At 41.4% G+C, this 54,492-nt stretch overlaps 4 protein-coding genes across 4 annotated transcripts in view; 3 read left to right on the forward strand and 1 right to left on the reverse strand.

Moving 5' to 3' along the window:
- LOC134286858 (D-aspartate oxidase-like) overlaps positions 1-9,490 on the forward strand; it is a 30,537-nt gene extending 21,047 nt beyond the window's left edge. Inside the window, exons 4-6 of the mRNA XM_062848550.1 lie at positions 4,097-4,222; positions 8,680-8,825; positions 8,894-9,490. Coding sequence (XP_062704534.1) covers positions 4,097-4,222; positions 8,680-8,825; positions 8,894-9,440 — 819 coding nt within the window. The 3' untranslated portion in view covers positions 9,441-9,490. The remainder of the gene's footprint in view (positions 1-4,096; positions 4,223-8,679; positions 8,826-8,893) is intronic.
- A 14,736-nt stretch (positions 9,491-24,226) lies between these two features.
- Positions 24,227-27,450, reverse strand: LOC134286860 (uncharacterized). The gene is made up of 2 exons (XM_062848551.1): positions 26,560-27,450; positions 24,227-24,343 (listed from the first exon to the last, which is right to left on the reverse strand). Exons 1-2 carry the CDS (start codon positions 27,448-27,450, stop codon positions 24,227-24,229), a joined length of 1,008 nt encoding a protein of 335 aa, XP_062704535.1.
- Positions 27,451-44,095: 16,645 nt separating this feature from the next.
- On the forward strand, positions 44,096-48,461 carry LOC134286861 (uncharacterized). Its single transcript, XM_062848552.1, has 2 exons — positions 44,096-48,223; positions 48,444-48,461. The coding sequence occupies exons 1-2, from the start codon at positions 44,096-44,098 to the stop codon at positions 48,459-48,461; spliced, it is 4,146 nt and encodes a 1,381-aa protein (XP_062704536.1).
- A 1-nt stretch (position 48,462) lies between these two features.
- Positions 48,463-51,011, forward strand: LOC134288476 (uncharacterized). Its single transcript, XM_062853457.1, has 2 exons — positions 48,463-50,720; positions 50,778-51,011. The coding sequence occupies exon 1, from the start codon at positions 48,473-48,475 to the stop codon at positions 50,483-50,485; it is 2,013 nt and encodes a 670-aa protein (XP_062709441.1). The 5' UTR covers positions 48,463-48,472; the 3' UTR covers positions 50,486-50,720; positions 50,778-51,011.
- Positions 51,012-54,492: the final 3,481 nt, after the last annotated feature.

A 54,492-nucleotide genomic window follows, 5' to 3' on the forward strand; every position in this document is an offset into this window, starting at 1 on the left:
GCTTCTAGCTATTTGCTTCAATCATCCATCTTTTTGCATTATTTTAAAATAATAGCCGGAATATTCAAGCTGGCGTGGCGGCCAAAAATCCAAGATGGCAGTCTCAAAATTTAAGAGTATGGCTGTTTATGAAGTTGACTCTAAAACCATGCGGAGTCCAAAATCGGTGACCAAAATATCCAAGATGGCGGCCCAAAATCCAAAATGGCGGCCCTAAATTCCATATATCGGCAGTTCCAAGCTGTTTTAGGCTCTAAAATCATGCAAAATCGATGTGTTGCGAATGTGAAAGTTATCCAAAGTTCAAATATAACAACCAGAATATTAAATATGGTGGCCGAAATTCCAAGATGGCTGTATCGATGCCGGCTGAAATGAAAGATGCTGGCCCCAAAATTCAAGATGGTGGCTGTTTATGAAGTTTCAGACCATGAACCATGAACGATCGATATATTTGGAAGGGAGAAGATCCCAACTAACAATCACTCATTTTACCAGCACCTTTACGACGAATTGATTCAGCATGATGCTGAATAACATTTGGATAATTTTCAGGCACAACCTTTGCTCGGGTTTTGTTCACACACATTTGGAGAAACTATAAAGCATAGTGTTGTGTACCAACTGAACTGTTAGTTGTTATATAGTTTAACAACTATTTAGTGAAGCTGTTATTCAGCTTTAGCAAAAATGATTAAAAACAAAAAGAGCAAAATTTTTCAATTTCCACGAGAGTTTATGATTGGAACTTAATGCTGTGAACAAATATTGTGAAATAATACCTAAATTTACCTAAATCCAGATTCGAACTCGAGACCCATCGATTGCCAGTCGCATGCCTTCCTATCTGCGCCATCCTAGAGATGATGAATTGCAGTGCTCTAATCAAAACATAAACTTCGCGTGGTTTAATAATGATCAGACTCGACTCCTATTTAGCAGTGGTGAATTAGCACAACATTATGGTTAATGACTGGACAACAGATTAATTCAGCTGTTGTTCAGTAAAAACCACGTGTTTTTTCATCATGTACTCTGAGTCGAAGTATGATGAAACGAAAGCGCTTATTTGACTTGTGAAAAACACATTATACAGATAGATGTGCTAATTTTTACATGAACTTAACAAGAAGCAGAAAAAGTCTTGTTAAACTATGTTGTAAAGGAATTACTGCGAGTCGAATAAAAATCTAAATGAACGCTTGAAAAGTGTATTAACAATGATAAGTTAACACCAATACGAAAGGTTGAACATTGGCTACTTTTTCAATTGAAATAGCATTTGTACAGTAATGTGTACATCATAATTTTAGTTCAGCTATAACTACTATTATAAAGCAACAATTCAGCATGCATGATTGTTTGCGGCTGGCGATTGTTAGTTGGGATGTCCTGAGAATAAAATTGATGACTAAAATATCCACTTTGGCTATCGAACATCCAAAATGGTGGTCCATAATTCAAGATATCAACTATTCCAAACTGTTTTAGACTCCAAAACCATGCAGAATCGATATATTTGATATGGGGAAGATGTCCGGAGACAAAATATGTTGACCAAAACATCCAAGATGGCGGATGAAAATCCAAAATAGTGGCCTGAAATTGCAGTTGGTGGCTGTTTTGTGCAGTTTTAAGATCTAAAAGAATGCATCGAAATTACAAAGTTTCTAACCTGTGAAAAGGTTATAAGTTATTTAGTTACAATCAATAATTTAGCAGTTTTGCTAAGTTCAGTGGCTCCCAACCTTCGGCCATGGACCAAGCGATTTTTTCAAGAACCGGTTGTGAGGATTAAGTAAAATGTTTTTTTCGGATTGTGCACTTATCACAATGTTGTTGTATTGTAAAGATCAGTGGTTCCCAGTCTGAAGTCACGGGCCAGAATAATTTCACATGTCACATGTTACATTTCGACATTTTTGAGCTTTTTATGTCAAACGTCATATATTGAGACGTATTTTTGATATATTTTGTCAACATATGAATTTATATATATTTCGATTGTTCAATTGCGTGGACGTTAATCAAATGCGACAAAAAAACAAAGTTTATTTTGGTCAAATGCGGTTTTCTTGTGTTTTTCTATTGTAACATGTGGCATTTATGCTTCCGTGGGCAGTATAGATATGTTATAAAATCAGTGGTTTCCAATATATGATCACGGGCCCCAGGAATATCTCAAGAACCGCAAGTGTGACGACAAAATGAACATGTTTTTCGGGTTCTATGCCTCTGGATCAACTTATTTGAATATAATAAACCAGTTGTTCCCAATATGATGTTACGGGCCACGGGAATTTCTGAAGCATCGGAAGTGCTAGAAAGTTGTGCATTTTTTTTGGATCGTTCATCTCAAGGAGCAGTACCTATAATACAGATGCATTTCAAAGATCAGTGGTTCACAATTCATGGTTATGGGCCACGCAAAATTCTCAAAAAACTATAAATTTGAGGATGAAATGAAAATATGTTTTTTTTCGATTTACGCCTCACAGAGTACTGATCACAATATAGTGAAATAGCGAAACTCAGTGGTTTCAAATCTGGGTTCACAGACCACAAGAATTTCGCAAGATTCAAAAGTGCTAGGATGAAGTGAACATATTTTTCGGATTGGTCATCGCAAGAAGGAGTAACTTCAATATACATAGATGTGTTGAAAAATCAGTGGTTTTCAATTTATGGTCACGGACCACGCGAATTTTGGAAGAACAGAAAGTGTGAGAAAGAATTGAAATTACACACCTAGAAAATATCATGTAATTTTAAGTGTCCTGAACCTGACATATACGAGCATCTTCAAAAACACAAATTTAGAGGTTATAACATGTATATTTACGTCTTTCAAGACTCCCCAAAATAAAACTTATTTTTTCTTAGCGTCTAGCAATCGCTAGAATCGATTTGACAGATAAAACATAGAAAAGTAAAATATTGTCATGCATGGGATTCGAACACCGGATCTCCTGATCGTGAGCCACATCTCTTACCTCTCGGGTAATGCACCGAGTTAGAAGGTGGGTGATGAACATGATACTGATTCTACGTTTCTGGTGAAACGGATTTGTTGACATTTAACGCAACCAACCAGCACTTACATGATGCGCGTAAAATTGAGCCCAATTTGTGATTCAGTCTTGGAAACGTTTACGTTTTTGGTGATTCCGTTTCGTGGAAATTTCAGAATTTCTAAGTGTGTACTTTTCGGAGCTTGCAGAAATTCTTAGGTGTTTGCAGGGATCCTAATCGGCCTCAGTGGCATTTTAGGGGATCTCAGTACCGTTTCTGGGATTCTCAGGGGCTTCCAAGCGAAGTTTCAGGGGTATCAGGAATGTTTCAGGTGGTCTCACGAGTGTTTCAAGGGGCCTTAGTGTCATTTCAGGGGTTCTCCGGGAGTTCCAGGTGGTCTAAGGGGCATATCATGGATTCTCAAAGGGAATCAACAGCAACTCCAGGGGTCTTGAAGGCATTTCTGAGGTTTGAGACGCAGAATATTAAAAACATTTACACTTTCTCCTCGTACTTTCGGTTCTTGCGAAATCAGCATTAGATGAAAACCCTGTGATACAAGGTTTGCTTGGTATCCAATACGCCAGCTTACTCAAATCCTGCTTAAATCTTCCATTGACGCAGACCCCGTTAGATTAAGATGGAAAACATATTGCGGAGATTCCACCTGTTTAGACTCCTGCGCGAAAATTAGTTGCGTGGATTTTTCTTGCGTGGGCCCACAGATATAAAACCAGACCGCGTCCTGGAAAATATTTTACGCTGTGTTGTTAGGTACACATTTGGTGATAGTTTTGCATTGTAAACAAACATTTTTAACGCACCTACGCTGAAAATGAGCCTAATCATTTATTTGCGTCGGAATCTATAAATCTTCACAACGGGCAATATTCACCCTTCCACAAGCAAAGACATGATACATCATGTAAAATGAATTCACACGTAAATCTGTCACACGCAGCACTTACAATTTTTTCTACATATTTCCTCTAATACAGTTAGCTGAGTCAGCCAACAGATTAAAGGCTTTCCATTGATTTTTGATTTTCACCCCGTTTTCTTTCACCATCTCATTCGACATTCTAGGAAGTGGATATCCGATGCGTACCTCTACTGGGACGAGATTCGCCGAACGGCCGACGCCTCCGAAGCCGGAGTGGCACAACTTTCCGCGTACAGCTTCTCCAGCACGGATCCGTCGATTGTGAGGGTAAGTGTAACCCCCCCCCCCCTTTCTTTTTCTTTTCCCATCAAGGCGCTACACATTTGGGTTTCTTTCATCCATTCTGATTGAAACAGAACAAGCTGTTGAGTCAGCAGTTTTTCTTTTCGGCCGGTTGTTAGGACTGTAGAAGCAGAGGTAGAATTATCACCGACGACGACGACGACGACGACGACGCGGGGATAATTTTATTGGATGGGCTTCTCCGGCACTTGAGTGAATTATGTAAATCAAGGAAGCGAATGTCAATCAGCTTCGTCTGCTGCAAGGAAACTGGGTCAACAGCACAGGGGTTTTATTGCAGAACGCGATCAAAAGACGGAAGGGAGAATATGCTTGCTTCAAAGGAGTGTGGTTGGGGTTGCAGCAAAATTGGATAATACAACTAATTAATATTGATGCATTTCAATATTTCACAGCATTTCAATTCACTAATTTATTTATTTAGTTCAACATAAAAATTATGATAACACTGAGACAACAATTTGGCGCCCATAGTGCTTGATTTGCTGCAGATGCAGTTCTCAAGCGTCCTTCACGCCCAACGCTCCAGATCATCTTCCACTTGATCCGTCCATCGTGCTTTCTGCGCTTCACGTCTTCTTGTGCCAAACGATAAGCAAACACCAACTTTGCAGGGTTGTAGTCTTGCATTTTTACAACATGCCCTGTCCACCGCACCCACTCGCTTCAGTCACTTTCAGGATTTCAGGTTTGCCGTACAGTGCAGCGAATTCGTGATTCACTTGTCTCTCGACTCTCGAGCACTCCAAGTTTACACGGTTCAGGCGAGTGTACATTTCTGCAGCCGTTCCAAAATTTGTGGCAATAATAACAGTCATCCGCAAATCAGACAAATTGGCCGGATTTCGTGAGGAGCCTACCCCGGCTCATCGTATAACACCTTCCAAGTTGGACCTTCCAATTCGCAGTCCCCGTCGGAATTCGAATGCACTTGGGTATACATTTGCACACCCTCCATCGTTGTACTTAGGCTGGTAAGCCTCCCGGGAAAGCTGTTCTCGTCGAGTTCGGAGGGCCGATTTGAAAAATTTCTATCCTGGGCGATTGCTAGCCATCGCCTTGACATGTGGTCAGGTCAAATTTTTGTCGACTTGCTTGCTTGCCGGGCCCCCACATTTAAGGACTTAAATATCCCAGCACGCGAGGAGGTCGATCCAACCGACGACAGATTACACAGCTAAACCTGTGAAGCCGCACAACTGTTGCTGTGACAGTCAGTCTCGGAGTTAAGTACAGACAATGCCCTACTATCTGACCCATACCGCATCCCTCCCGATAATGAGAACTGGGTATCGGATAAGGCTAAGCTAGCGGCGATCTGTACAACCGGTTATTTCCTGCCCAGAAAATAACTTCCACGCCGCACGAGGGAGGCTGGGCTCTACTCGAAGCTATGGCTAGACTCAACGTGGATGCCGCGAACGTAGGTGACAAAAAACCTACAGTAGGAACGGTGCAGAGTCCATCATTGATGTGACGTTATGAAGTCTGGGTCTAAACCCTAGCTCGGATTGGAGGGTCGACGATGGATACACGCACAGTGACCATCTGGCGATTCGGTAGACGATGGAACACGGAGGAAGACGGCCACAGCCGGAGGTCATTGACCTTCATCGGGGATGACTGACCTCGCGCTTCGATAAGTCGATATTTGTGGAGCGATTACTTATTACCGACTATCTATCCAGCGATGTTTTAGTCGGAACCCTAAGTCGTGCATGTGATGCCGCAATGCCAAAGCGATCCCTACTCAGAAATGGACGCAAACCGGTATACTGGTGGTGTCCAGAAATCGTAGAGCTCCTTGCATCTTGAATAAGAAGGTGATGCCTACAGAGTAGTTATGTCCAAAACGAAGGGCGCGTCAACACCCTCAGAACGCTCCCCGAGATGCTGCATCGTGGAAACGTTGGACTCGCGCCACGATGCAAGACCATGGGCACGGTCTCCTATGACCAAAAAGGCAAAGTGAGGTCTCCCCGGTGACGAAAGACGAGCTCATCGCAATAGCGAAGTCGCTTAAGTTGAACAAGGCTCCGGGTCCGGACGGTATCCCGACAAGAGCCATCAAGACGGCCATCGAGGCTAGCCCTGGCATATTCAGAGTGGCTATGCAGATGTGCCTAGACAGAGACGAATTTCCGGAGAGGTCGAAAAATGCAAAGATTGGTTCTACTGCCCAAACCTGGGAAGCCACCTGGCTTCCGGAAGGGTCGATCGACGGTGGACACCATTAGGGCTGTAACCAAAATAGCCGAGATAGCGCTGTAAACCACTGCACGTCTGAACAGAAGGCTGTGATCAACTCCAAGTGCATCGCTGAAGGAATTAGGAGTCATGATCGACGATAAGCTGAAATTCGGAAGCCACGTGGAATATGTGTGCAAAAGGGCAAGCATGGCGGTAATGCCAATAGTCTCGAGTAAGCGTAAGCTGCTCGCGACAGTAGCGGTCTGCATATTACGGTATGGCACCGTTGCATGGTCGAATGCGCTAGTGGTCAATCGAAACGTTAAGCGAGGTTTCAGGGAGTTCAAGGGGGCTTCATATAGTCGATGCGGTAAGCACACGAGTATTCAACAAGTCCATGCTGTGGGTGACGAGTTCGATTCCCGGTCGGTTTAGAAGTTTACCAAAACTTGTGATACCTATACAGGGTGCGTGCGGTAATTTTGCACTAACCTTCAAACAGGAATATTTCATCAAAAGGTTGCAATAAAAATTTAAATCCCACATCATCAAATGCACCGTATTTCTAGTGAACTGTGAAAATGAAAAATATAAAATCATTAATAATCAAATCTAAGTCTAGGGTACAACTTTTTTTTAGCAAGCATCGGATCACTTGGCGGTCTTCAACAAAGATGTTCCGCATAGAATTCCCTATAATAATACTAAAAATAAGTGTTATTGAACGCTTCCAGTGCCATCTAGTGGCAGAAAACTAAAACTATGCCATTCCTGCTAGAGATGGGAAAACTTATACAATTTTGAGAGTGAATCGCCTCCGATTCACTCTCAAAAAAGAGTCGACTCTTTTGATCGATTCAGTAACTCATTTTCGAGATTTGAAGAAAAATGTCGATTTTCGATGTGAGCCGACTCCTTTTCGTATATTCCTGCTAAGTTTTTAAGGAAATCTGGTTTCATGACACGTTCGTTGACGGTATACACAAACGCCTGAGCATAACGTTATTAAAATGTAGGATCCACAGATTTTCCTTCATACCATTAACAAGTCGAATCACTCGTGCGAGCAGGCCGCATAATATAAGAATGAAAAAATGATCAATTGGTAAGGATTGCGATGTTTTGCGTCGAATCATGATTAAGAGCGATGTCAAGCTAACTCTTTTCGGCACTCGTTGGAATCGTAATGAAAATAAGTGAATCGTGACTCTTTTGAAAAGAATCACGGTTCACTCACTCGGTTTCGCGAATCGATTCTTTGAGTCGATTCGCGAGTGAGTTACCCATGTTCAATTCCTGCACATATTAGTACCAGTTTTACCATATAAATTTCAGACTAGTCGAGCTATACCTAAGACCTTATCAATTCAGCACAAATTTGTGCTGTAGCTTATGGGAGTCTAAAACAGCAAATTGAGGTGGTCAGACTTAGGATATTTTAGTTTTAAATTTTCTCATAAATGTTTGAGCAGCCCTAGGAAAATACCATTGCTCAAATTAGAATTTCCGACTTCTTCCAGTTATTTCTCCACTATCTTCCATTCCAGCGATGTAGTTTTTTGTAGGTAACAAGCCTATGGAATCCCCCAACTACACTGAAAAAATCAGCTTCATAGCGTTCTTGACAGCTGAGAAAATGCAGATAGTATGCAGCTGCTCCACATATTTATACTCAAGTTGTTCGCATTTTCGTCTTCTAGAAATCTCTTTTTCAAATTTATGGGATATTTTTTGAACGGCACACACAACGATGATAACATTGGAGCTCCTCGTACAAAAAATATTCTAGTTTTACCTAAAATAACACAATTGTTGACCAACAGATTATATATTTATTTTGATTTTGATATGTCGAGGAATTTGTTTAGAAATAAGATTAGCTAGTAAGTTTTAATCTGTCTGTACGATAAAATCGAAGGCGAGTATAAATAAAAAAATAAATAAATAAACATATAGAGAACAACACTAAGACGGACTTGCAGCGATTCTCAGGATCGTTCAAAAAAGGTTATCGATATTAGGGCCACTTTTTTCTTCCTAAATCATTGAAATAATCACAATTGTTCGCGAAAAAATCATTTAGTATAGATCTATTGTCGAATAATTTTTAAAACGTGTTTTATGATTACGATATGATTTAGTGCAAAAATGTCGCACGCACTAATTAATAAACTTGACATTCTAGATTTTTCTTATAGCTAACCATTATTTTGAATACTCCTTTGTTCTAGAATCGATACATTGAGAAGATCCTTCCAGTATACCGGGCTGTCACCGAACAGGAGCTCACTCTCTGCCCTGGGGACTGGAAGTACGGTTCCTTCTACACGACTGTCTTGACTGAATGCAGACTTTTCCAACCATGGGCAACGAAAAAGTAAGCTTCGAAACTCTTTCATCAGTTCTGTGTTTGGATCTGAACATATCTATTTCATCTCCTGGTAGATTCCTTCGCAACGGAGGCCGCATCATTACCCAGAAGGTCGAATCCTTCCAGGAGGTGGCCGGTCAATACGACGTGGTCGTAAACTGTACGGGTATGGGTGCTAAAAAGCTTTGCACCGACTATAAATTGGTTCCAATCCGCGGTCAGGTGATCAAAGTGAAGGCACCCTGGGTTAAGACGGCTTTCTACGCCGATTATGATACCTACATCATTCCGGGCTTCCAGGGCGTTACGCTTGGTGGATGCCGGAACTACGACAGTTACAATACGGAAGTGTGCAAACACGACTCGGCTGCCATCCGGGAACGATGTGAGGCATTGCTGCCCAGTTTGAAGGGAGCGCCGGTCATCAGGGAAGCTGTTGGTTTGAGACCACACCGTGATCCGGTTCGGGTGGAACCGGAACTGTTGGAGCTGGCGAGGGGACGAGTGAAAGTGGTGCACAATTACGGACATGGAGGATACGGTGTGACGACTTCGCCGGGAACGGCCATTTATGCCACTGGGTTGGTAACAGACATGCTCAAGAGCAATAGCAAATTGTGAGTGAGATATGGTACATTGGTATATAGGGTCTTGTACCATTTGGGCAGGTGTACCTATTTTGAGCACTTGCCACTATAACTATGTCAATTTCAAGCCAATTGATTTGAATTTTTGTACAGAGTTAGATACTGTACGTACCTAACTCTATACAAAATTTCAAATCAATCGGTTTGAAATTGATTTAGTTATATCGATAAGTGCCCAAAATAGGTACACCTGCTCAAATGGTACAAGACCCTATGTGTTTGAAAAGGTTGTAAATAAAAAAAGTGTTCAACAAATGGTTTACTCCTTTTTCTCGTTTTTCAATGTTGTTCCATGTTCGTTGATAATTCATATTCCTCGTTAGCTATCATGCGTCTCCATTAATGTTGCTTACCGACTAATAGGAAATGTAATTGGAATATTTTGCAATACAATACATAGGTATAGGCCCAGAGTGTTCAGGGTCAAGAATAAAAAATCAATCATGGTAAAGATTTCAATTTATTTTATTGATGTCCTATTTAATTCTCAGAATGTTTAAAGATTACGGTTAGTGATTAAATTTCGTTACCCTGTAATTTTGTTTAAAAATTTCTCATTCAAAACTTTTACTTTTTATTCATGGTAAATTAATAAAAAAAATAGCAATCAATATTGTTTAACTACATCTGAGTTCTTTCAAAATGTATTTAAAGTAACATGCATCACAAGTGCATTCAGTGCTGCCTCTGTTTGCTTGCCTCGAAAAGTTCCTAAAGAAAGTATTAAGATTTTTTTGAAGAATTATTGTTGACATTGTTACCTAATCTTTTGATGCACGATCCACGTTAAGTATGCCGACCATATCAACTTCAAGTGCCACACAAAAAATCAAAAGTTTAGAAATAATTGAACAAAAAGGTCCTTAAGAACACTTAAAAAATACGCCGTTTTGAAATACGTTGAACCTTTTATTGTGTTCTGTGAAATTTATATGCAGAAAAGATGCCAAAATATGTAAGGCTAAATACAGAAAGTTACTATTGTGACAAGTATAGTGAAGTAATGGTAATGATTGAGAAATTATATGGAATGAAAAAAAAAGAAAATACAAGAACAATAATTGTTTCACCTGAAACATGATTAGATATTCAAAAGATTTGTTCGAAAAGTAGCATGAAAGGGGCTTCCCAATATTAATAAAAATTATTAGCGACCAACAACAGCAAAAAATATAGTAAATGGGTATTTTTATTGAACTGGTGATCGATCGACTGTAAGGTTTAATCTTATGATTTTCGGCAACGCAGTCTTTATTGTATTAAACAAAATTTAAGCTATAGAAACGTCGGGCAGATAGCTTAAATTTTGTTTAATACAATAAAGACTGCGTTGCCGAAAACCATAAGGGTATTTTTATTTCTCCGGTTAGCTTGACCAGCCAAATTTTAATATGTTCTGTAAAAAAAAACAAAATATCAGAATTTGATATGTTGTCAAACAAAAGTTTTATGATGATATGTGTGCAAATTATATTAACAAATAGTATGTCTAATTTTTTAGTATGAAAATATTTACATGGAATGACACAGGGAGAGACAATTAAAATAAAATTTCAAAATATTATGATATAATATTTTGAAATTCGTTATTCACAGTAGTAACACAAATCATGATCTCTCAAATATTCCCTTCCAACAGTCTATTCATATAACCAATTTCGCCTTTCCTAAAACATCGAACGATATCCCATATCGGGCAAATCACTGTCCTCGTCGCCATGTGGTGTCGTACCCTGCCCATTGCTAAAACCACAATAGCCTGTGTAGACTTTTACCAACACTACCAAGATAAAAGCACGTCGAAAACCAACCAGCAAATTTTCAGAGGGTCGTTTGTTGTCGATTTGTGCTGTGTCTATCACCCACCAGAGAGCAGGGCTGTGCAAGTACGCATGTGAAGGTTGACCATTTAGTAATGCGATGTTTCGGATGGTGCTACCAACGAATGATAAATCGACGAAACGGTTTTTACGTTCGTTTTTCAAACATTTCGTTCACACATACAGTAACTTATTCCATCCACTTTGTTTTGATGCTGTTTTCTGAAAGACATAGCAATGCAAAAACTGTTTTTGAAGTGATATTATGTTTATAAAGGTTTATTATGCAAAAATTAAAAAAAAATGGATCCCAGTGTGGAAATAACGCGCAGAGGGCTATCCTCGCACTAAAGAAAACGTACCGTAATCCGGGGTAACATTGTTCAAAATTGTCGATCCTTCTGAATTGATTTCCTTGTTTCAGTAAACCTATTCTAATTTTTTATTTTGTTGATTTGGGGTAACAATGGTCACCTAAGTGAAAAATGTTCGTTTGTGTTGAAAATACCTTTATTTAATAAATTTGGGGTCTCTGATTTTGAATATGTTGTTCTAAATCTTACATGTTTTGTATTTTTTGAATTATTTTAAGATTGAACTTCTCTAAACCGTGAATAACTCCTAAAGGTAGGCAATGGCTTAAGGAATTGAAAGTCTACTTTTAATAAATCATATATTTCATTGAAAAGGAGCACTTTCATGAAAGTTTTGTTTATGAAATCAAACGTTAGGATGTTAAATTGAGCTTATTCAGTGATTTTGTACTTTATTATGTATCTAGTATAATGCCAAGCATGAATGTTTGGGAATGTTTCTCATTTCGTTACGAAGCACAATTAAGGAAAAATCGATTTATTCATATATATATATATGGAACTTAATTTCTATGAACTTCATGTCATTTAGTAGTTAAATAGTAACAGATTACAAAAAAAAACTATTCCTTAGCAGAAACTGATGCAATGAAATTTGTTTGTTTGGACATTTCATGAGGTGGGTCAAGCCGATCAATGTTATCCCACTGATCAATGATACTCCGTTTGACGGTACACAGTATGCCTTAATTTACATATTTTGGAAAATTGACTGTTTCTATTGGATCTAAAAGCAGAACAAGTGACTATTCGTAAGTGTCGCACGCTGTGTCCAAAGGGAAGTATTATGAAAAGTGAATGTACCCCAAATGTTATTCCCTAGGATCGTAGGTTTGGACCTCTAGTTTCAGAATCTGCGGCCTAAAATAATTCTTCTAGGGTATTGGTTCCCTTATTAAGCATGTGGCTCCCATTTTCATCTTACGAAAAACAAAGGATTGATGCGCTGTTTGTTTTGTTTCTTATTTTTGTATTTTTTGTTAGAAGTGAGCACCCATGAAAACAAAAAGAACGGAATCAATCGGTGCCGTAATCGCTCGTTTTCGAATAGGATGAATATGGGAGCGTGAGATTACTGATAGAACACATACCCTAGGGTTTTTTTTTTATATTTTTGATTTTTTTTTCTCTTTTTTCCATACAAATGTCGAAAAAGTCATTTTAAGGTCAATTTCCTCCCATATGCATGAAAAAAAAATACCAAGATGGAATATTTTTAACCGCACATATTCTGAATCACGAGGTCCGAAAATTTGGTTCTAGTGAAAAAAACTTTGAGGTACATTCACTTTTCATAACACTTCCCTTTGGACATAGCGTGTGTGGACTTTTCTAGGGCATAATTAGAAATCGCTGAAAATTCCCTGGTCACCCGTGCGGTTGAACTCCCTCAAGTTAAATATTCAGTTCCCACATTTGTGTGGACAGTTCCAGAACAAGACACTGTCGGATAACGTGTTGCATCACGAGCTTCATCTATTTCTTTACTTCCTATTATCAACCCAAAACTCGTCGTATCATGGCATCAATGAAAATTTGGAAAAGCAGACGAACAACCCAAAACCCAAACATTATTTAAAAATTTAAAAAAATATGTTTGTCTGATTGCGACTGCACTTTCTTCTCTCAAGGAGTCCCTGATGGAAGGAAGAAATTGGAGAAATTCCTAGATAAATCACTGAAGAGGATCTCGGTAGAATGATAAAGACTTAAAATCTTCCCAACGAACATTTTTGCTGTATGAGTGGAACAAACCACTTTTAAGCCAGCTTTAGCTTAACAACCTGTTGTTCATCTACCACTGCTTCTTGAGTTGATGACAAAGCATTCGGAGTACATAGCTCGCATTTTCTAGAGCATCGTTCTAAAAAAAAACTGTTTCATCATAATTTTTATCCCTCATCTGTTGAGCCTTTTAACCGCTGGGTCCATTATTAAGGAATACAGGTATTCTTCGATATAACGTACCCTCAATGTAGCGTACCCTCGATATAGCGAATTCGATATAAGTACAACATTGAAATTTTTATTTTTTCCCAGGAATAACCCTCAGATGAACTACAAAATCGCTCATATCAATGCTGTGTAGCAGCATTAGCCTTGAAAATAATAGGATAAACATCGTACACCAAGAGTTTAGAGATTTTTCAGCCTTGCGTTGCGATTTTCGAACGGTAACTTCGAGTAGGTAAACACTGCAACTCTGCTGAAGATCTATCATCAAACAGTTTCGACTTTGGGTTTGTAATAATTATTCACGAGTTGAAAAGTACGCAACAAATTCAGCTTCCGTTTTGTCTGCAACAAAAATTTTCAAGATCATGTCAATATCTGTTACCAGTAGGGATAAAGAGTAATCGTCGCACCTTCTTCGTTGCTTGTTTTGTGCTTCTTTTGTCTGACAATTCTCTTCACTGATAACGTACAAAGAGAAAACTTTTTTGTACGTTATATCGAAAAGTACCCGTATTGTGGTATGACCCATATTTAATGTATATTGTAAATTAGCCATAATAGAATATTCGGCACTTAGGCGAACAGCGATTTAAGTATAAGCTTAACAAACGTCAGCATTTTTTGTTTGTTCGATTTGTCTGTATATGCTTTAATGTTAACTGAATAAGAACTGTTTTCTACATGTTAATCAACTTATATTCCACAGTCTCCAAGAGCTGATTATTGCTGTTTATATAAGTCGAACAAATGCTTTTCATATATATTACTTCAGCTATTATGGCTATGTTCATTAATGGTTTAATCACAAACTTATTTACAGACGGGACACTGGCGATTTTTCCATGGCTCACTTCTTAACGACTATTCACAGTGTACTGAGTGAGCCTTTCGAGGGGTGATACGGATAATTTGCGGTATCAGATCAACAGAGTATGGTACTAGATTTACTGTCAGACGTCAAACGAAAATGACATGTTATTGGGTTTCTTGTTGATGTTTAGACTACTGTGATAATTTGAGAATCCACTGAATCATCATTTCCCAGCGACATTTCACACTAATCAAACTGATTTTGTTTACCTGTTGTGCATCCGACGCCCCTGTGATGAACTCAACGGAACTTGTGTATGCCAGCCGCTGCGAAGTCGTGTGCGAAATTCGACTGTGATGATAATGAATTTCCGCCAAGTCTAAATGGGTGCACAGCTACGCGAGCACAGTTCGTTTTGTTTTGACAGATTTTGGATTATGATGATGTTGGAAGTGCACCGTGTAGAAAACACATCTTTATTTGAAATAAAATTTCAAGCCCCAGGATTTATTGGAATTGAAGACGATTATTCAAAAATAAATCATCTACTTCAACATAAATACACTAAACATCATGAAATTTGTTTGAAGTCACGTAAATATTTACCGATTTAAGGCAATTAAGGTCAATATTAACATTTTGGCTGATGAATTAACTGAAAGCGTACACGTGATTTATACCAGTGTTTCACATGTTGACGTTTTACTTTCGCGTGTGAAAAAAAAGAGACGGAGATAATATTTACATTACGAGGGGTATGCCGTGTTGAATACGCTGAAAAAATAGTGATCAAAATTAAAGAAAATGTGCTAGTACTTCATAAAAATGAGACGTAAATTCTATTACAGAGAACCATCAATTTTAACCAGATTTCTTTGCAGTAGGGTAAAAGCTCCCTTAGTGGAGGTAGTACCAATAGTGGTGGTAGTGGCATTTTAGCACTATTTCGACCAAAAAGTTTGCAAATGACATTTTTAATAGATGCATCATACCTAATTCACACCATTAATTCAGTTTTATATTTAGGATTTGCCGAAAAACCTATTTTAAACAATTATTTTTCTTAATATTTTAGCTCCTTTGCACCTATAGTGGTGGTAGTGTTCCTATAGTGGTGGGTCCCATAAGAATTCAATGGGATGCGCCACTATAGGAACCAATGTTAAATTTTACCTCCATAATAGGAACCGTGTACCTATAGTTGGTGCAAGTGATTTATTAGCAAAAACTGAAATAAACAATGGTTTTTACATTTTTCCTAGCAAATTTAAGTGAAAAACTATCGATTAACGTTTTTAGACTTTTTAGTTTGTGGTATTATCAATTTTATTCAATTATTTTACTACAAGAAGCTACTAATAGCACCACTATTGGTACATTTACCCTAAGTGGTCTGTAAATGAGTTTGTGGTTTAATAGGAAGCTACATAAACGAATTTCTGATTTATTTGTTCGATTATTACCCTTACCCTTAATTGAACAACAAGCTCAAATGCTGGTAATAAATCAGTTTTTCAGTATTAAACTTAGGTTAACATTTGTTGCACACTGATGCAAAAAAAATGCTTATTTTCGTAGCAATTTCAAAATTTGTAGTGAAAGCTTTTAGCGCATTTAGGGCCACCTGACTGTCCGAAAAAAAAAATACAGATCTTGGCAAACCTATAATTTCTTTTCAGACAAATGTTGGCACACTCTAGAATGGCTTGAACTTCCGCTTGAAATACAGTGGAACTGCATCCCATTGGTATAGCCTTACTGATACCAGGGCCAAAAACACCAGCTCCAGTATTTTCTTCCACCTTGGACCCATCAGTATAAAAAAAAAACAATAGAACCTGAACGTAAACTTGGCCCACCAGCATCCCAAACATAGCGACATGGTTTCACCACTTTGAAGAGAACATCATACTTGGTCTTCGTTATCATCCAATCTGCTACTGTTTTTATGTCCATGTTTAATATGAAGTCTTTGATGATCCTCAAATGTCCAACAAGATCCCCGTCTAGGACTTTATTGTAACGTATAAACTGCAGGGCACTTTTTGCCCCTTAGAGTTCAACAAATAGATGCAATGGCAGTATATTGAGAAGGGCATCCAAAGCAACTGATGGAGTGCTTTTCATTGCTCCTGTCATAGATATACACACGGCACAAATATCACAATGCAGGCTAGTAACCTATGTAAACATCTATTTTGGATGTAAACATGTGACGTCGTTCTAATCGTTTCATCAATCAATCAATCGTTTGATCAAATTGGTGTGGAGTACTAGATCACATATGAAAGATTTGAATTACGTCATCAAAAAGCTGTCAGATTTCGAGAATATATTATCACCTTATGTACACCGTGATATACAAGCAAGTTTTGGTAGCTTACTTAGCTTCTTTTGAGAGGTTACCTCATTTGGGCCACCAAACAAGTGAAGCGTAAGTAATCTTAGGCCGGACTATTGCAGCATAGATCCCGTGAATCATGTTAGGTCTAAGACCCCAGGTTTTTCCTAAGGCTTTGCTGCAGACCCAAAGGGCATTGGTACCCTTGGTTAAAACATTGTTTAAATGAGAATTCCAATTCAGTCTTTTGTCCAGAGTTTCATCAAGATGGTTGTTCAGTCATTGTCAACATCGGGATGCACTTTCAGCCAAATCCGTTTAACGGAACTTTAAAACGGTGCTGTAGAAAATGTAAGCCGTGCACACCAAATTCTTTGTCCTCAACCTTCCTAATGCATCATGTTGAGAACAGTTCGCTGACGTATGGTACGGTTTGGCTCCATAATAACCCTAATGCACAAGATGGCTTAATATTGTGTAATTCTCGAGATATTAGGCACTGTCCTAGACATAGAAAGCTGTGCGTTCTGTAACCAACATGCATCCGGGTCCTGTGCACCTGTATCCGGGTTTGGAGGTTAAATTAGGATTATGTTAATAAATGATACGCGTGTAAGAATAAACCCATGGAGACGCATGGTTGCTTATGCTTGTTCTATGCTTTGAATTATGAAACGGTTCGTTTTGCAGGCCATGCAGTTTTGGTCGTTTGTACAAATGTTAATAAAATGACGGGCATGCTGTATTCATGACATCCATCTATGGGATTATGTGCTCAGAGGACCAACTTAGATATGGACTTTTGCACGAATTTATGCTGACCTGCTTATTCTCACCGAAAGTTTTGACGTTTGAGTGGTGCCGCTCCGCTCATATGTCAAATTTTCTGTGAGAGTAAGCTAGGACGGGTAAGCAGACCAGCATTTGATTTTTTGTGCTGATTTCATTCAGCAATACGAATTTACTGAGTATCAGTAATTATTTTTCAACTTCCTGAACCATCCTGCCATTTTGACAGTTGATCAGTTTTGCTTCTTCAAACCTAAGCGTCTGTTTTGCATGTTGGGGGCGGCTGATCTATGTCCGAGTGCCATGGAAGGACTCTAAGCTCAACTGTGCACTATGGTCCTCCGGAAAGTAGGGGGTTGGTGTCAGGCCCTACGAGCCAGCCGTAAAAAAACCATTGTAGCGGAAAATCAGCAACAGAATAATACGAACCGAGACCAACGGCAACGACCCCAGCGAACAAAAAGGACTTGCGATTGGAAACTCCGTACGTGGAACTGCCGATCTCTCAACTTCATTGGGAGCACCCGCATACTCGCCGATCTACTGAAAGACCGCGGGTTCGGCATCATAGCGCTGCAGGAGGTGTGTTGGATAGGATCCATGGTGCGAACGTTTAGAGGTAATCATACAATCTATCAGAGCTGCGGCAACACACGCGAGCTGGGAACAGTTTTCATCGTGATGGGTGATATGCAGAGGCGCGTGATCGGTTGGTGACCGATCGACGAAAGAATGTGCAGGTTGAGGATCAAGGGCCGATTCTTCAACTTCAGCATAATAAACGTACACAGCCCACACTCCGGAAGCACTGATGATGACAAGGACGCATTTTACGCGCAGCTCGAACGCGAGTACGATCGCTGCCCAAGCTACGACGTCAAGATCATCATAGGAGATTTAAACGCTCAGGTAGGTCAGGAGGAGGAATTCCGACCGACGATTGGTAAGTTCAGCGCCCACCCGCAAACGAACGAAAACGGCCTACGACTCATTGATTTCGCCGCCTCTAAAAATATGGCCATACGTAGCACCTTTTTCCAACACAGCCACCCTTATCGTAACACCTGGAGATTACCACAGCAGACGGAATCTCAAATCGACCACGTTCTGATTGATGGACGGCACTTCTCAGACATTATCGACGTCAGGACCTATCGTGGCGCCAACAATGACTCCCACCACTATCCTGGTGATGGTCAAACTGCGCCCAAAATTCTCCGTCATCAACAATATACGGTACCGGTGACCGCCACGGTACAACCTAGAGCGACTGAAACAACCGGATGTCGCCTTAGCATACGCGCAGAATCTCGAGGCCGCGTTGTCAGACGAGGGCGAGCTCGATGAGGCCCCTCTAGAGGACTGCTGGAGTATAGTGAAAGCAGTCATCAACGACGCAGTCGAGAGCACCATCGGGTACGTAGAACGGAATCGACGGAACGAATGGTTCGACGAAGAGTGCAGAACCGTTTTGGAGGAGAAGAACGCAGTGAGGGCGGTAATACTGCAGCAAGGGACCCGACAGAACGTGGAACGTTACAAACAGAAGCGAAACACCAAACCCGCTTCTTTCGGGAGAAAAAGCGCCACCTGGAAGAAGCGGAGTGTGAAGAAATGGAACTGCTGTGCCGTTCCCAAGTAACACGGAAGTTCTATCAGAACCCGGGCAGAGTTCAAGTACTGACGATCAAAATGTGATTTTGGTTTGTTTGAGATAAGAGGTAAAAGTACTGAAAATAATAGCAAAAAATTGTTCTTGAACCATCTAACAAAACAGCTGGTAAGGATGGTATCGCAGGTGAACTCATCAAGATGGGCCCAGAAAAGTTGGCCACTTGTCTGCATCGGCTGGTAGTCAGGATCTGGGAAACCGAACAGCTACCGGAGGAGTGGAAGGAAGGGGTAATCTGCCCCATTCACAAGAAAGGCGACCATTTGGAATGTGAGAACTTCAGAGCTATCACTATTTTGAATGCTGCCTACAAAGTGCTATCCCAGATCATCTTCCGTCGTCTGTCACCTAAAACGAATGAGTTCGTGGGAAGTTATCAAGCCGGCTTCATCGCGGCCGGTCGACAACGGACCAGATCTTTACCGTACGGCAAATCCAACAGAAATGCCGTGCGTACCAGGTCCCAACGCATCACCTGTTCATCGACTTCAAGGCGGCATACGACAGTATCGACCGCACAGAGCTATGGAAAATTATGGACGAGAACAGCTTTCCCGGGAAGCTGACTAGACTGATAAGAGCAACGATGGACGGTGTGCAGAACAGCGTAAGGATTTCGGGTGAGCTATCCAGTTCATTTGAATCTCGACGGGGACTACGACAAGGTGATGGACTTTCCTGCCTACTATTCAACATCGCCCTGGAAGGTGTTATGCGACGAGCCGGGCTCAACAGCCGGGGTACGATCTTCACGAAATCCAGCCAATTTGTTTGTTTTGCGGATGACATGGATATTATTGCCAGAACATTTGGAACGGTGGCAGAACAGTACACCCGCCTGAAACGTGAAGCAGCAAAGGTCGGACTGGTGGTGAATGCGGCTAAGACAAAGTACATGCTGGTAGGTGGGACTGAGCGAGACAGGACAAGCCTTGGCAGCATTGTTACGATAGACGGGGATACTTTCGAGGTAGTAGAAGAATTCGTCTACCTAGGTTCCTTGTTAACGGCTGACAATAATGTGAGCCGTGAAATACGAAGGCGCATCATCAGTGGAAGTCGTGCCTACTATGGGCTCCAGAAGAAACTGCGGTCAAAAAAGATTCACCCCCGCACCAAATGTACCATGTACAAGACGTTAATAAGACCGGTGGTTCTCTACGGACACGAGACATGGACGATGCTCGAGGAGGACCTGCAAGCACTCGGAGTTTTCGAGCGACGGGTGCTAAGGACGATCTTCGGCGGTGTGCAGGAGAACGGTGTGTGGCGGAGAAGGATGAACCACGAGCTCGCTGCACTTTACGGCGAACCCAGCATCCAGAAAGTGGCCAAAGCTGGAAGGATACGGTGGGCAGGGCATGTTGCAAGAATGCCGGACAACAACCCTGCAAAGTTGGTGTTTGCTAACCATCCGGTTGGCACAAGAAGGCGTGGAGCGCAGAGAGCACGATGGGCGGACCAGGTGGAGCGTGATCTGGCGAGTGTTGGGCGTGACCGAGGATGGAGAGCTGCAGCTGCAAATCGAGTATTATGGCGGCAAATTGTTGATTCAGTACTATCATGAATTTTATGTGAACTAAATAAATGAATGAAACCACGTAATGAACCCCAGACGCCTGCAGTGAATCCAGATCAAGTCATCATACCAAACGTTAACCCGGTTGCCACGGAGCAGTTGGCCTTGCCGGTTTCTGAGAGTTCAGTGTCTCAACAGGAAGCGACAATCAGTGTACCGGATACAGTTTGTCCGGAAGTAACATCAATTGCGAAGCCACCGAAGACCCCGAAAGTTACCAGACCGTCCAAGGATCTGGTCGGTGATGATCAAAGTGTTAGACCTAAGAGAAATGTTAAGCTACCAATGCGTTTCAAAGATTACTGTCTCGAATAGTTTTATTTTTGTTATAAAACAGGGAGGATGTTATGTTACGTAGTATTTGATTGCCACACGAATATGTAGTTTATGAACGATCCTTTTACGCGCACCTTCATTCACCATCTCCCTTTTCATTCATTAGCTATCCGAGCGCGTACCAGTACGGAAGTGAAATAAAGGCTACTTTGTAAACTGTTAACCGAAATATTTTATTTGATGACCGAATAAAACAGAGTTATAGGATTGGGTTTACTTAAGAAAACAGTGCTGAATACCAAAATTACAAGAACAAAGCCTACTTCTCAGTTTAGTATTCTATTAGCACTTTTCCAATTATTAACCAAGAATCACATTTGCCAATTTCGTGCGCTCACCTCTTTGGCTGTATGGGCCACACAGTTAAACAAATATGTGACTGGTATAATTTCAATCGGCAATTTCTCCTTTTTACGCAAGGGCTTTTCTTTCAAGTTATGTTGTTCCAGTGATTGTTAGCATTATAGTTGCTTACAAAATCATCAGAGATTTTCTTGCCTTTTAAACACAGACTATTCTGTTGAGATATGCATATTGTCTTAAAGCTATGTTCATTTAGAATTCGGAATGACAAAATCACGTATATCTTAGGGATGGAATAACAAACATAAAATGTGAAGCCCTCAAAACATAGGTTATTTATTGTACTTTCATGGAAAAATATCATTGAAATTATTTATTTTTATTTTTCACACATTTTCTCACTTTTTCAGTGTTGACCTCTCTAAAAATCTGCACAATGGTGGTACATTTTAGCAACAACCCCTTCCACACGTTTGTTCAACAATCAGGTCACCTATGCAGGTCCTGAGTGCCTTGACTAGTCTGACTAGGATTCCGAAGAAAAATTGCCAAACTTTTTTTTATTGCAAAATGAGGGGCAATTCAGTGAATTGAGAAAACGCGAAATTTGAGTGTTTTTTTCGTTGATAAACACTACCCATCTGTGACGATACCACTGAACGTCTCCGGCTGTCATGGCAGCTCATCAAAATAGGTAAAACCTCTACAAATCCCTTGTGTGCGTTTTTGAAAAGCAGCACGCGATTCTTGAGGCTGTCATCCTTGTATGAATTGGTTCTCATCATCTTGTTGCGAAAAAACGATGCCCAGAGTTCGAACTTCTTGCCAAATCTTCAAATTCAAAGCAGATTTATCAATGAACCCAAGCTTTTTTCTTCCGAGGACACTTTCTTATGCCATGGTTAACAACATCTGTGCACATAACACATAATGGTTTTGACGATATTAACATTTTTCGCGACTGTCGTACCTGGCCACGCTAAATTTTCAACGTGTTTGTGCAAAATTTTTTTCCTCCTCTTGTCTTCAATCTGAAATAACTTTTCACTCGTTGCAAGAAAATCGATGAAATTTTCACCATTTAAAGAGGATTAGTGTATGATCAGAGTGCTGCAAAAGAATGATGATTATGTTCATTGAGAGCGCCACTAGAAAATGTGACATGATTCCGGATTCTAAGTGAACATAGCTTTAAATATGTAGCTGATCAATAAAACATAGCATGGACTTGGTAAGGTTGGGCTAATCTTAAGAACTACTGCTTCTGGATTGACGGCATAAAAATATTATTTCAGTCTTTCAAGTTTCAGCCTTTTGTTATTCAGACTTTTGTTATTTCTGCCTTCTGTGCGTAACCCTTATCTTCTGTGTGCGATTTTTTACGAATGCAGTCTTTACGGATAATTTTCTGTGGGAAACTAGAAAATGGTGTGTGACGCAGACGCATGAATCACGAGTTGTACCAAGTGTACAGTACAAAGAAGCGAATATTGTGAAACATCTGCGAATACTCGACATATTACAGTGGGCTGGACAGGTAGAGCCAAAAGAAAGAATAACGAGAAGAATATTCAGCAGGAGAGGTAGAGTTTGGCGAATTCGTGTGCGGCTGCGATCGTACTTGGCTGCACGCGGTTGAAGAAAATCTGCAAACTCTAAATGTATAAAAAAAATCAAAATGAATGTATTTAAAAATAATTTAGTCGATTTTAAAGTTTGGTTCCTATGACGGAAAAGTAGCAAAACGCCATTTGTCAGGGAGTAACATGTTTCAGGAGCAACATGGACAGTATACGTACCATGCACCTCCATCCATATGTTTCACTATCTCCTCAAAAAACATGTTTGATAACAAAACTACCGTTGGAGCGTTGGTGGGGTAACAATGCATTATGTATAGGATATTTCACCATTTGGGCAGGTGTACCTATAACTAACTCAATTTCTTACCAATTGATTTGTGTAGGGCGAGATACTGCATGTATCTCACCATGTGCCAACAATAAGGTTATTTAGGAATACAATTAGCTTAGATTACAGCGGCAAGTGCCCAAAATAGGCGCACCTACCCAAATGGCATAAGACCCTATGCAATTTTACCGGGGATCAATTCTAATAGCAGCAATAATTACATTTTAAATATGGAAACGCATGGTTACTCGTATCATACTTTCCACGCAATAACCACCCTAGTAAGTTGTTGAGGGCAACATGACCCATACTGTACGCTGAACGTGCATTACGCCATCGTGGTGCGAAAACCCTAACATCCTAGGGGCGTTAACGAACAAAAACTTCAATTCATGGAGATTTGACGAGAAGGCTATAATATCGCTACACACCAGTAGAATCTTCATTGAGGCGCTATGCATAGGGCGCTATTTTTCGCTTCAACTGGCAACACAGCCTGTTGTCTGACGGGTTGTCATTTTTGTGCTTATTTTGTTAACTCCACACAAAGCACCACAACAAACACTTTCCTCGGTGTTGTGCACGCTGTCCGTATGTTTGACGCATGGTCCGTCATCGTCGTCGTCGTCCCATACTCATACGCATACAGAACAGTGCAAAACAGCAGCAGCAGCATAGGGAAGAAAATCATCTCTCGTTTACAATCGCGATCTGTCACGGACAAGAAACGGAGAGAATCGAAAAATCGAACGCAAAATAAACGGGGCGCTGCGCTGGTGCCGATTGCGAGGAGCATAAATTTTAAATCCCCAGGGTTAAATGGTCCTGCGGGTAGATTGACCCCGAGAAAACCAAGTGTCGCGAGTGATCAGGTGAGCTTGCAATCGCCGTGGTTTTGTGGGTGGTGCAGTGTTTTCGCCCATTCGCGGGACGATCGGAAGAAAACAGTGCGGGGTGATTCCACACCGTAATCAAAGTGCAAGTGCTGTGCGATATACATAGCGAGGAGAGCAAATCTGTGTTCTGTGTCGTCGTTGCTGCGGGGTTGTGCAGTGCATGAGCAAGGGCGACAGTACGCGAAAAATGGCAATGAGTCCCTCCGAGGTAAGTGCGATTTTGGTATTCCTTCCACAAGCCGCGCGGCCGTGGATGCTTATTCGATTAGTGTTGTCACACGAGTCAGTACAGAGAGTATGAGGGTGGCCTCCGGGGGGAGATTAAGCCAGGTAAGTGCAGCGTAATATGCGATAGAGATTGGGCTAGCAGCAGCAGCATGCCTGTCCTGAGCTGTCAACACAGAAAAATCGATTACGAATGGTGTAATTGGGGATGGGAGAGAAGATGGGGTGGGTGGGAGTGAGCGAGCATCGATTCAGATGATATCACAACACACGCATCGACGTTAAAATCAATAAATCGGCAGCGGTCATAGGCGAGTTAGGCAGCAGTGAATGGTTGAAGAATTTTAATTGCAATTATGTATTTGATTCATAAAAGTATAAAATGTTTTTTAAGGACTGCGCCAGTGTTGAAAAGCATCCTGTGGATACCCGATTTTTTTCTGGTATTTTTTTGTTATCATCAATATGCATTTGCAGCATGTCGGTGATATTGCACAAATATTAAAATGATCAGATCCATTGTGCAGACTTGGGGGTTTGAAGACAATTTGAAAAGCAATGGTAGTCAGATTATGCAGGTTAATTTTTTTTTTAAATTTTTATATTTATATACAAACTTAATTTGGAATGCCGGGATCCCAGCATTTTTTCAAACCTTCACCGAGATCCGCACAGCCGAGCGCTCGGCAATTAACAACATTGCCGAGATCTCAGCTACTTCGACAGTTTATTACTGAGACTCGGTAACTGTTTAGCTGAGAATCAGCTAACAAACGTAATTTTAACTGAGATATCGGTTTTTGAGTTTGCTGAGCAGTCGACTGTGCGCGGAAAGCCGAGCCCACGAATATTTTTCTTAAGTGTGTAGTTCCTTCTGAATTCCTCCGTAATTCCTTCTGATTTTCCTACGGAATTTTTTGATTCTTCCTAGAGTTCTATCTCAGATTCGTTCAGGAGCTCCTTCTGGAAATCCTCTAGGAGTGCCTTCAGAGATTGATCTAAGAGTTCTTTCCAAGATTTATCCAGAGGTTCCTTAGAGGGACCCCAGGTGTTCCTGCTGAAATTACTACAGAAGTTTCTTCTGGTGTTTCTCCAGAAATTAGATCTGGGAATCCACAAGAAGTTTCTTCTTAGATTCGGGAAGATTTTTTTTGGGATTTACTTTTTTAGGAACTCCTCCAGCAGTACCTTCTGGAAATGCTTCAAACATTTCTTCTGTGATTTTTCAAGGAGCACTTTCTGAGATTCATGAAGAAATTTCTTAGAGTCTGTTTTGGATACCTCCAGAAGCTCCTTCGAGAATTCCCACAGAGTTCCTTTATGAATACCTCCTGAAGTTCCTTCTGGGATTCCAAAATGTTCCAAGATTGACCAGAAGTTGCTTCTGGGATTCATCCAAGAGTTCCTCTAAAGATTAAACCTTTTAGGAATTTCAATCGTGATTTCTTCCGGAATTCACTCCTTCCTTTTTGGATTTCTTCAAAAGTCTTTTGGGATTTTTCAAGGAGTTTCTTCTGAGATGTCTCGAAGAATTTCTGGGATTGATTCAGGATATCTTACCTGGATTTTATTAAGGATTTTTTGCAAGGTTTTTCACTTGGTTTTTCATTAGCTCTTATCGGGATTACTCCAAGAACTCCTTCTAGAATTCTTTCATGATTTTCTCACATACTTCCATGATTCCTTCAGAATTTTCTCCGGACACTATACCAAAAGTTCCTTGTAGAACTTTCAATTTGTGTACTTAGTGCTAACGTAAGAACAAACACGACAATCACGAAACGCGACTCGAGATAAGACACGACACTTATGGTTCTTACAATCGTCAAAATAATTAAAAATTACCTTAATGCCGACCTGTTTCGGGCTCGATGCAGCCCATCTACGGGACAATGTCCGACTGATTGCGTTGTTCCAAGTTTGGAGAGAGAGAATGCTACTACTGCTGCTGCTGGTGGTTCGTGTCGACGAGATCGAATAAACTCGACATGATGGGAGGATCGTCTTCATTCATCAGCGGTTTTTGGGCAAGGCTGATAAACAATGACTCCCATGCGTTGAGGTGGGAAGCTTTCCTCACAGTTTTTACGAGCTTCGCACTTCCCCAATCTATTTCGTGGTCGGTTTCCACCGTATGAGTCGCCACGCTCGATTCGTTGCTTTTCTTAGATACCACGGCGTTCTTATGTTCCCTTATGCGGACTTTGACTTTCCGGCGGGTTTGTCCAATGTAAACCGCCGGACAGTCTTTGTAGGGAATCTGGTATATGCCAGACTGCTCGTCAGGTGGAACCTTGTCTTTGAGGTTGCAAAGCAGGTCACGCAAAGTGTTCTCAACTTTGTGGACAACGTGTAACCCTTGTCGGTGAAGTGTGGTTTTTATGGGGTTCGTTATTTTCGGGTAGAATGGCAGGTTGACTCTTTTGACTTCTTTGGTGTCCGGCTGGAGGGTAGTTATACTGTCGCGCTGTGTTGTTCGCTTATGTTTCCGGATGATTTTATCCACAAAAGACCTGTCGTACCCATTCACTTCGGCTGCTGAATAAATACGGTCTTTCTCTTCTTCAAACTCTTCTTTCGCCATGGGTACGTTGAACAACCGGTGTTCCATAGAGTGGAAAGCGGCTTGCTTCTGGGCACCGAAGTGATTAGAGTCCGAAGTAATGTATCTATCAGTGGAGGTAGGCTTCCGGTAGATCCCGACTTTCAACGTGCTGTCTTCTTTTCTACTGATCAACAGATCGAGAAAGGGGAGTCTCCCTTCCACTTCCTTTTCTACAGTAAATTTGATCGTATTGTGTTGGGAGTTTAACATGCTCAACGTTTGATCCAGGTATCGTTCCTTAACCGGAGCAAAAATAACATCAACATAGCGCCACCAGATCCTGGGAAACAACTTTTTCTTTTGAGCTTCGTTCTCAAAATCGTTCATGAAGAGGTCCGCTAGCAATGGGGACAGCTTGCTTCCCATGCTGAGCGTGAAAAAGTTCTGGTTCATACACACCTGGGCTACGGAGAGATACGCTTCGATATGATTCTAATTTCTTCACCAAATCCACTGAATTTTCCACGATTTTCCCATGTTTTACGGGATATTTTTTCATTTCACTAACCAGCCAGACTGCCATTTTTTGTGTGGGCGTACGTATGTTGGGAGAAACTGGCCTCATTCCGATAGGATTTTTATGGATCTTCGGTAAGCAATACAGTACAGTACAGCAGTACCTTTCAGGATTTCCTCCTGGATTTATTTCAGGTTTCCTCCAGAAGTTCTCTCCGGGATTGCTTAAGAAGTTTCTCCAGGCATTCTTTCAGAAATTGCAAGAATTTCGTCCAGGAAGAATCTTCTTGGGGTGTTGGCAATTACCAACAGATGTTCTTTTTGGATGTTCTTTCTGCTCCTTCTGAGATTACATTTCTCCAGTAATTCCTCCTGGGAATCTCGGAAAACGTACTTCTGAAGACACCCCATTCCCTTGAGGAGCTTTTATAGAAACCTCAGAAGGAATTCCTGGAGCAATCACACAAATAATTCCTGGAGGATAACTGGTGCTTCTGAATGCACGCGAGATGGAAACTCTTTAGGAAACTTACACTCTTAAAAAATTAGGAATTTACACGTGACGTAAACCATCAACGTACGTAAACATTTCATGACTGAATGGCAAATTTGACTCAATTTTACATTCACCATGTAAGTTCGAGTTGGTTGCACAAGATGTCAACAAACCCATCTGACCAGATAGGTAGAAACAGTTTTACATTTATCGTTTGTCTCACAACTTGGTGATACAGCCGAGGGGTATAGTACGTGCCTCTCAATCAGCGGACCAGAGTTCGAATCCAGTTCATTATTCTACTTACATATGTTTTATCTCTCGCTTCGGCTCTAGCGATTGCTAGCTCGACTTTATTTGTGATAGAAGACGTAAATTTGTGTCAAACGGGCCGCTCCTTTTATGTGCATCCAAGTGAACTTAAATTTACATGATTTTTTCTAAGAGTGTAGATAAAAAAAAACTCCTGTAAGAATCACAGAGGGAACTTCCGAAGAAATCCTGGATATACCCCTGGATAGACAACTGAATCGCCCATATAAAATCGCGTTGTAGTTTTCCAGAGTCACCTAGGAATTTCTCCAGTTTTTTAGAAGAAACTCATTGAAAAATCCCAGAAGATTGTTGCAGAAATTTTAAATGGGTGAATTCCGGAAAGAATTTCCGGAGGAATACCGGAAGAAACCACGGTTGAAATTCCCAGAAGAAGGAACTTTTGGATAAATCCCAGAAGAAACTCCTGGCCAATCTTGGAAAATCTTGAAGACATCCCTGAAGGAACGCCAGGAGGTATCCGTAAAGGAACTCCTGAGGGAATCCTCGAAGGAGCTTTCTAAGAGAAACTTTTGAAAAATTCCCAAAAGGAACTGCTTGAGGAATTCTCAAACAGGGAATTCTGAAAGGAACTTCTTGACAAATCCAAAAAGACACTTCTTAAGGATTTCCAGAATTGATGCCTGGGGAAACACCAAAAGAAACTGCTGGAGAAATTTCAGTAGGAACTCCTGCCCAAGTAACAATTCCAATATCAAATTTTCGTAATTTGTGCCAACGTAAGAACAGTGTTATGTCTCGTCTCTCTTTTATGGCTACTTTTATGAAAACCATTGATGAAATGTTTAATAGTATACTTGAAGATATCCATAAAGCCAGATTTCAAGAGTAAACAAAACTTTCCAATATGTAAACATTTATGTGGGTATGTTATATAATACTTGCTCTCACTGTTGTTCGTAGGCACGCTCAGAGAGTGTTGGAAGTGGACGTCTAAGAACCGAAGGAGATGGTGAATTGCGAGGAAAGAACGTGGGGTGAGGTGGGCTTTGGGTTCAGGTTGGCTTTCTACTTCACAGAATTGTTACCTTGTTCTGTGGCGGAGTTGGTTAACGCGTCCTGTCTAGCGAACTTGGGGAGACGTGGGTTCAAATCCCACCAGAACTACGTGGATTTTTTCGCAATTTTTCCACTCAATTTGTCCATTTTTCAATACATATTGTGCCTATGAACTTCAGGCATTACGTATGTCTAATAAATTGATAGTTTGCCGCTATTTATATAACATACCCACATAAATAAACTCTCAGCTAAGTTTTCTTGTGATTTGAGATAGTTTTACTAAATTAACAAATTGATGTACTTCATTCCAAGATGATAATATTCATTATTTTCGGAGCGCATGAATTTTATGTTTCTGCAACCCCAATATTCACGGTAAAATTGAATGCGCATAACTATTAAAATATTACTTTGAAATTATCGCTTCCTACTTACGAATGATGCACCCTGCTGAATTTCACGTGCCATCGAAGAAGCTTTCTGCATCTTGAGCTGTCATAGTTTTTGTAAAAAAAAAACAACAACAATCATCATAACCTATTTGCGAGAATGGAATTTTCTTCAACTAGGTTTTAAAACAGTTTTATTGCTACTCTTAATGTGGTTTGCAAAACCTCTCCGAGAGTGGTCCACTTAGCCGCAAGATGCTCTTGAAGAGGTTATCAGGAGGTTTTGATGTATAAATCAGTGTTATTGCAAGTTGGTCATGAAGATCTCTTATAGAGCCGAACAAAACTTAAATGTTACTTGGGCTGGGTATCCCTCTGAGGAACCTTTGGAGAAATCTTAGAAAGAACTCTTAGATCAATCTCTGAAGGCACTACTAAAGGAATTCCAGAAGAAGCTCCTGAAGGAATCTCAGAATGAACTCTAGTTGAAATCTGAGAAGAAACTTCCGTAGGAAAATCTTAGGAAAGAGCTTCTGACACACTGTTAATTTGGGAATACGGAATATTTTGCATGAGTCGTTAATTTAGATGTTAATTGAGCAATTTATGCATTGATTGGTGTAAAAAAAATATTTCCATGCTTAATGACTTGCAGTCAAAAAAGCCTAAAATCGCATATTTTGCCCTAAAAATTGAGGTATAGCTCAAAGTTGTGATGTGCTGGAGACGCATGAAATTTTCTATAAAAATGCAGCTTGGAAACAGCTTGACATAACATAAGTTGTGTAAAAATAGTTAAACTTTCGTTAAAAAAAATAAAAAAATATAGTCGTTGTGGTCCAACATTATAAATGTAATTTGAGCATTTTTCTATTTTTTTTCTAAAATCTAGAACTAGTAATCTTTTCATTCGTGAATTAAGATTGCAAATGGGTTTATTGGTTTAAAAGACTTGACGGATTAAAATTTAAAACATAGAAATTTTGTTTTTGTGACCATTCTATTTTCGAAATAATTCTCATTTTTTTCATGGAATGGCTGAATATATATATTTTTGTCGAAGTAGTTAAACCCCTTTTTCCATGCAAATATCATATTTTCCAAGTTCACCTAAACACTTAAAAAAACACGTATTTATTCTCACTTATCCCTAGTAACATTTTAAGTTTTGTTCGGCTCTACAAGAGATCTTCATGACCAATTTTAAAAAACTTGCAATAAAACTGAATCATACATCAAAACCTCTTGATAACCTCTTTAAGAGTATCTTCCGGCTAAGTGGACCACTCTCGGAGAGGTTTTGCAAATCGCATTAAGAGTAGCAATAAACCCGTTTTAAAACCTAGTTGAAATATTTCCCATTCTCGATTGTTGTTGTTTTTTTTTCAACAAAAACTATGACCGCTCAAGATGCAGAGAAGCTTCGTCGATGGCACGTAAATTTCAGGAGGATACATCATTCGTAAGTAGAAAGCGATTATTTCAAAGTAGTATTTTAGTAGTTATTGTGCTGGTAGGCTTATGCGCATTTAAATTTACCGTGAATATTGGGGTTGCAGAATCATAAAATTAATACGCTTCGAAAATAGTGAATATTATCATCTTGGAATGAAATAAATCAATTTGTGAATTTAGTAAAACTATCGCGAATCACAAGAAAACTCAACAGACAGAGTTTATTTATGTGAGCATGTTATGAAAATGGTTGCAAACTACCAATTTATTGCTAATTTAAGCAAAATTAACTATTTTTCATTCACGTAAGCTAATTCTTCAATATGGCGACGACCATAATCAGCGAAAATAAAACGAAAGCAAGTTTACTTTTATGATGACCGTAATAAACCTAGCAGTGTCGTAGTTTCTGCTTTTCCACCAACAGATGTCGTTACTAATCGAACGGATCGCCATCTGTTGAGAGTTTAACAGTTTTATTGCGGTAATAATGATTGCCAGAAGGTTTACATATAGGAAAGTTTTGTTTACTCTTAAAATCTGTCTTTATGGATATCTTCAAGTATACTATAAAACATTTTATTAATGGTTTTCATAAAAGCAGTCATAAAACTGTGAGTTTTAATCATTGCTGTAATAAAACATTAATAAAAATCAAACAAAACCAATCAGCGATGGAATTGTTACTTGGGATCACTTATCGTTAGAGCTTTCATTGACCAAATATCAACTTTCTGGGCAGAGAGCGATAAGCTCATTTATCTATTTGGTGTTACAAACTTTTCTTTTGTTTTCTGTACGAAAACAATTATTCACTGTCGATTAAATCTTGTACCAACCAAGACCTTTTACAGCAGATCGAGAATTTATGGTGAAACATCAAGAAATGTCATTTCAATTTTACATACAAACTGTAGAGGCACAACTGACAAACGACGCATCCAAACAAGTCGCATTTGTTTGTCCTGGCTTTGCTCACTTGTAAAATGAAGCAGCTTTTCCAAATCGAGAGCATTTGTTCACGAATTTTCAAGATTGGTGCTCTTGAAAACGTGAGTAGGGAACCAAGTCGGCTATTGTGGCAGCCATTTTTGTATTCTCCGATATTCCTCCTTAAGGCGAAACTGGAAGCATATCCTCATTTTTTTGGTTTTTGATTTTTTATTAAATAACGAAGCAATATTTTTAAAATCGGTTTTCGTGCACATGCAGAGTATAGGTCAGGGTATCTTCTGATTTTTTTTACGCTGTAGAAGATGCTTTTCGTTTTTGCAGAAACTATTTTTTAGTAAAATTTTGTTCAAAAATGGTTTCTGCAAAAACGAAAAACATTTTCTCTCGCGTAAAAAAATCAGAAGATATCCTGATCCATACTCTACATGTGCACGAAAACCGATTTTGAAATGAAAAAATCAAAAACCAAAAAGTGAGGAAATGGATCCAGTTTCCCCTTAAAGCACATATTCAATTACAACTAGTTTAATTATATTTTTGTGTTAACGCACCTCAACGTTAGCAGGTTTAATATTGATATTCATCCTAAAGGTCGCTATGCTTGCATTCGAAATACGACCACAAAGCAATGACGTCAAAACGTTCAATCGGTAGGATTCGATTTTTAATTTAAATGCGGTGCAACGATTTCGGGCGCAATACTATATCGAATCCATGCTGGCATTTGAGGAGGTTTGGCTTTGTCACACTTCGAAACTGATAATCGCCATTAGTTTCAAGTTTATGTGGCGTTTCGGTGTGAGCTGTTTAATATTCTGTTGTGGCGTTGGCACTAGCGTGCGCAGGGTTCTTGCTTAGGGGGGGCACAATAATAATGGTGCAATATATATGTATGATTATGGTGCAAAATAGGATTATGGTGCTACACGCAATATGAATTCCCAAGTAGGGGTTTCAACATGTTGTGGTGCTAACATCGCCAAGTACTTCATATTGGGATTTTGAAGAAGGCTTCGGATGGTGATGATTTCAAGGCAATGCGAAATTTTAATATGTAGTCATTATCTCGACTCTTATAAAATTTTATAAACATATCAAATACAATGGAGAATATCGAGAAAATGATCAATTTATAGAAAAAATATTGTCGTTGTGAAAGAATTTTGATCCTGGACAATTAATGTTGCTAGAATTGGAGAATGTCAGAACTCCTAGATAGAACATTTTGATCGGAATCCTTGTTGCAATCTACAGAGATTCCTCCAGGATTTCTCCAAAAATTTGTGCATGAGTTCCTCCAGGAATTCCCCCAAAAAATCTAACAATAATTCCTTCAGAATTTCCTCCAGGAAGTATCATATATTTCTCCAGAAATTCCTCAAATAATTCCTCCAGGAATTCCTCCAGTAAATACTCCAGAAATTTCTTGTAAAAATCCTCTAGGATGTCTGCCAGAATTCCCCCAATATTTCCTCTAGGGATTCCTCTAGGAATTGCTCCACGGAATCCCCCAGAAAATCCCAAAGGAATTTCTGAAGAATATCTTCCTTGTATTCCTCGAGAAATTCCTCCAGGAGTTCCTTCAGAAAATTATCCAGGAAATTCTCAACGAATTTCTTCAGGGATTCATCCATATATTATTTAAAAAAAATCCTTCTAAAGTTCCTCAACAAATTCCTCCAGAAATTCCTTCAAAAATTTCTCGAAAAATAACGCAAGAAATTCCTACAGGAATTTCTCAAAAAAATCCTCTAAGAATTCCTAATGAAATTCCTCCAGGGATTTCTACAGAAAATCCCCTAGGAATCCCTGCCAGAATTTCTCCAGAGAATCCTAAAAGAATGTCTCCCAGAACTCTTCCAAAAATTTCGCGAGGAATCTCTACTGGAAATCCTCCACAGATTCTTCCAGTAATTTTTCCAGGATTTTTTTTTAGGATTCAATAATGAAATTCTTCGAAAATTCCTCCAGATATTCCTTTAGAAATTCCTCTAGGGGTTCCTTCAGACATTTCTTTAGAAATTCCTCCAATATACAACCAGTGATTTCGTTCAGGAATTCCTCCACGGATTCCTGCAGAAAATCCTAAAGGAATTTCTTCCAAAACTCTTCCAGGAATATCACCAGGAAATCCCCCAGGAATTTCTTTTGGATTTTTTCCAGAAATTTCTTCAGGAATTTCTCCAGGAGTTCTGAATTTCTTCTGTAATTCCTCAGAAACTTCTTGCAGAAAATCCTCCAGGAAATCCTTCAGAAATTCCTCGAGGAGCTGTTTCAGACATTTTTCCAGGAAACCTCATATATTACTCCAGAAATTCCTCAAATAAGTCCTCCAGGAATTCCTCCAGGAATTCCTCCAGTAAATACTCCTAAAATTCCTCCAGAGATCCCTCCTGACATTTTTCTAGGAAAAACCCTGAATGTCTGTCTGTCAAAATCCTCTAGGAATTTCTGCCTGAGTTCCCAAAGAATGTCTCCCGGAACCCTTCCAAGAATTCCTCGAGGAATTCCGCAAGGAATTTGTCCAGGAAATCCTCCACGGATTCATCCAGGAATTTCTTCAGGATTTTTCCAGCAATTTATCCAAGAATTCCTGCAGGAATTCATTCATAAATTTCTTCAGAAATTCCTCAAAAAATTCCTCCAGATATTCCTTCAGAATTTGCTCGAGTAGTTACTTCAGACATTCCTCCAGAAATTCCTCCGAGATACCTCCAGGGATTTCTCCCCGAAATTCATCCATGGACTCCACCAGAAAATCCTATAGTATCTTCACCCGAAACTCCTCCAGGAATTCCTCCAGGAGTTCCTCGAATAATTCCGCGAGAAATTCCACCAATATTCAATATTTCCTCCAGGGATTCTTCAAGGAATTGCTCTCAGATTCCTCCAGAAAATCCTGAAGGAATTTCTCCCGGAACTCTTCCAGGAATTCCTCCTGGAATTTCTCGAGCAATTCTTCCATGGATTCCTCCAGGAAATCCTACAGGAAATTCTCAAGGACTTCTTCAAGGTTTCATTCCTTCAACAATTTATCCATGAATTTCAAATCAAAATTCAATTCAATCAAAAATTCATCCAGAAGTACCTCCAGGAATTACTCCAGAAAATCCTCCAGGAATTTCTGTTAGAATTCCTCCAGAGAATCTTCAGGGAATGTTTCCAGGAACCCTTCCAAGAATTCCTTCAGGGATACCTTCATGGATTCTCCCAGGAATTTCTCCAGGACTTTTTTCAAGAATTCCTTCAGAAATTGCTCCCTCCATGGATTCCAACAGAAATTTCTAAAGGCATTCATCCAGGGATTTTTCCAGGAAATCCTCCACGGAATCCTCCACATCATCCAAAATCAATTTCTCCCAGAACTCTTCTAGGAATTCCTCCAGGGATACTTCTAAGGAATCCTCATGAAATACCTCCAGATATTGCTGCCGGAATTCCTACAGAAAATTCTCTAAGAATTTCTGCCAGAATTCCTCCAATATTGTCTCTACGCATTCTTCCAGAAATTCCTCGACTAATTCCTCCAGAAAATCCTCAAAGAATTTTTCCTGGATCTTTTCCGGGAATTTCTCTAGGAATTCCTCCAGAGATTTCTTCATGAATTCCTCCCAAATTTCTTCGGGAATTCATCCATGAGTTTCTTCAGAAATTGCTCAAAAAATCCTTCATTAATTCCTCGATGAGTTCCTCCAGACATTCCTCCAGGAAGCTTTAAATATTTGTCCAGAAATACTTGAAAGAATTCATCCAGGAATTTCTCTAGTTGTTCCTCTAAGAATTCATAAATGAATTCCTTCAAAAAATTCTGGAGGAATTTATCCAGAAATACCTCCCGGAATGCAAACATGGATTCTTCCAGAAATTTCTCCAGAGATTCCTCAAGCAAATCATCCAGGAATTTCTCTAGGAATGTTTCGCAAAAATACCTCAAATAATTCTTTCGGGAATTCCTCCATTCAATCCTTCAAAAATTTCTTCAGTAATTCCATCTTGAATTTCTACAGGGATTACTTCAGGAATTTCTACAAGGATACCTTAAGGAATTCCTGCTCGGATTTCTCTAGAAAATCCTGGAGAAATTTCTCCCAGAATTCTTACAGGAATTCCTCGAGAAATTTTACCAGGAATTTCAACAGAATTTTTTTCAGGATGTTTTACTGAAATTTTTCCAGGAATCTCTCCAGAAATTTCTCCTGGGACAACTTTTAAAAATTTCTCTGGTTTTTGCTCCAGAAAATCCTATAAAAAATTCTTCATGGATACCCCCAAGAATTCCTCTAGGTATTTCTCCAAGAGTTCATCCACGGATTTCTCCAGAAAAAAAACCCAAATTAATCCACCTAGTGGTGATAGTGCCTTTCTCGTCGTATATGTTCTTACGACCTTTCCGTTGACGTAAGTCAAAGTGTTCCTGAATCCTGATATTTTTTTAAAGAAAAGTAAGCATTTTATCAAAGCCATCATTGAAATGACTAAAACCTTTTTATGCCATATAGTTCGATGTTATGTTCAATGTATAAGCAGAGCTGAATAATATCAGATTTCTCAGTTGACTGCTTGAGCACCTTCACTAGCACTGGGGGCTGATCAATATGAACACGATACTAACAATCTAAGCTATAACTTTTTACACAATCACAGATCACTTTGCGGTATTCTATAAAGTTTTTTTCTGCGCATTCTAGGTTATATTTGATTGACCGTTGGAAACAAGAACGTAGTGAGTATAGTGAGACGTCTGTTAGTATGTGGGTTTAATTTGTCTAGATTTTGTTCTCTTACACATATTTATCGCTTGCATTGATTTTATTGATTTTCGTAGTTCCGGCGAAGCACCAAACACTGGTTGTGCAACCCTACCGGTAGTCTCTAATGTGGTATGAGCCTATTTTCTAAGTAAAAAGAAAAGTCGAGCCAAGTACAAGACACTGAAGACGACCTTACAGTTGTGGTCGAAATACGTATCTGTCAAAGGATGCAAATTCTTAGTGGAATTCAAAGGAACAGTACTTAAAGCGATTTTCTTTTTACTTACAGATATTCCCCTAACAAGCCCAGGTTAATCATCATCTATTTTCTAGTTAACCGTTCCTCAGGTTATTAAAAAAGCCGTGATATGATGTGCCGCATGGTACATTTGGTTACTTTCGATGTGGTACTGGAACAGGTTCCGGAGCACCACTGGGTCTACCAAATATAGTCTGAGACTATTTCATTGCTAACGTTCATTACAAAAACCACGATTTGATATATCTTATGCATGGGTACAGATCACTTTTACATTTAACCACTTCCAGTGGGACACCCAGAACTGGTTTCGGGACACTACCGGTTATCTAAAATATGGTCTGAAGCTATGTTCTTATGAATCGATCATCGTGTTATCAAAAAAGGGCCTTCAGTTGGCCTAATGGTTAAGGCTATGGATCGCTAATCCGGAAACGGCGGGTTCGCCTCGCAAAATACAAATTCATGCAAATGCCAGGCAAAGAAACCCCTTCAATTAATAACTGTGGAAGTGCTCTAAAGAACACTAAGTTGAGGAGAGGCAGGCCAAGTTCCAATGCGAACGTCGAGCCATAAAGAAGAAGAAATTATTACAAAAGCTGCTAATTGATGTACTGTCAAACCCCGCGTATTCATCACTCTTTAATACGACACTATTTAATTTGTATCCCGCTCATTCGACATTTGTCGAATTAAAAAATGCTCAAATGTCACAATGTAATACACTGTAAATACGAATGATCCGATATTGTGGTGTTACTCACACCCGCAGCGGCTCCTGCGGTGATCAACCGCAGTGAAGCTCGGAAGCCAACAATCGTAAAATGAATAAGCCACCAATTCGTACCACCACAATATCTGTAAGATTTGTGTTCAAAAACAAATCATACAATCTAAACAAAACTAAAATAGAGTTAGTTTATCGAATTAAAAGTTTACGCAGGTAATTTGACAGCAATCATTGTCGAATTTCACTTTTTACCACTTTCGGTTCACATTTGGTCGGGGTTCTGCTAAACCGAACCAAAGACCATTTTTTGAAAAAATGAGTTTTCTTAACCATTGGATGAAGCATATGATGATCTATCTTCAGTGTAAAAATCCAGTAATTCTTACAGCTCTTCGTGGAGTAAATTCAAAATTTCTGTTTGGCAGAACATACAAAAAATGAAATTGCACCCAGCCAGAGTGAACTGTAAACCATTTCATAGAATCAGCAAAATATTTTAGTATTGATCTATATGATGAACATTTCAAGTTTTCCTCATCGCCGTCAGATTTCTAACTTCTAATCGACTCATAGTAACAATCTGTGAGAGAATTGAACTCGTAATTAGAAATACGGATGTTGGAGGATCCAATTATATGTTGATGAACCTGATCGCCGTTTTTCCAAATCACATTCAGCCAAAGTGAACCAAATCCACTGTATTTTAAAATCAATTTATTCTCAACAATTCAAAAATCAACTGGTTTTGAATACCTGCGTTATGTCCATACACTTTATACTGATACTTTAACACAGAAGCCGTCATTGAACAACAAGGATAATAAGAATAATAAAGGTTAAAAAAATCAAACACTTGGTTCGCTTTGGCTGATCGAAAAATGGCGTTTTCACGAAAACCATCCTTGAGAAGAATGTTTAGAACTTGATTCTGACTTAACGACTGACCTTCAGCTAGGTAAAATGACCTAGAGGTAACGCGCTTGGTTATCACTCAAATGATCCAAGTTCGATTCTCTTTCGTATTTTTGAAATTTGTTTTGTCTTGGTTCACTTTGGCAGAACATTTTCATGGTTTTCTTCGACCAGCATAAATTTGAAGTACACAAATTGCTCCACTTTCACATCTCAGCACCTCAGGACATACAAGGACATCATTTGACATAATCACTCTTGCTCTGTGCCTGCACAATGCATGGCCTATGAAAAAAAAACATGGGTGGCAATTGCTGAGCTGGGCGGGCTTCCGCCGTTCATATTTCAAACTATTTTGAGACCTCCGTGGTACTATACTATACGCGTCCTCTCTGATTCATGTTAAGGATTGTGAGTGATATCGACTTCAACCTCAGACGATGAAAAATCGAGATTTTTTTTCACAATCCGACTGGTTTTCTCTGAAACAAAGAAACACAGTCAGCCACACTGAACTATATACCATATTCCAATGTTTTTGTTCAGCCAGAGTGAACTGAGTGCAAAGTACTGAGAAATTAAATGTAATTATATCAATGATTTCAAATAATTTACATGTATTCTTCATCTCTGATGGTTAATAAAGGCTTGTAAGCTACATGTGTGCGGAAAAGTTTCAAATTATCTTAGCTGTTGTTTATTTGTGAGTTATTGAACTTTAAACTTAATTATTTCGGAATAAACTTTTTGGCGCTTAGTTCGGTTTAGCAGAACCCCGGCCATTTCACCACTTACCGAATGTCCCTGATGTGGTTTAAGACTAGCTTCATGCAAATTGTTTATCAGTTTTTCTAAAAAGTCGCAAATTGATGTAATGTATGTATAGGTTTGGTTCATTTGCGCATTTCGCCAGTTCCGGCGAGGCACTCTAATCTGGTTCCGGAACACTACCGGTAAATGTGGCCTGAGACTATTTTCTTGCTGATCGTTCTTCGCGTTATCGAAGAAGCCGTTATTTAATGTGCTGCGTGTATGCGTTTGGTTCCGTTCTTCATTTGACCACTTCCGTCGGGGCACCTGGAACCGGTTTCAGCACACTATTGGTTTTCCAAAATATGGTCTATGTTTTTCTTTTGTTAACCGTTAATCAGGTTACCTAAAAAGTCATTTAATGTGCCGAATTTATGGGTTTGGTTCTCCTTTACATTTGACCACTTCCGATGGGCAACCGTAATCTGTTGCTGAACACTACCGGTTGCCCCGAATATGGCCGGAAACTTTTTTTTTTGCCAAATCAAAATACCTTAAAATCCGCGGTTTGATGTGTCGCTTGCATGGGTTTCGTTCACTTTTATATATGGCCATTTCCGGAACCGGTTCCGGATCACTACCGATTCAGATATGTTCTGAAAATATTTCCCTGCTTACTGTTCATCAGGATAACAAAAAAGCCACTATTTGATATGTCGCACGGATGAGCTTGGTTAACTTTTACACTTTGCCACCTCCGGCGGGACATCTGGAACCGGTTCCGATATGGTCTGAGAATGTTCTCCTGCTTACTGTTCATCATGTTACCGAAAAAGCTGCGGTTTGATATGTCGCATGCATGGTTTTAGTTTAATTTTATATTGGCCACTTCCAACGTGACACCCGGAACCGGTTCCGGGACATAACCGGTTCAGATATGGTCTGAGAATATTATCCTGCTTACTGTACATCAGGATATCAAAAAAGCCACTATTTGATATGTCGAATGCATGGGTTTGGTTAACTTTTATACTTGGCCACCTCCGGCGGGACATTTGGAACCGGTTCCGGAGCACTACCGGTTCCGACATGGTCTGAGAAAGTTTTCCTGCTTACTGTTCATCGCGTTATCGAAAAAGCCGCGGTTTGATATGTCGCATGCATGGGTTTAGTTCACTTTTATGTTTGGCCACTTCCGGCAGGACACCTGGAACCGGTTCCGGGACACTACCGGTTCAGATATGGTCTAAGACTATTTTTCTGCTTACCATTCATCAAGTTATCCAGAATGCCGAAGTTTGATGTGCCGCATGGATGGGTTTGTACCGTTTTCATATCTGGCCCCTTCCAGGGGTACCGGTCCGGAACACCTAAATGGCCATAACTCCGGAACAGCTGGACCGATCTGAACCATTTTCAATAGGAAACAATAGGACCAGATTCCGCGTCGAATGAACCGTCGGTCATTAAAATCGGTTGAGGTTTACTGCCAAAAAGTGATGTGAGTTTTTTGTACACATACACACATACACACACACACACATACATACACACACACATACATACACACACACAGACATCACCTCAATTCGTCGACCTGAGTCGATTGGTATATAAGACTTGACCCCTCCGGAGGCTCTATCAAATTTTCGTTTTTGGAGTGAACATATGCCTTTCGGTACACCTTGGTGTACGAGAAAGGCAAAAACTTCTCCCGGAACTGTCGGTGGAATTCCTCGATAAATTTCTCCAGGGATTCCTCCATGGATTCCGCCAGAAATTCCACCAATGAATTTCTTCAGATATTCCTCAAAAATCCCTCTAGGAAATCTTTCATAAATTGCTCGAGGTGTTCCTTAAATCATTCCTCCAGAAAGCCGCAAATATTTTTCCAGAAATTTTTCAAAGAATTCCTTCAGGAAATCCTCCAAAAATTTTTCCAGGAATTCCTTCTTTTTTTTCAGGAATTTCTCCAAAAACCCCTTTAAGGATTCTTCCAGAAAGTTTTCTAGAAATTCTCCAGAGATTCATCCTTGATTCCTTCAGGAATTTCTTCGGGAATTCATCCAGGAGATGAAATCAGAAATTACTCAAAAAATCCTTCACAATTTTCTCGAGGAGTCCCTCTAGACATTCCTCCAGGAAGCCATAAATATTTGTCCAGAAATTCCTTAAAGTATTCATCAAGGAATTTCGCTAGTTGTTCCATCACAAAATTCTTCAGGAATTTATCCAGAAATACCTCCCGGAATGCAACATGGATTCCTCCAGGAATTTCTCCAGAGATTCCTCAAGAAAATCATCCAGGAATTTCTTCAGGAATGTTTTGCAAAAATACTTCAAATAATTCTTTCGGGAATTCCTCCTGGAATTCCTCCATTATTCCTTCAACAATTCCTTCGTTAATTCCATCTTGAATACCTCCAGGAATTTCTGCGAGGACTTCTAAAGGAATTCCTGTTCGAATTTCTCCAGAAAATCCTGAAGAAATTTCTCCCGGAACTCTTCCAGGAATTCCTCGAGAAATTTCTCCAGTGATTTCTACAGAATTTTTTTCAGGATTTTTTCTGGAATTTTTCAAGGAATCTCTCCAGAAATTTCTCCTGGGACAACTATAAAAATTTCTCTATTAATTGCTCCAGAAAATCATCTAAAAATATTCATGGATTCCTCTAAGAATTCCTCTAGGTATTCCTACAAGAATTTATCCACGGATTTCTCCAGAAAAAAACTTCTCCTGGAACTGCTCCAGGAATTCCTCGAAAAAAAAATCTTCAGGTATTCCTCCATGGATTTTGCCAGGATTTTCTTCAGGAATTCATCAATGAATTTCTTCAGTTATTTCTCAACAACCCCTCAAGAAATTATTTTGCTCGAGGAGTTCCTTTATTCTTTCCTCCAGGAAGCCGCAAATATTTAACCAGAAATTTTTCAAAGAATTCAAAGAAATCCTCCAGAAATTCTTCCAGGAATTCCTACATTGTTTTAGGAATTTCTCCAGAAAAACATCTAGGGATTCTTCCAGAAATTGCTCTAGTAATTCTCCAGGGATTCATCCTGGAATTCCTTTACGGATTCCTTCAGGAATTCCTCCTAGGATTGCAGCAGGGATTTCTCCAAGAATTTTCCAAAGCTTTCTCTAGGATTTCCTCTATGAATGTCTCCAGGGATTCCTCCTGAAAATCCTCCAGAAATTCTTCGAATGACTCTAGAAAGAATGCCTCCAGAAATTCCTCTAAAATTTGTTCACGGATTCTTCCAAAAATTCCTTCAGGAATGCCTCCACTGATTCCTCCAGAAATTGCTCCACAAATTCCTCCAGAGATTTCTCAAGTAATTTCTGCAAGGATTCGTCATTGAATTCCTCGAGTAATTCTTCCACAAATTCATGCAGGAATTTTTCCTCCATGAATTATTTCATGGGTTCCTTCATAGATTCCATCTGTTACCCCTCCAGTGTTTCATCCTGTAATTCCTTCACGGATTTCTTCAGGCATTCCTCCTTCCCTGATGTAATCAGGGACTTCTCCAGAAATTTATCATAGCTTCCTCCAGGAATTCTTCTAGAAATTCCTTCAAATGTCCCTCCAGAAATTTCCTCAGGGATTCCTGCAGAAATTTCTCCGGACATTCTTGCAGAAATTCCTCCAGGAATTCTTATAAGGAAGCCTCCAGGCATTCTTCCAAGGATTCCTTCAGGAATGCCTTCAGAGATTCCTCCAGAAATTCTTCCAGGAATTTCTCCAGGGTTTCTTCCAGGAATACCTCCAGAGTTTACTCCTGGAAATCCTCCAGGGGTTCGTCAATGAGCCCCTGCTGGGACTCTTCCAGAAATTTGTCCAGGAGTTTTTCGAAATATTTCTTGTTGGCACAGCCCCGTACCACCCGTCGACAGCGCAACCACTGCGCAACATACGTTCCACGCAAGGCAAGACAACACCGGTGGATGGATAAACGGTGAGCAGAGCATAACTGTCAGTGAGTATGTTGGTGTGAGAGGGAGATGGTAAAAATATAAACGGTAAATAAAATTATAAACAAAAACAGAACGAAGAATATCAAAATGGTCAAATTAAGTTTCGAGTGAAGAAGTGTTGCTTGAGGAGGTAGATTTTTGCGCTGAAAGTGAAGTTAGAGAAGTAGTTTGCTTGCTGAAATACCAAATAATAATTTCAAAGTAAATCTAAAGGTAAGGGCGATTTGAGATTTGTGCGTAGGCTTGTATCAAATAGTGTTTTATTGATAGGTGAAATAGCCGTCGATCCGACAGTGAGCCGCCATACCTGCGAGGAATAAGGGATTATCGAAGAAAACTATAAAATGTGAGTAAATAGTAGAAATTACTGAAAAGAACAATTATAACAATGTGAATTTGTTTATTCCTTTTGATTATTTTGAACATAAATATAGTTTCAAGCTGCTTGCAAAAGTTTAAATTGCCTGCTGTGAAAATTCTGTTTTCATTAGGGTGGTCCAAAAAGGAACAATCTTGAAAATTTTATAAAGTTCCGACCAAACCCAAAAATGCAAAGTCCTGATAAGACAGGTTTTAATTGCGCGGCTTGCGACCGTCCTGATAACGAGGAGTCGCAAATGGTATTTTGTGACCACTGCCAGCGGTGGTATCACTTCGGCTGTGTTGGCGTGACAGCTGATGTCAAGGACGTTTCGTGGTGCTGTCAGAAGTGCGTCGGAAGTGCAAGTGAAGGTGTTGTTCCTGCTGATGTGCAAGAGGGGCTGAAAGAGCTCGAAGCGGAGAAGGCGAAGCAGAAGCGGGAAATGGAGAAGGAGAAGATTTTGCACCGGAAGCGTCTGGAGATGAAGCAGGAGCTGTTCGAGATGCGCCAGCAGCTGGAGAAAGAGAAGCGGGAGATGGAACTCGATTTCGAACAGGCGCAAATGGCGAAGAAGCTCGCGGAAGAAGAAGCCCATCAGAGGAAACTCGACAAAATGCGGACGGAAATGGAGGAGAAGCTGAAGCAGTTAAAGCTGAAGCGGAATTCAGGAGCGGCCGATGGTGAAAAGGAGCTGGATCAAGCTGTCGGAGGCGGTAAAGTGGGAAGCTCGAAAAGCGGAACAAAGAAGAAGACGGAATCGGAGCAGACGAAGCCGGGGAAAGGACTCGAGAAGCAAAAGTCGAGGAATGGAAAGCCTGGAAAAGCGGATGCGACGGTAGCGGACTTCGAAGATCCGAGAGGAGCGTACCAGAAGCACTCGACTCCGAAAGTTTGTCGGAAACTGACACTGAAGCCGGATGGAGGTCCATCCAGTCTGCCGGAGAGTTTTTTGATCGGGCGTGGCGGAGATTCGACGCCACTTGGACGACCAGGGGTTCCCAAACCCGAGAAGGTGAAAACCAAGAAGATGAAGAAAGTGGTGGAAGTTGTCGAGTCGGAAAGCGCGAGTTCCGGCGAAGAAGAAGAAGAAGAGTCCGCTGAAGAGGTGGAAAGCTGCGAAGAAGAAGAAGCAAGTTCCAGCGAGGAAGAGGAGAGCTCCGCAGAGGAGGAAGATAGCAGCGAAGAAAGTTCGGAAAGTTCCGAAGAAGAGAGAAAGGAAGAGAAGCCTCGTCGGAAAAGCGGAAAAGGCAAGGATGGGCGGAAGAATCGGCAGCGAGAACCGACGAAGGCGCAGATGTCCGCTCGGCAATTCCTGTCCAGGAAGTTGCCAACGTTTTCTGGCAGGATGGAAGAATGGCCGATGTTTATCAGCAGCTACGAGACGTCGACGAAGGCGTGCGGCTTTTCCGACGTGGAGAATTTGGCGCGGCTACAGGAGTGCCTGAAAGGAGAGGCCCTGGAGGCGGTAAGGAGCAGACTGCTTCTGCCGAAATCCGTCCCAAAGATTGTGGAGACACTGCGCATGCTGTACGGCAGGCCAGAGCGACTGCTCAATATGCTGTTGGCGAAGGTGAGCAATGCAGCGCCACCGAAAGCGGATCGGCTGGCGAGTTTCATCAGTTTCGGAGTGGTAGTGCAGCAGCTTGCCGATCACCTAGAAGCGACCGGACTAACGACGCACTTGGTCAACCCGATGCTGATCCAGGAGTTGACGGAGAAGCTACCGGCTGGCACCCAGCTGGAATGGGTACGATATCGCAGGAAGACCAAAGTGGTGACGCTGAGGACGTTATCAAATTTCCTGTCAAGCATCGTGAAGGACGCTAGCGAAGTAGCAGCGTATGGAGAAGGTACCCCCCGTTCCGGAGAATCCGGATCGAAGAAAGGATCGAGAAGCAGAGCGCACGACGGCTACGTGCACTCGCACGACGTGGAAGAGAATAGGAGTTCGAGTCCACCCAGGAGGGAGAGGAAGCCCTGCCGGATTTGTGGCAGAGTGGATCACCGGATCCGGAACTGCGAGAAGTTTCGGAGGCTCCAGCTCGGAGAACGATGGGAAGCGGTGCGCAGGTGGAAGCTTTGTCAACTGTGCCTGAATGAGCACGGTAACGCCGGCTGCAAGCTTAGCTTCCGCTGTAACGTTGAAGGCTGTAAGGAACGACACAACCCGCTGCTTCATTTCGTCAGGCCAGCCGCAGGACTAAACTGCAACGTTCACGCCGCCCAGCCAAAACAAACCGTGATCTTCCGGATGATGCCCGTCACGCTGCACTGTGGCAAACACTCCGTGAACACTATCGCGTTTCTGGATGAAGGATCATCGTACACACTGGTCGAACGGGCATTGGTGAACCGTTTAGGAGTCCGAGGCGCGGCACAGCCCTTGCGCGTAACTTGGACCGCAGGAGTTTCCCGGATCGAGAAAGACTCGCAGTGCGTGAGTCTCTTCATCTCGGCGAGAGGATCCGCACAACGTTTCCAAATAAAGAGCGCCCACACAGTGGAGAGTTTAAAGCTTCCGCAACACACGGTAGCCATTTCGGAAGTGGTGAGGCAATATGCGCATCTCCAAGGCCTACCGATCACCGACATCCAGCATGCCGCTCCACAGATTTTGATCGGGCTGAAGGATATTCATCTTTACGCGCCGTTGGAATCGCGAATCGGTCGACCGGAAGAGCCGATAGCAGTAAGGTCGAAGCTAGGCTGGACCGTATACGGGCCGACGGGACCGGGAAACGTGACTAGCGGAATGGTCGCGCATCATTCGTGCAGCCCGGTGTCCAATCAGGAGCTTCACGATCTCCTGAAGAGTCACTACACGCTGGAGGAGTCCGGCATTTCCATCGCCTTGCTTCCGGAGCCGGAAGAAGACAGAAGAGCGAAGGAGATTTTGAAGAAGACGACGAGGAGGATCGGCGATCGTTTCGAGACGGGTTTGCTGTGGAAGGACGACAACATCGAATTTCCCGACAGTTACCCTATGGCGGTGAAGCGGCTGATGTGTTTGGAGAAACGCCTGCGGAAGGATCCCGAGCTGTATGTCAAAGTCCGTACCATGATCGCCGACTATCTCGTGAAAGGCTACGCACACGAAGCGTCGGAGTCGGAGCTGCTAGCGTTGGATTGCAGCAAGGTGTGGTACGTTCCGCTGAATATCGTCTACAATCCGAGAAAGAAGAAGTTTCGTCTGGTGTGGGACGCCAGAGCGGAAGTTAGAGGAGTGTCGCTCAACTCGAAGTTGCTGAAGGGACCGGATATGCTGACTGCCCTGCCGGCGGTGATATGCAAGTTTCGGGAGCGAGAAGTCGGTTTCGGAGCAGACATAAAGGAGATGTACCACCAGCTGCGGATTCGAGATGAGGACAAGCGAGCGCAAAGGTTTCTGTTTCGAAACGATCCGTCGGAGAAGCCGACAGTGTATGTGATGGACGTAGCCACTTTTGGGTCGACGAGCTCGCCATGCTCGGCGCAGTACGTCAAGAACCTGAACGCGAAGGAGTTTGCAGGACAGTTTCCAGCGGCGGCGGTGGCCATCGTCGAAAACCACTACGTCGACGATTATTTCGACAGCGTAGACACGATCGAGGAAGCTGTGAAACGAGCGAAGGAAGTACGATACGTCCACTCCAGAGGCGGTTTTGAGCTCCGCAACTGGGTCTCCAATTCCGAAGAGTTCCTGGATGCGATGGGAGAGCGAAAAGAGGATCAGTGCGTGCGGTTCAGCGAGGATAAGGAGTCCGGATCCGAGCGAGTACTGGGGATCGTGTGGAGCCCGGCAAGCGACGAATTCTCGTTCTCCACCAAACTGAGAGACGATCTGGAGCCGTTCCTGTCCGGCGAGAAGCTGCCGACCAAAAGGATCCTGTTGAGCTGCGTGATGAGCTTTTTCGACCCGTTAGGACTGTTGTCCATTTTCACGTTCTATGGGAAGCTGCTGATTCAGGACCTGTGGCGTACTGGATGTGAGTGGGACCAGCAGATCGATGAAGAGTGTGCGGAGAAGTGGAGCAACTGGATCCGGAGGCTTCCAGAAGTCGACGAAGTGCGCATTCCCCGCTACTATTTCCGTGGCGGATTTTCACTGCGATACGACAGCTTACAGCTACACGTTTTCGTAGACGCTAGCCAGGACGCGTACGGTGCCGTGGCGTACATCCGCATCGAGACGGCCACCGGGCCGTTATGCTCGCTCGTGATGGCGAGATCTAAGGTAGCACCGCTGCAGCACATGTCCATACCGCGACAGGAGCTGCAAGCTGCAGTGTTAGGAGCGAGGTTGGCGAACTCCGTCGGCGAGACGATTTCGTTGGAGGTGAAGCCAGGGTCGCCAGGTCATTTTTTGAAAAATCTGGATGATTTAGGAAGTTTTGTCTGGAAAAGTCTGGATTGAGGGAAAAACCCTACAAATTCCGGGCAAAACCTTACAAATTCCGAGAAAAACCTTACAAATCCCGAAAACAAATGTCTGGATCTTCCAGATTTTTGCAAAATGATACCTCAAAAATCTGGATAAATCCAGATAAATCTGGAAGGTTGGCAACGCTGGGTGAAGCAGCGTTTTATGTGGTCCGACTCGAAGACCGTGCTGTCGTGGATCCACTCCGACCACCGTCGGTACAAGCAGTTTGTGGCGTACCGGATCGGCGAGATCCACAGTCTAACGAAGCTCGCAGAATGGAGATGGGTGCCGACGAAGCGCAACGTGGCCGACGCGTTAACGAAGTGGGAAAAGGCGCACAGCCTGCGACCAAGCGGACCATGGTTTCGTGGCCCAGACTTTCTGTACCAGCCGGAGGATTTTTGGCCGGAGCAAGAGGCAGTGACACCGAACACTAGCGAGGAGACCCGAGCGTGTTTGCATTTCCACGAAATTGCAGTCACTGAGCCGATGGTGGACCCGCTGCGGTTTTCGAAGTGGAAGATTCTGGTCCGGACGGTAGCGTGCGTCTACCGGTTTGCATCGAACTGCAGAAGGAAGAGAGATGGGCTGGTGATCGAAGTCGTACCGGCCACTGCAAGAATCAGCAGCGTCGTGAAGAAACACGTGCGAACGAAGCTAGTGCCGCTGAAGCGGGACGAATACCGGAAAGCGGAGGCGTATCTCTGGAGGTCGGCCCAAGCCGATTGCTTCGGAGACGAGGTCTGCACATTGGTGAAGAACCAGAAGCAGCCAAACCAGCAGCAGCAACCAGTAGAGAAGAGCAGTAGCCTGTACAGCTTGAGCCCGTTCCTGGACGCCGAGGGTGTACTACGGATGGAAGGCAGAGCGGCGCAAGGATCGTCGCTACCATTCGAGCTGCGGTTTCCGATTATTTTGCCGAAAAAGCATCCGGTGACCGACAAGCTGCTCGACCACTATCATCAGCAAGTAGCTCACGGGAACACGGAGACCGCAGTCAACGAAATTCGGCAGCGTTTCTACGTCCAGAATCTGCGAGCGGAACTGAAGAAGATCGGAAGAATGTGCGTCTGGTGCAAGGTGCAGAAGTGTCGCCCGTCGAACCCGAGGATGGCTCCGTTGCCGGAGTCGCGAGTGACGCCGCATCTGCCACCGTTCAGCCACACCGGCGTGGACTACTGCGGACCGCTGACTGTTACTGTCGGCCGCAGATCAGAGAAGAGGTACATCTGCCTGTTTACCTGCATGACGACGAGGGCTGTCCACCTTGAGGTCGCTCACAGCCTGACAACTCAAGCGTGTCTGATGGCCATACGGCGGTTCGTGTGTCGCAGAGGGAAGCCGCTAGAGTTCTACTCGGACAACGGCACAAATTTCCAAGCAGCAAGCAAGGCCATCATGCAGCGAATCGAGATCGAGTCAGAGGACGAATTTACGGATTCCAGGACCCGCTGGAATTTCAACCCGCCCAGCGCACCTCACATGGGCGGGGTTTGGGAGCGATTGGTTCGCTCCGTGAAGGCAGCACTGACCGTGCTGAACGACGGGCGGACGATAACGGACGAAGTGCTACTGACGACGATAGCGGAGGCCGAAGACCTCATCAACTCCCGGCCACTAACGTACGTTGGCCTGGAACCAGGAGCAGAGGGAGCGTTGACGCCGAACCATTTTGTTCGCGGCGTTGGCGCAATCAGCGAGGAGCTTTCAGTTCCACCGACGAGCGAAGCCGAAGCACTGCGGGACCGCTACAAGCGGTCACAGCGACTGGCGGACAAGCTGTGGGCTCGGTGGGTGTCCGAGTATCTGCCATCCATCAACCAGCGGACGAAGTGGCTCTCCGAGTCGCCGCCACTAGCGTGTGGTGATCTAGTGTACATCACCGATGAGGCCGTGCGGAAGAGCTGGATCCGGGGCATCGTGACGGACGTCTACCCGGGAGCGGACGGCAGAATCCGGCAGGCCATGGTCGAGACGAGCAAGGGTAAGTTTAGGAGGCCGGTGACCAGACTGGCTGTGCTCGAGGTACAGGAGGGTAAATCCGGTGCAGCCGAGGAGCCCCACCAGAGTTACGGGAGGGGGTGTGTTGGCACAGCCCCGTACCACCCGTCGACAGCGCAACCACTGCGCAACATACGTTCCACGCAAGGCAAGACAACACCGGTGGATGGATAAACGGTGAGCAGAGCATAACTGTCAGTGAGTATGTTGGTGTGAGAGGGAGATGGTAAAAATATAAACGGTAAATAAAATTATAAACAAAAACAGAACGAAGAATATCAAAATGGTCAAATTAAGTTTCGAGTGAAGAAGTGTTGCTTGAGGAGGTAGATTTTTGCGCTGAAAGTGAAGTTAGAGAAGTAGTTTGCTTGCTGAAATACCAAATAATAATTTCAAAGTAAATCTAAAGGTAAGGGCGATTTGAGATTTGTGCGTAGGCTTGTATCAAATAGTGTTTTATTGATAGGTGAAATAGCCGTCGATCCGACAGTGAGCCGCCATACCTGCGAGGAATAAGGGATTATCGAAGAAAACTATAAAATGTGAGTAAATAGTAGAAATTACTGAAAAGAACAATTATAACAATGTGAATTTGTTTATTCCTTTTGATTATTTTGAACATAAATATAGTTTCAAGCTGCTTGCAAAAGTTTAAATTGCCTGCTGTGAAAATTCTGTTTTCATTAGGGTGGTCCAAAAAGGAACATTTCTAAAGAAATTCCTCCATGAATTCTTGCACGAATTTCTCTAGGGAATTCCTTCAATATTTTTTCCAGCAATTCCTTTCGTAGTTCCTCCTGCAAATTCTACAGGAATTTCTCTAGACTCCTCTTCCAGTTTTTGAGAGCTTCTTCAAGAATTCTTTCAAGCACTTCTTTAGTAATGCCTTTAGGGATTCCTCTAGAAAGTCCTTCAAGGATTCCTCCTGAAATTCCTCCAGGTATTTCTCCTGGAATGCCTCCACGAATTCCTCCAGATATTTCTCGAGCTGGTAAAATGATTCTCAAAATGATCCACGGAATGCTGTTTTGATGCGCGAATCACAAAATCTAATCTATATATAAAAATGCAGTGGCAAACGTGGGACCGCGCAACTTGCGAACGGAAGGTCCGATTTAGGTCGTCTTAGTTTTATTCTGTTAGTTTTCACCCAAGGAAGGTTTATGAGGCAAAAACATTGAGAAATAGTGATTTTATGAAAATCGATTTTCCATACACTTTGATCGGGGAGTCCGGGGGATCTGAACTTGGAACGTCAAAAAAACGTAGTAGGCAAGACAAAGTTTGCCGGGACAGCTAGTGGTATATAAAATTCAATTGGGTTCTTTAGGGGTATCCGGATTACTTCTTAATCGGATTCTCCGCCCAAAAATTAGTCGAAATCCTAAATTTCATAATTTTTGGAGTCCGGGAACTATTTTTAAAATGCATTTAAAGTTTGTATGAGGAAATTTTTTTGTTCGGGTCCAACTGTCATTTTATCGATTGAACTGTCATCGATCAACTGTCCACAAAAATAAAAACTGTTTTGTTAATTTAACCATCAAAACAAAAGTATTGGAATCCAATAAAATCACGTTATATTCAGAAAAATGAGCTCTTTCGATTAGGCAATAGAAAATTGCAATATTTTATTCACTAGACAACCCAATTGTGGATGATACAATGAACACCAAGAAGGTGCATAGTTCATTAGTATGGTGCATTGAATGCTGATATGAAGCATGTCATTCATTGATGTCAGTATGATGCATTAGAGTTGACATCGTACAAGAAATGTATTTCGATGTACGAAACTTCATACAATAATAATGGTGCAATAGATGCCTAGATGATATAGTGAACGCCACGATTACTCATTAAAGGCTTTAGTAGTACATGAAATTTAAAGATGGTGCATGATTTCGCAATTAGACACATATTTGATTCAAAGTTGGTGCGTGAGATGGTGCCTAGATGATTCTGTGAACATCATGGTGGTGCATGATGTCAGTATGGTGCATTAGCTTCACCATGATTCTGTTATACTCGTCATGTTTCATATTAAGATGCACTTGCAATTCGTGCAAAGGTGCAGGAAACTCAATGTGGCACAGAAATCAACATGTTCCAGGTACGTGGAATACTATTTTGTATGCGAAATGTCAAAATGGTGCATCAAATTCAAATGTAAACCACATCATAATGATGCATAAGATGCCTAGATGATATAGTGAATACCAAAATGGTGCATGGAAAGCTTTGAAAAAGGCGTATGATGCTAGTGTGCTGCATTAGTTGTCACCGTTATTCAAAGATTATCAACATGTTGCATGGCTAGGTGCACGAATTGCAAAAATGGTGCATAGAATACAAAATAAAAGTATTTTATGTGATACTCACAACATAATGGTGCATCAATTACCTAGATGATATAATAAACGCTGAAATGGTGCTTGGAAAGCTTTGATGGTGCATGAAATTTAATGATCGTGAATATCAGTATGATGCATTAGATTCCTAGTTGATTAAAAGATAGTGCATGAGATCAGCATAATGCGTGGATACCTAAATCATTCTGTGGACTCTTTGAAGAAGGTACATGATGTTAGTGTGCTGTATTAGTTGTTACCGTTATTCAGCGACACTCGATATTGTGTATGGCTAGGTGCACGAATTGCAAAAATGGTGCTTGGAATTCAATGTGGTGCTGAAGTCACCATGGTTCACGTACATGGATTACAGTTTTGGAATACGAAATGCCAAAATTGTGCATGTTATTCAAATATGGTGCTGACATCACTGGTTAGTTAAAAGATGGTGCGTGAGATTAGCCTAGATGATTCTGAGAACATCATAGTTGTGCATAAGATACTAAGAAATTGTATGTATCAGTGGTGCATTTGTTGCCACCATGATTCTGTGATTCTCAACATTGGGTGGTTAGATCCAAAATGCAAGAATTGCAAAAATGATGCATAGAATTTAATGTGGTGCGGAAGTCAACACGGATCAGGTACATGAAATACAATTGGGTGTACGATATGGCGAAATGGAGCTTATGAAATTCAAATGTGAAATAAATGCTTAGATGACGAGATGGTGCTTAGATATTTATGTGGTCATCATGGTGGTGCATGGAATGCAAAGGAGCTACATGATGTCTGTATGGTGCATTAGTTTTACCATGATTCAGTTATTCTCAACAAATTCCATAGGTGCACGAATTGCAAAAATGGTGCAGGAAACTCAATGCGGCACAGAAATCAACATAGTCAAGGTACAAAGAATGCTATTTTGTATGCGAAATGCCAAAATGGTGCATCAAATTCACTTGTAAACCACATCATAATGGTGCATAAGATGCCTAGATGGTATAGTGAATGCCAAAATGGTGTTTGGAAAGCTTTGAAGAAGGTGCATGATACTAGATGATGCATTAGTTGTCACCGTTTTTTCAAAGCTTATCAACATGTTGCATGGTTAGGTGCACGAATTGCAAAAATGGTGCACAGCATACAAAAAATGTATTTTATGTGATGCTCACGGCATTACGGTGCTTTAGATGCCTAGATGATATGATAAACGCTGAAATGGTGCTTGAAGAGCTGTGATGGTGCATGACATTTCATGATGGTGCATATCAGTATGAGGTATTAGATACTTAATTGATAAAAATACATTGCATGCGATCATCATAATGCGTGGATACCTAGATCATTCTGTGGACATCATGATGGTGCATTGAAAGCTTTGAAGAAGGCGCATGATGTTAGTGTGCTGTATTAGTCGTCACTGTTATTCAGTGATACTCATTATTTTGTATGGCTAGGAGCACGAATTGCAAAAATGGTGCTTGGAATTCAATGTGGTACCGAAGTCACCATGGTTAACGTACATAGAATACAGTTTTGGAATACGAAATGCCAAAATGGTGCATGTTTTTCAAATGTGGCGCTGACATCACTGATTAGTTGGAAGATGGTGCGTGAGATTAGCCTAGATGATTCTGAGAACATCAACCATGCATGAGATACTAGAAATAGTATGTGTCAATGGTGCACCATAGGTCAGTGATTCTCAACATTGCGTGGTAAGATCCAAAGTGCAAGAATTGCAAAAATGGTGCATCGAATTTTTATAGAAGGGGGGGCAAGTGCCCCCCCTTGCCCCCCCCTGCGCACGCTAGTGGGCGTTGGGCG

The sequence above is a fragment of the Aedes albopictus genome, chromosome 2 (assembly GCF_035046485.1).
Source record: "Aedes albopictus strain Foshan chromosome 2, AalbF5, whole genome shotgun sequence".
NCBI lineage: Eukaryota > Metazoa > Arthropoda > Insecta > Diptera > Culicidae > Aedes > Aedes albopictus.

What these genes read in the sequence shown, in the direction of transcription:
- LOC134286860 (XM_062848551.1), bottom strand. Translation starts at nt 27,450, where the DNA reads ATGGGAAGCAAGCTGTCCCCATTGCTAGCGGACCTCTTCATGAACGAT. An exon ending in GTGCGAAGCTCGTAAAAACT is followed by an intron (nt 24,344 to 26,559) that starts GTGAGGAAAGCT and finishes TATATCGCACAG; the next exon opens with CACTTGCACTTTGATTACGG.
- LOC134286861 (XM_062848552.1), top strand. Translation starts at nt 44,096, where the DNA reads ATGCAAAGTCCTGATAAGACAGGTTTTAATTGCGCGGCTTGCGACCGT.
- LOC134288476 (XM_062853457.1), top strand. Translation starts at nt 48,473, where the DNA reads ATGTGGTCCGACTCGAAGACCGTGCTGTCGTGGATCCACTCCGACCAC.